The 72,089-nt window shown below is 37.1% G+C and overlaps 3 protein-coding genes across 4 annotated transcripts; 2 read left to right on the forward strand and 1 right to left on the reverse strand.

The window, feature by feature from the left end:
* Positions 1–3,958: 3,958 nt before the first annotated feature.
* On the reverse strand, positions 3,959–4,918 carry LOC141842861 (uncharacterized). Its single transcript, XM_074730850.1, has 3 exons — positions 4,647–4,918; positions 4,445–4,586; positions 3,959–4,378 (listed from the first exon to the last, which is right to left on the reverse strand). Exons 1-3 carry the CDS (start codon positions 4,916–4,918, stop codon positions 3,959–3,961), a joined length of 834 nt encoding a protein of 277 aa, XP_074586951.1.
* Positions 4,919–18,537: 13,619 nt separating this feature from the next.
* Positions 18,538–44,911, forward strand: LOC141843642 (bifunctional dethiobiotin synthetase/7,8-diamino-pelargonic acid aminotransferase, mitochondrial). Its single transcript, XM_074731694.1, has 11 exons — positions 18,538–19,302; positions 21,849–22,019; positions 22,718–22,979; positions 23,085–23,168; positions 27,847–27,967; positions 28,078–28,226; positions 29,943–30,037; positions 30,560–30,675; positions 30,760–30,906; positions 44,585–44,717; positions 44,786–44,911. Exons 1-11 carry the CDS (start codon positions 18,560–18,562, stop codon positions 44,802–44,804), a joined length of 2,040 nt encoding a protein of 679 aa, XP_074587795.1. The 5' UTR covers positions 18,538–18,559; the 3' UTR covers positions 44,805–44,911.
* A 15,188-nt stretch (positions 44,912–60,099) lies between these two features.
* Positions 60,100–65,906, forward strand: LOC141843528 (transcription initiation factor TFIID subunit 12-like; the record flags this gene model as incomplete). Of its 2 annotated transcripts, none has more annotated exon segments than XM_074731582.1 (7): positions 60,100–60,721; positions 60,947–61,096; positions 61,677–62,234; positions 62,479–62,553; positions 63,506–63,584; positions 63,665–63,729; positions 65,871–65,906. In XM_074731582.1, coding segments are annotated over 7 exon segments (1,542 nt in total), but the record flags the coding sequence as incomplete, so codon positions are not given.
* Positions 65,907–72,089: the final 6,183 nt, after the last annotated feature.

The following is a 72,089-nucleotide window of genomic DNA, read 5'->3' on the forward strand; positions in this document are numbered from 1 at the left end:
CCTAAATACATACAAAGATACACAGCTACATGTGGCCGAAAATAGAACTACACTTCCAATAAACACACATATACACACATAGATGCAAGATAAGGCCTACACAGCCACACAACAACAATCATATACATGAAATGCCAAATCTACAACAACATATAGAAAAATCTATGTAGTGTAACATCGTAAATCCGATAAAGCGAATAATTACAAATACAAATCCAACACAACTACAGTCCATGTCCACACCACAAGTCCCAAATTGAATACAACTATAACCATACCAACCAAAGACCCCCCCTAATGTGAGACAGCAACAGTCAATCGAAACTCCAAGCTCCAAGTAACCTATCTACTACCTGGGGAGAAAATAAAGTAACTCCAGGGTCTGGGTAGTGAGCATTAGATACTCAGTGGGTACAAAAAAGTAGTGCATGTAAGATAATCAGAATGTATAGCAAGGATATACCAGCCAGGTAAACATGTATAGACGGAATAAATAATCATCAACAGGTAAAAGATACGATCTTTTTATTACTTGGCGATATTCCGTGCACTTGCGGAAGCACATCATGCCTCCCAGGCACGGCCAACAGCAGGGACTCTTCTGATGAGAAACACGGTCGTGCCTTGTGGGCACGGCCAACAGCAGTGGTCTTCTCTGACCGTTGGAGGCACGACCGTGCCTGAGAGGCACGGCCAAGACTTGGCAATCTTCTGTTATGAAGCACGGCCGTGTCTAGTAGACACGGCCCTGTCTGCTGCTGAAGGGGGATGATGGCACGGCCGTGCCTGTGAGGCACGGCCAGGGCTTGTTGATGTTCTGCTTGTAGGCACGCCCGTGCCTTGTGAAGCATAGCCAGGAAACTGATTAGACACGGTCGTGCCTATGAGGCACGGCCCTGTCTTGCCTTGTATTCAATAGTTGTTCCGATTTGCCCGATTTTGCTCCATTTCCATCCTGAAACAAGTAAAAACGAGAGCAGATCTTCGAACTAGGAAATGTAAGATATATGCCTAAATGCAAGGATTAGGGATGCAATACACACAAGATATAACAATAAAATCAGAAAGATGTGCTAATAAAGTGTAAATACGAATATAAACCCTATGCACATCAAGATATCAGCAGGTAATATGAACCAAGGTAATAGATCATGATATATCAACTGATACAATAAAAGAAAAATCATACTGTGCAACAGGTATAGGAATCATAGCATGTAATCATGTATGAAATGTCACGCAGCGCAACAATCATAGCAACCAAGTGCAACAGCCACAATCATATGAATAAAGTAAACTATGTAATAATCCTACCAACAAATGCATGTAATATGCATCAACCAACGCAATCAAATACAAGTCATTGTCTACACTCGCCACCCTCAATCACTCCCTCAGGTAGTGAACTGAGGCGCCAAATAGGACATATTACAAGTCTCTGTCTGTACTCGCCACCATCAGTACTCGCCACCATCAGTCACCCCGTAGGGCAGTGAACTGAGGCGCCAAATAGGACATACTGCACAAACTCCAACAACTGACCACAAAAAATAAGTGGGGAGTAGCAATGTTGCAGGAGGGCAATATAGACAGTCCAAGAACAGCCAACAATGCTGTCATCAACCCTACAACTAGTATATGGATGTATGATGATAATCCCAACATGTAATAGCTAAAATTAATTAGCATGCACAATCAGAATCAACAAAGGTCAATATATGTCCATGATACCATAGTTAAGACTATTCTAACCATTGATAGATCAAATATAAATCATACAACATGTATCAAGCAACGAGTCATACGAGTATCAACAGAATGAATGATACAGATAACAAGAGTATCAAACATGGTAACAATAGATCATCACAAGGTCAACAGCAGGTATCAAACAATGATTTTCAAAAGTATCAACTAGATACTATCTCAAACAGCATGGATATCAACAAGATAAATAATATAGTAACAACAAATCATGCACTAGGAAGAGAATCCTGTATTAACCAAGTAGCAGGGTACTCACCTGATCAGATGATCGTCAACAATAAAACCCCCCAGAAAATAATCAGACTCCGTGTAATAGGATCAATCAAATCAAGGTCCTATAATAACGACAACACAACATTTATTACAACGATACTGTAGCAATTACAGTATTAAATTCTATAGTTTAATCCCACTCATCAAATTAAACCTAACCCATGATTAATGATCAACTTAATCCAAGCATTAACTCTAACCATCAAATTAAATTAACCCAACATTAACTAATCCTCAACCTCACAACCCAAATCAACTTAGATTCAACATCAATCATCTAATAGTGTCATCAATAACCCATTTCCACATCAACTCCTCCCTACCGAGATTCAACATCCAACAAGATCAACATTCCACCAAAATGGTTAATCAAATTCTAAGAACAAACTTACCTCCAATCCGTTCCAATCAAGCCCTAGAACCAGCTCTGATTTCAGATCTGAGCCCACTTCTTCTTTAACAGCTGAAATCCAAAAAACTCATTTCAATCACAGCAACACGCTATGAGGAGGAAAACCAATCAGCAATATTCGGCACCATCAATGAACCCTAAATCCAACCTAAATCAAAACCCATAACACTTACCTTAGATTGACCCTATAGAGTCCTAATCAAGCTTCGGTTCTTCTTCTCCTTGCTGCCGCCAATCCACAAATCTCACCGATCCAATTACAAGTCAACAAAAGTCCTGAAATCCAAGAGGAACTTATATCTAAGCTCCGATTCAACCTAACAACAAACAGAGCATGTTATAGATGAATGGATCGGCGGAAACTTACCGATGGAACCTCAATCCTGCACGGAGAGATGATGCTCTTCTTCCTCAACGGAGAGGTGCACCTTAGCCCCAAGCTACTGCAAGACAATCCCGATCATCGGCCACTAGTACAGAGACCTTCAAAGACATGCGACAACGCCAAGATTCCTCTCCTCCGTCACCGGCAGCTGCCCAAAGTTCAAATGCAAATTACCTGAACCCTAGCGTCCGAGGCGCCGCACAAACCCGACTGCAGACGAGAAACGCTGGCACAAACCCGACTGCAGATCCCGATGGGTTTTGGAAGGGAAGTGGTATGAATAACTCCCGATCACGATCAACGAAAAGGAGGAGAAGCAAAGGGAGGCGCGACTTTAACAAGTCGAATGGTTTTGTTCCGCAACTGTCACGAGAGTAGTAGCGATTGGGAATGTGAACAGTGCCAATCCCTTTTAATTAGTGTTAATGGGTTTGGTTTAATGAAGATCCAATAACCCAAATCCAATAACCCCTTAAAGCACTAATAACCCTTTAATACCCTTAGATTAGTTAGTGATTAATTTAAATTAAATTCCTAAATAATCTCTCGATTAAATCCCAACATTAAAGTTAATTTTTATTTATGAATAATCTTCAGAGCGAAGATAATAGCGAGAAGATTAGTCCTTTTCGTGATCCTTCAACTGACGAGAAGCGTAGGCAACCACTCGATCACGCTTCAAGATGTTACAATTAAATTCCTAAATAATTTTCAGTATTTTACAGTATCAAGTTACACAATTTAATTATAGGTATTCGTTTATCTATCAAAGTATCAGTAAATATATTATCCCCGGCCCACTATGCCTCCTCTTGTATGATGGCATACACTCGACCAACCTCCATGCTGGACGGCTATGCAGCTGGCTGAGGAATAGATTATCCCTTTTACGTAGGAATCTGACTTTGAGGTACAGAAGTCGGCTGCTGAACATAGTAAGGAGGTACACCGTAAGTATGCGCTACTGGTGGTTGCTGCTGCACCGAAGTCGCCTCATAACAGATCTCTGGCTGTAACTCTGATGGTAATACTATATATTCTCTTCCCTGAATCTGATACATCTGTCTTGTAGCAGGTAGAGATCTCTATTGTTGAGGTGATCTGTATCTCGTTGGTACCCTCTATTGTCTCGGCTTTATAGATCGTCCTCTAGAAGCAGAAGCACCCGTGCGCTCCAGCTGAGCTCTCCGAGGCCAGTCACTCATCATGTGACCAGGTTGTTTACAATAATAGCAAACAACCCGATCTGATGGACAATCTACCATCCGATGACTATCAAATCCACAGCGATAACACTTCTTCTCCGAAATCTCCTTCCTCTGATAACCACTTGAAGATCCAGCAGGTCGTTTCCCTTTCTGTAGTCTGGAAGAATCCCATGTACCAAATCCCTGAGCTGGCCTCTTCTGACTAGAACTCCGTGAATTCTGCCCCTTTGACTTTTCTGCATCCCTTTCCTGAGTCACTTGTCGTTGGGTCGTCTCAATAACCAGAGCTCGGTCTAGTGCCTCTCTGTATGTGGTGACTATGCAACTAGACATCTTCAGCCGAATGTATGCAGCCAATCCCTAAATATACTGATGCATCTGATTACGGTCCTGAGCTACCATCAGTGAACAGAACTCTGAATGTTTCGTAAACTCTGAATGGTACTCAGTAACTGAACAATCACCCTGCTTAAGCTTTAGAAATTCCTGACGCTGAGTCATACAGAATGCCTCTGAAAAGTACTCCATCTCAAAAGCCTCTCTAAAAGATGACCACAATAAACTCTGATCTCCGAGTACTGTCGTCTAAGTCTTCCACCACGTGACAGCCTGATCACGAAGGTGGAATATAGCCAATTCAACTTGCTCTGCCTCAGTGCAAATGATATACGTGAAAGTATCAGTCACGTTCTCTAACCAAGAACGTGCTAGCCATGGGTCAGATCCCCCACGGAATAAAGTCATCCGATCCTTTACTGACTTAGCCAGTGCTAGAATCTGGCTCCTATCCCCAGTCCTACTAGCTGTCACCGGTATCAGATCTGGCAAAGGTATCTCCGAACAATCCATAATCGACTCAAAAACCTCCGGCATGACTGGGGTAACGGGTCGTCTCGCTGGTCGACCACGTCCATGATTTTCAGGGGTCATAATATCACCTAGTACATATACAATTACTATAAATTCCTAGAAATAGTATAAATGTACTAGAAATTTACTTACAACTCCTTGGAGAATTCGTGCCGCTGTTTGTCCATCTCACAACTTGTATCATGCAACCAAATTTGACACCCCCGACACAACGACGAACTCGAAAATTAGACCTAAATCCTAAAACTAAATGCTTAACCTAATATGCTCTAATACCAAACAATTGGTATTATTATAAACCTACCAATGCGATGATAACTCTCAAAAACTACAAACACAACGATAAATCCGATGATAAATCCGACGGACACCGAAAAATTGACTCAAATACAATGGAAAATCTAGAGAAATGAACCTACGCTCTGATACCACTAAATTGTCACGTCCCGGAAGGCCATTCAAAAAATTTTGGCAGCATCTCCCCTGTAACAATGACCTTTCCTAAATACATACAAAGATACACAGCCACATGCGGCCGGAAAGAGGACTACACGTCCAATAAACACAGACACAAACACAGATGCAAGATAAGGCCTACATGGCCATACAACAACTATCATATGCATGAAATGCCAAATCTGCAACAACATATAGAAAAATCTACGTAGAGTAACATTGTAAATCCGATAAAGTGAATAATCACAAATACAAATCCAACACAACTACAGTCCATGTCCACACCACAAGTCCCAAAATGGAATACAACTATAACCATATTAACCAAAGACCCCCCCCCCCCCCGATGTAAGACAGCAACAGTCGACCGAAACTCCAAGCTCCAAGTAACATATCTGGTACCTGGGGAGAAAATAAAGTAACCCTAGGGTCTGGGTAGTGAGCATTAGATACTCAGTGGGTACAGAAAATAGTGCATGTAAGATAATTAGAATGTATAGCAAGGATATACCAGTCAAGTAAACATGTATAGATGGAATAAATGATCATCAATATGTAAAAGATATCAGCAAGTAATATGAACCAAGGTAATAGATCATGGTATATCAACTGATACAATAAAGGAAAAATCATACTGTGCAACAGGTATAGGAATCTTAGCATGTAATCATGTATGAAATGTCACGCAGTGCAACAATCATAGCAATCAAGTGCAACAGCCACAATCATATGAATAAAATAAACTATGTAATAATCCTACCAATAAATGCATGTAATATGCATCAACCAACGCAATTAAATACAAGTCACTACCTGCACTCGCCACCCCCAGTCACTCCCTTAGGCAGTGAACTGAGGCGCCAAACAGGACATACTACAAGTCTTTGTCTGCACTCGTCACCCTCAGTCACCCCCTAAGGCAGTGAACTGAGGTGCCAAACAGGACATACTGCACAAACTCCAACAACTGACCACTAAAAATAAGTGGGGAGTAGCAGTGTTGCAGGAGGGTAATATAGTCAGTCCAAGAACAGCCAACAATGTTGTCATCAACCCTACAACTAGTATATGGATGTATGATGATCATCCCAACATGTAATAGCTAAAATTAATTAGTATTGTCACGCCTTGGGAGATGACTATCCGAGAAATTTCGGCAACATCTTCCCTGTAACAATTCACTTTCCCTGAATACAATATAACATAAGGCCTCCATGGCCACAATAAGGCCTACACGGCCACAATCCCCACATGACAACATATGTAATAGAAACTAAACTATGTGAATAAGGTCCACAACCAGTAAATAAAGTATGCGCCACAAAACCCAACATGTCTAAGAACATTCATACGACATAAAACAAGTTCTGACACAAATACTAGAAAACCATATCAAAAACTAAAATGGTCGAGGTCAACTCGATGAGGGACTAGCAGCACGGCTCTCCAGACAGACGTCAACCTAAAAAGGATAAAATCAATGGGGTGAGTTTAAAGAACTCAGCGGATATCTAACAGATATGTATAATAAGCTATCTAGTAGTAATAATCATACATGTACAGTAAGAAATACAGAATATTGAAATACTGTAAAAGTTGTACATACCAGAATCATCTACCTCGATACAATCGCACAAACCAAATTCATAAAGCCTCCTGTATGTGCATGTCAAACATATGCAGCAACCAAATGCAGTAAGCAATAATAAATGCAATCCATGCAGTATGCACATGATGCAATGACATGGTCACCCCTGACACCAGTCAGCCACCGTCACAGACAATCGTGAGGTCGAGTGGGTAGGGCTAGGACAACTGTGCACTCTGCCGTCACTGCTCCTGCGTGACCGAGTGGACAGGATGCTGTCGGAGTACACCTATCCTCCTACCCCAAGTATATGGGGGAGCAATGCTCTCATCTCCTCGTCACAATGTGAAGGAGGGATCCCTGTAATGCTACCACGCTGCGTCACCACTACCCCTGAGCGGTCGAGCGGAGCCCTGACAGAGCAACTGCACACACCCTCCTAATGTACCACTAACTCATGAGTGGTAATGTGTGCAGATCATGTAACTGGCGACGGGCTCAGACTACAGAGGAGCCGATGATCGCCAGCATGCAATCATGCAAGGATGATGCATGACACTAATGTGTGTAATAACGACCAATCAATGCCAGTAAAGAAACAGTATATCACTATATCTGTTGAACATATTTTATGTGGCAAGTATCAAGAAGGTATATAAACCTAAACAAGTAGCAGATAAAGATGATCACAACATATGCTAAATAGTGACATAATATGGCAGATATAAAGCATATAAAATTACTACTACTAGTCATAGCAAAATCATTCACATCAATAGACATATCTAAAGAGATAAGTCGAGATACCCGCCTTCAGAAAGTAGTCCATGTCAGAAGACAACCTCCGTGTATAACAGGATCAACGTACTAAGGTCCTGCAAAATTAAATAACCATCTTCCACTTAGCTCTAGGAGAAAGTACCACAAGGCGAGTTGGCTGTTATGTTTTACTTTATCAATTATGGCTTGAAACCAAACATGGACAGGAACCCACCTCAAGCATCCAATTTGATGATGACATGTTGCTGCTAATGGCTAACAACCCAAATGCTTCATTATTCTATTCATTTTGTAATATAATTATACATCTAGTTTCTTATAGTTTCTCAGGGCAATCATAATCTTTTATAGGATTACTGTTAATTTCCTCTTCTTTATATTTTATTCCTATTAATCATTTTTGTAGTAAATAAATTTTAAGCAGCAACGAACAATGATGATTAACAATAAGATAAACTAAGGATAAATAATGTGAAGGCATATACCGAGCAACAAGCATAAATATAAACCTGTAGATAATTTTCTAACCACAACAAATCCTCCTGTTCGTTAGACATCAAGCAGTCCCCAATGTATTTTAAGGGTGGTCTTTATGTGCCATTAAATCTTGTTTAATTCATATAGTGGACCTCTTTTGTCTACAGAAAAGTGAATGGAGAGAAAGAAATTTGCTTTATGTTTCTTCTATTATAAATGTTGCCAACCTTATTGAGAAGCATCTGGTTATAAAGTGTCCAACTTATATGTACTTAAGTGCAGTATGAATGTCATGTGAACTTACCCCTTGAGAGAATGGTTAGAGATATCCAAATTCCTTTATACTTGTTAGCCTAGACCTCGGTGTTAATTGATCAAGATAAAATTCGTGAACCACAAGCAACAACCAACTTGCTAACTTCACGAAATAGAAGCATGCCATTACCTGTGGTGTGTATGCCCAATGTGAGATGGCTTTCAAGAGAAGCGGCACGTGTGTTGGATCCACACGACAGGCAACGAGCGACGGCAGACGACGACGTCAGAAGGCGTCTCCACGCGGCGTGCGACAGCGTCGGCAAAGGAGACGCGGCAGCAGTGAGGAGGAAAGGTTGCAGCTGGCTGGAGAAGAAGGAAGGAGGTGGAGAGTTGTGAGATCTGGCTAGGGAAAATAGGGGAGGTTGCTGTTGCTAAGGGAAGGAAATCGCGATCGGTTGGAGAAAAAGGAAACCGCGGCAGATGAGGAAGGAGATCGCGGAGAGAAGGGGTGGCTTCGGCAGAGAGGGAAATCACAAGGGAAGAAAAGCTATTGGACTCCTAATGGATTTAAGGTTTTAAACCTGAAACCCATTAACCTTTTTTTTTAAACCCGTATTTTACAAGCATGCACAATCGGAATTAACAGAGGTCAATATATGTCTATGATACCATAGTTAAGACTATTCTAACCAAGGATAGATCAAATATAAATCATACAACATGTATCAAGCAACGAGTCATACGAGTATCAATAGAATGAATGATACAAATAACAAGAGTATCAAACATGGTAACAATAGATCATCAAAAGGTCAACAGTAGATATCAAGTAATGATTTTCAAAAGTATCAACTAAATACTATCTCAAACAGCATGGATATCAACATGATAAACAATATAACAACAACAAATCATGCACTAGGAAGAGAATCCTGTATTGACCAAGTACAGGGTACCCACCTGATCAGATGATCGTCAACAATCAAACCCCCCAGAAAATAACCAGACTCCATGTAATAGGACCAATCAAATCAAGGTCCTATAATAACGACAACACAACATTTATTACAACGATACTGTAGCAATTACAGTATTAAATTCTATAGTTTAATCCCACTCATCCAATTAAACCTAACCCATGATTAATGATCAACTTAATCCAAGCATTAACTCTAACCATCAAATTAAATTAACCCAACATTAACTAATCCTCAACCTCACAACCCAAATCAACTTAGATTCAACATCAATCATCTAATAGTGTCATAAATAACCCATTTCCACATCAACTCCTCCCTACCGAGATTCAACATCCAACAAGATCAACATTACACCAAAATGGTTAATCAAATTCTAAGAACAAACTTACCTCCAATCCGTTCCAATCAAGCCCTAGAACCAACTCTGATTTCAGATCTGAGCCCACTTCTTCTTTAACAGCCGAAATCTAAAAAACTCATTTCAATCACAGCAACACGCTGTGAGGAGGAAAACCAATCAGCAATATTCGACACCATCAGTGAACCCTAAATCCAACCTAAATCAAAACCCAGAACACTTACCTTAGATTGAACCCTATAGAGTCCTAATCAAGCTTCGGTTCTTCTTCTCCTTGCTGCCGCCAATCCACAAATCTCACCGATCCAATTACAAGTCAACAAAAGCCCTGAAATCCAAGAGGAACTTAGATCTAAGCTCCGATTCAACCCAACAACAAACAGAGCATGTTATAGATGAATGGATCGGCGGAAACTTACCGATGGAATCTCAATCCTGTACGGAGAGATGATGCTCTTCTTCCTCAACGGAGAGGTGCACCTTAGCCCCAAGCTACTGCAGGACAATCCCGATCATCGGCCACCAGTACAGAGACCTTCAAAGACATGCGACAACGCCAAGATTCCTCTCCTCCGTCACCGGCAGCTGCCTAAAGTTCAAATGCAAATTACTGAACCCTAGCTGGCGCCGCCGTCCGAGAAACGCTGGCACAAACCCGACTGCAAACAAGGAAGGGAAGTGGTAGCCAATCGCGATCAACGAAGAAGGAGGAGAAGCAAAGGGAGGCGCGATCGGGATCTCAGAGACGGGAGCAGTAGCGATTGGGAATGAACAGTGCCAATCCCTTTTAATTAGTGTTAACGGGTTTGGGTTAATGAAGATCCAATAACCAAAATCCAATAACCTCTTAAACCAATAACCCTAATAACCCTTTAATACCCTTAGATTAGTTAGGGTTTAATTTAAATTAAATTTCTAAATAATCTCCCTTAAACCCCAATATTAAAGTTAATTTTTATTTACGAATAACTCCTAATTTTCGATATTTTACACCTCAGCTTCCAGGTGCCCGGATTCGGATAAGCGCTGCGGTGGTCAAAGTTCATCCGAAACCTCTACATCAACATTCAAGCACCCAAAAAAGGATACAAGCACCTAGAAGTGTCGATTCAGCAGCACTGATGGTGGATCGGCAGGCAGTGTGGTGGGCCTAGAAAGGATTCCAAGCGCCCAGAAAGTCTTATAAAAGAGCTTTGAGGGAGACCCTCAGAACAATGACTCAAAGCAAACCGATGACTGTTTGCACATGAAGAAACATCTAGGAGCGTCGTTGTAACACCGAAGTGCTACACAAGAAAGATTATGGTTCTACAACTTCGGTAATGCATTTTTGATTCTGTACTTAATTTCAAAGAATGGTAATATTTTTACCATTCTAGTTTTTGTAATTGACAAACTCTTGTTCGTAAGAGAGGAGTTTCATAGTGGATTACCCAACGTAAATGATCAAACAATCGTGGGCCTTGGAGTAGTAGCCTGTGGTTGTGAACCAAGTAAAAAAGACTTTGTCTCTTTGTGTGTTTGTGTTTTATAATTTCTGCTGCAATATTTTTTGCTACTTTACTCTGATCGATCGAATTTATGAACAAATACGAACAAACTTTATGAAAATTGAAAAACGCTACAGATAGCTATTCAACCCCCTCCCCTAGCGCTCTCTTCGATCCTATATTTTATTGGGATCGTCTTGGTGCAATGCGCGTGCTTACACATTTCGCAAATGTATGCAGCGTAAATAGAATAATAATTAATAAGAATTATCATAACACATGCATGTAAAATAGGAAATAATAGAGTATAAGGCATGGCAAAAAATTAAAATTTTTACAGAATAGTAAATAATTCTACACGTACCTTATTGATGATGTTAAGCAAAGTTGGTATTAATTGAGCGGTCCTTGTCGAAGTCTCGCCTCTACCAATGATCCACAAGAAGATTTCATCTGGATGACTTCCGAAGCCATGAGTCGGTTCATCATTTCGGTACTAGCCGATGATCGATAACGATCGATACAAGAGAAAATCTAATTTCGAAAACATGTAACAACATTTGTCACAATCATTTTTCAGGGCTTTTTAACTATCACCAGGAATCATATTCACAGAGTAGATTTGGATGGTCAACCATTGACCGTCGATTTAGGACAAATGATCAAAACCATTCCAACATGGATGGAACGATTTCTGAAAGCTTCACAAGCCGTGTCAAACTCCAATATCCAACCTAGCAATCAACCTCTAGCAACAAAAATAAACTCCGATAGCAAACCCAAACCATAACCTGCGACTACTCGAGCATTTCAACAGCATGTCCAAGGGTCCGGCAGCTTTACAAGCCGCTTTGGTGATTTCATAATCCGTCTCCGGTGGCTTCACAGGTCGGCTACCGTGGGAGGCTTGCTCCGACAGTTAACTCCTGTGGTGGTGGCTCTTGGAAGAAACAACAGTCGTGGACAGCAAGCTCCGACCGCGGTCTATGCTGGCTGCAGATATGAAATAGGCTCCTATCTTCCTTCTCCTCCTTTCCACGCGGATGGAGCTCAGACTTCTCTGATGGACGACGAGCTTCGACCGACAGAAACAGAACACCACTGAAATAGGGGCGTGCGATGCTATGCTCAACGATGGGAGGAAGAAGCAAACGGCCGATGGTGGTTAGGGTTCTTCTCTTCTCCACGCGGTGGCAGATAACACCAATGATGGCGGGCGCTGCTCTTCTCCACGCGGTGGTAGAGGAATCCAACGGTGGCATCTAACGTCGGCTGCAGCGACGATCTCCTGAACGTGGAAGCATGGATGGCGCCGTGAGTCCTCCTCCACACAGGGCGGCGTGGCGCAGTTAGAAGAAGAAGAAGCACATGGGAAAATCATGATTAGCGCTTTTAAGAAAAGCTACAGTAACCCTAAATCCGGTGTCGCAATTAGGAGCGGCGGATCAACTTTCCTTCACGCTATTAATCACTTTTTCCACATCTCATGCGGCCAATTAACCCAAAAGAAAAAACCCTTTTAAACCAATTAGGTTTTTTTTACTGAACCGAAGATGAAAATTAACCCAGGCTGAATCAGGTTCAATCCATGTTCACTGTAGCGAACTGGGTTCATTCTTGATTTGCTTGATTCAATAACCAAACGACCTTCGATTTGACCTAAACTAGTTTTATTCAATTCATCTTTACAAGATAAAGCTTCTCATCACATCCGTTCTGCCAAAATCTTTTCCATCATGGATCAAACCAAGTTAGTTCAATTTTAGTTCAAAACGAAATCGTTTGGTTCAAAACTAAACGACCTCCAATTTGAACGAAATCAGTTTCGTTCATTTTGTCTTTATAAAATGAATTCTATCATTTTGTCCCTTGTCTGGTCCAACCAGACTTTATTTCTCTTGTTCTAAGAATCAAATTCTCAAACTCATTTTAAATCATTCGGATAACTTGTAATGCGTGTGACCTAATAGATTCCCGGTTATATTGGTCGTCTGTAATTAACTATTAATTATGGAATAATCATGAGTGGCACCTAGTAGCACATCATGATCCCTAATTGATAAAAAAAATCAACGATTAATTATAGAACATTTCTAAACCCTTTAGCAGCTCTAATTAAACGTGTCTTGTTCCTTTTACCATCTTATACCCACTGAGTTCAGGATATGGTTTATGTATGTCAGTCCCCACTAGGCTGACTACGTTACATCTAGCTCAAACTAGCTTTCTTATCTTATGGATTCAAGTTACTTGTACATGTGTTCAAGAGTACCGTACTCTTGACATGTAATGCTTTGGCCAAAGACTTTTAGTAACAATCCTAACAAGCGGCCGCAGGGTATACGTCTCCTTTTCAAGAATCGGCGAATCCTCTATGGGTTATTCAAATACCTTCGGGCACTTCGACTTATATCCAATCATCCCGGATCCACACTTTTACAGAGATATTTGCTTAAGATGTCAAAGTATAAGTCTCCATGATCAAGGTGACTTGAATACTGCAAGTTAACGAAAACTTACACTTAAGCTACACTGAGATCTTTATTGACATATGTATGGAACCATATGAAGTCTCATGACAGGTTACTCTAATGAATTAGTTATCTTTAACTAGCATCCACATTTAATTCTCAACATCCAATGTCTCCAGCTAGCAAGATCAGTTGCTTGGCTAATCAAGGAGTTCAAAACGTGTTAGTCTCGACAGAATCAATAACGTTCATGCTCATCAATTTCTCAACTGGGGATAATTTTAATACATTCATAATTGCATATGTAGAGATACTCACTAGTTGTGATCCAATCACAAATTCTCTCATGCTATAAATTGTATTGCAGGCATTCAATAAATGAGTTTAAAATCCAATCAAACACATAAAAAATGTACACTCAAATAGTGAATTGTTATTTATTTAATAAATAGTATAATCGTAAGGTGATTGCCTTAGGGCACTTCTCAAATCTAACAACTTTAAGTTATAATTAATCTCGAAGAGGACTTAGAATTTGAATAAGATTGAGGTATTAGACCACTTAGCTAAACTTTACTTGTTGGTGTATTCAACCATGAACTAATTGACCTAGTTTGAGTTTTAATATTTGAACAAGATATTAGAGATGGGATGCAATAGTAGGAACCTAATAGAAGTCATTGGAGATCTATTGGAGTTTGTAGTGGTCACGTAATCTAGGTGCTCATAATGACGATATTGTGAAACTCAAGAAAAAAAGAGAGTTGTCTCATTAAGAGCCTTGTAAACAGAGGGGGAACTCAAAATAGTTTTTATGAGTTGTTAAAGTTGTGAGAAGAACTTAACCAAGGTTTTGTTACTCATTTCAATGGTCATTCTTTTGTGGCATGCATTACATTATCGATTTTTGTGGTTATTACTATGACTAGGTAGATTGTAGAGATTTCTTAGATATTCAAAGAAAAGAAAGCGGAAATTTAGGAATGACTCATCTAATGATCATAGGTCGCAGAGTAAGAACATTTGTTTGTGCTTGCATTTATGTTCATGCTTGTGTATGTGTTTATGTTTGTGCTTGTGTTTATGTTTGTGTCTATGTTTGTGTGCTCTATTATTTGAATATTTTATGCACCAATGTGGTTATAGTTGAATACAAATAAGAAAGACACAATTGAGTTGTTTCACCTTAGTTTCACTCAATGATTCTACATTATAGTTAAGAAATTGTAAGACTATACATAATCTTAGTGTCATATCCAATTGTGACTCTTGTCTCACGTCTAAACTCTTAACAAAGTTTTAAAATGGCTTTAGACATTGAGTTACAATTCGGTTTAGCTTTCCAACCTTAAATGGATGGCAATTGACATGTAAATGACCTCCTGCGAGCTTGTATTTAAGGTTTTGGAGATAGTTGGGAAGACCACTTATATGTAGTAGAGTTCGATTATAACAATACTAGTTATGTAACTCTTTTAGAAAGAAACATATGGTTAAGCTTGTAGATCACTTGTGTTGAGCTGAAATAAGTGAATGTCAATTACTTGGTTCATAATGCATTTAGAAAGGGATGCAAAGATGGTGACGATAATTAGATAAAGATGTCTCACATCTTAGAGTTGACGGGAAGTTAGCAATCATATATATATATATATATATATATATATAGAGAGAGAGAGAGAGAGAGAGAGAGAGAGAGAGAGAGAGAGAGAGAGAGAGACCACTTATTTCTTCGTGTCTCTCCTAAGGATGTAAAAAGATTTGGTGCTAACTAAAATTTAACACCTAGATTTAGTGGGCACTTTTAGATCCTAGAGTGAGCGAGCTGAGTGGTCTACTGACTTACTCTATCACCTTCACTATCAAAAGTTTATGATGTGTTTCATGTATCCATGGCACGAAGATATGTACACGATCCATCATAGTGCGAGAGAGCTTGACGGTAATGCTTTATCTAGTTGATATTTATGAGGAGTATCAAACCCACACCTTGAAACACAAGGAGCATCGACTTTGAAAGAAGAGAGTGTGTCTAATGATAGTTGCATAGTCACATCACTCTATCAAGAGGTTACTTGGGAGCGTGAAGAAAATATAAGAGAATGATTTGCTCATTTCTCCCTTTGGATAACTAACTAAATTTGGAGGATCAATTTCTTATAAGGGTGTAGGATGTTATATCATTGAAAAATTAAATTAAAAGGGCCTGATTATAAATTCTAAAAGTTGTTAGACTTTTTAATAGAAGTTCGATTAAAAGATAACATTCAAACTTTTCTCCTCTCTCCTGTGAACTTCTCTCTCGTGAATCGTTCTTTTTCCTCCTATTTATAAATCCAAACCTTTTGTCATCATCCTTGTTGTCGCCACCGCCGCACATTGCTGTCGTTGTTGTCACCACCGCCGCTACTATCAATGCCATCATCACCGTCACTCGCCACTGTTGCTAGTGTCATTGTCATCGTGTCATTGACGCTTCACATTGAAGACTCTTTGATTTGATTTAGGTGAAGTTTTCTTGCTTGATCTCTTTCGATTACTTTTCATGCATGATTAAACAATTTTGATCACTTTTTCTTGATCTTTCTATGGATTTGAAACTCAACCATTGGTCGGGAATTTTGCAAATTACTGTTATAAATCAACTTACTACTTTACTTACTACTTTACTTACTACTTTATGATAATAAATAAGTAATAATTTTATTTTGTTAGAAAATAATAATGATAATAATAAATTTCATGCTTCTAGATGTCTTTATTGTTGATTTTGTTATTCATATTTATTTGTCCTTTTCATATATATATATATATATATATATATATATATATATATATATTATTGCATTTTAAAAATTTAATAATAAAACTTAAAAAAGGGATAATTTGAATTATATATTATGAGAAAATAAAGAACGGATAAATACATAAATAAATTAAATTCACTTAGTTTTTATAAGTGAAACAAGCAATATAATCACATGAAAGAGCTTTAGTTAAATGCTCATAAGAAGTTATATAACTTCTCAATCAAGATAATAAAAAAGTGAATGCAATCTTTATCATGGAATTTCAATTCTATTATTTATAAAAGACATGAAATTATTTATATCAGTGTAATAATAAAATAACTCTTTATAAATATAAAACTTTTTTACTTCACAATTTAAAAAGGTCTTTTGAGTTTTTCTGTGCATGTATAAACTTCAACTAAATTGAGATGATTTTTTTTCACAGGGTGAATTATAGGTCATTCATCCTATTCTTGTATGAGGCACCTCATAGGATGGATTGTAGGTTATTTATCCTATTTTTTATGTTAGACACTTTTCGAGTGGATTATGATCTTCATTCTATGTATGTGTTTGTATATGTGTATTTATAATATATTTCATATTAATTGGATTGCAGGACGTTTACCACTTGTATATACTATATATTTCTTTTAGGTAGATTGTGGATTGTTCATTACATCTATGTATATATAGATGCATATATACGATACATTTTGTTATGAGTGGATTGCAAGTCATTTACTCTTCTATTCGATGCATTTTTTTGAATGGGTAGTAGGTCATTCACTTTGATATTTTTATTTATACATGATGTATTCATAATAAGTGAAATGTAGATCGTTCACCTTTAATTATATGATACATCTTTGATGAATATATTGTATGTCGTTCACCCACTTAATAAATTATATTGAGTTATCTGATAAAGTAAGACTATAATATGTGAAATATTGGAAAAAATGAGATTTTAAGAAGAATTGATGAAAACAATTAACAAGAGAATAAAATATGAATGATATGAAAATATAACATACAAATTGTGTTATTATTCTTTTTGATTGTATTGTCATGTATGTCTTTCTTATCTCCACTTTGCATTTTGTATTCACTTTTTTTTTCTTTTGATCTCTTAGTTAATTATTGAGAATGTTACTTTAAAGATATGTACATAGTCAATCCAGTTAATTTTTATTTATATATATATATATATATATATATATATTTGCTTTGACATTGTTATAGTTCATGTGTGGAGAGTGAAATTAACCTTGCGATCAATCTAACTCGTATGTGGCATGACAGATGCCCTCGGACATAATTGAGTTGATTACTATGAAATATATTTATTGTAATGGATAAGAGTCGAATCTCAACGAAGTCGAGATAATGCTCTCTTGATAGTGGCCAACTGTAATTTCCTAATTTAGCTCTTCACAAATGGTCATAGACCGATCATGTAGGACTATTGAAATGACAGATGATCGTAGAACCGATTGTGTGGAGTCACTGGGATGGTGTAGTCTATCTTTTGCTAGAGTATGCGGCATGACAAATGATTTAGTGAGTATTAAGATTTTTCATAATTGGAAAGAACCTTCTTTAAAAAAATAACAAAATTGGAGAGCATTGATTAATTTTTTGCCAAATTTAAGGAGTTATCGTGGGTGATTACCCAACTCATAGTCTCTACATCACATCACAGTTCTATCACGAAGATATAAGAAGTAGATTGTGTGAAATTGTTGAGGTGATATATTTTACTTTGAAAATATAAAAAGTAGATAGTGTGAAAATAGACCGTGTGAAACCGTTGGAGGTGATATATTTCATTTAAGACGAAGATAGAAGAAGTAAGAATTCAGTAGTTCAAACAAATATAATTAAATCTGAAACAGAGGGGAAGTGCCTGCAGAGGAGTTTAATCGGAAGACCAGCAGGCACTGGCAGTGCCCATCCAGTGACGCCCTCACTCTCCGCCGCCGTCTACGCCAATGGCGCTCCTTCTCCGCCCCCGTGGCCGCCTCCTCCGACGGCCCTTTCCCCTTTTCCTTCCCCGACTCTACGGATCCGTCTCTCCTGAAGTCGGGATCGACCTGATGAACCCTACTTATGCCGTCTGGGGTTCCAACACCGGCGTGGGGAAAACCCTCGTCTCCGCCGGCCTTGCGGCCTCCGTCCTTTCCCAATCATCCCATGGTCCTTCCTCATTTCTCTATCTGAAGCCCGTCCAAACCGGCTTCCCCGTCGACTCCGACTCCCGATTCGTCAGCCGGAAGGTCTCCGCCCTCTTCCGCAGACTTCACGGCAACTTCCCAACTGGCCTTCTCGTATCTGACCACGTTTTGAACGCTTCGAACGCTGCTGCTGCGGAGTTGCTCGGAGGTAGGCTTGAGAAGCGGGAGGAGACCGAGGGAGGTGATGCTGCAGGATCAGGAGATCTCTGTGCGTACGAGGAGACGCGCATTGGGAAAGAAGAAATAGAAGAGGGAGATTTTAGGTTGGTTTGCAAGACGTTGTTTGGATGGAAGGAGGCCATTTCTCCGCATCTAGCTGTACAGAGAGAGGGCATGCTGGTTGAAGACTCTTCGTTGAGAAAGCTACTGGGAAAGTGTTTGAGGCTTTCACTGCAAGGGGGAGGTGATGGCAGTAGGGAGAGAGTTTGGCGAGTGATTGAGACAGCTGGAGGTGTTGCAAGCCCTGGACCTTCTGGAACTCTTCAATGTGATTTATATAGGTACGCTATTATTCCTGCTATATCCTAGTACGGTTGGTAAAGTATCCACATGAAAAGAACAATATGTTTAGAATTGTAAATAGGAGAATATTGTATTTCATTATTATGAGATATATTTATAGATTCGTCATAAATCCTAAATTTAGAAATGCTAATGTCTACTACACCTAATACCTAATAAGTCCACTACCTTCAACACTCATTCTCAAGTTGGAACATAAATAGTATCTAAGTCCAATTTTTATATAAACTAGAGAAACTCTTGTAAGTAAAAATTAGCTAGACATGACAATAATGAAACGAAGAACATACTACTCGCATGCAAGTGAAACAAAATTTATGGTGTTAGTGGACCATGTAGATGATCTCTCTTAAAGTTTGGATTAGCATACAACCAACAATATGTTTGACTCAATTCAACAAATCAACAAAGGGAGAAACAGGTACAAAGGAAAGGATGAAGAGAAATCTTAGAAATTGATCTCCCAAGTCAGCTTTCTCCATGAAGTGGTGCATATAGTAACACATAATAAACTGAGAGATATGAAATAACTCAACAGTCTTTAGAGGATGGATAGCAAGGCTCAAACCTTTAATTGACATGGCAAAATGAGAAGAAGACATTCTCTCTATTTAGATCTTCATTGGAGATGAGTAACATAGCTTGATCCTTTGTTGGATGTAGAAAATGAGAACATGACAATTTCTTTATTTTGGTCTTCGATGCATAGCAGGGGAAAAAAAGGAAGAAAACGGAGTGAATACAATGTCTAAAGGTGTTGGAAGTAGCTTGTGGAGGTTAAGGTAGAATGGGTTTGAGTGCTAAAGCACGAGGAGGAATTTAAAGAAGATTGTCTCTGAGAACTTCCTTTTGCGATGCAACTTAAAGAAGATGAGCGAGGAGGAGTTTACATTGCTAAAAACAAAGAGACAATCAAATTCACCAACATTGAGAGTCTTTCACACATATAAATTGGGAGTTGGAAAGGGAGAACCAACAAATTAGAGAAGAGAAGAAAGACATAGGGTTATTCTTGGCTCATATAAAGCCACATGCAATTATCTCAGTGACATGCATGACCAACAATGAAGGAGCAACGATCCAAAGTGGAGGTTGCATGAGCAATAATGATTGTAGTGCTTGAAGTGGCCTAGATGAAATATGACAGAGATATGATAGTGATGGAGGAAAGTGTTTTCACCCCAGTGTCTAGTTGGTGGGTGGGCATGAGTCTCTTGGGCGAAATTGCAAGGTGCTCGCTACTTTACCAAGGGTAGGGGTATAGTTAAAGCTTGCATTAATGCTCGAGATAATCGGAGTTTTGGGGATTTCTTTGTCGGAGAAGGCATGCTCATCAAAGATACTCGAAATCTGCCACTTGTCCTTGAACCCCAAGTACGTTGCTATTTCGTGTGAGAGAATCACTAGAAAAATTAGCATCATTTAAGCTTCAACACTACATTTCACTTGCACTATTGTTGATCTTTTACTCCACTTGATAGCAATCATCGTTGAAACCATCTAGTTATTAAATAAAGCCTTGCAAATTAAGTTCTTGATAGTAGTGTCCCATGTAACCTTAATGCTCCTTGATTGAAAACTTGAGTTGGTCATCAATGGAAAACTGGTCCTTTGTTTCACTTGTGCTGCTGTTGACCTTTTACGCTGCTGATAGCAGTGGTTGAGTCGTGGAGGCATTGGTGGCCGTTGGATCACAACAGTTAGGGATGCATGTAGATTGTGGAAGAGCTATTGAGGAGAAAAGAAATTTGAAGAAGAGAGGCGAATAGGTGGATGAGGAGGAGGCAACTAGAGGGAATATTTATTGGAACTTTAAATTTAGAGAGGGGACTTTAGTACCATATAAAATTTGGGAATAGAAGAAGATTGTATTGCATTATATTGAGATAACCATTACATCATGGGTACATATCGACTTCTAATTGTAACCCTAAATCTAGACTTATTTATGTGGGACTTAATGGATTACACTTAGTTTCTAATAAATCCAATACCTTTAGCAATATGTTTAAAGAAATGTTCAATGACCAATGTTCTCGTCTACTGGAATAGATTTGTTTGTAAAGTAAAAGTGAAGAAATGGTATTATATTGAGTAGGTTCCAATTTGCATTGGTATCTAATGTTGGAATTTTCAGGGTGACTTGGTGCTATCAATGGTAGCATTTTATCTGCTAAAAGGTTGCTAAATATGTGATTTAGAAACTGTGCTCCTACCTCAAGGAAGCAATAATTTGGCAAAATGGAAAACAGGAAGTTGTCGTCGTTTTCTATTTTGAACTTAAAAGTCCTGTTTTCTTGCAGAGAGCAATGCTGCTGATAGTTAAAACTAATTCTGTATAACCCTCCCTTGAACATTCTTTGAACCCTATATGAATTTGGTCATCAGTTGCCATATGACATAGTTTGTGCTATAATTTTGGAGTGACTGTGTTGATGTTGCTTCTTGCAAATAATTTATTATAGTTCTAACACTTTCATGATGATTAAGCTCATTTTTTTCTTATACCTGGAATGTGGACCAGGCCTTTCAGATTTCCTTCCATTTTGGTTGGAGATGGTCGTTTGGGTGGAATTTCTGGAACTATAGCTGCATATGAGTGTCTGACCCTTAGAGGATATGATGTTGCAGCTATTATTTTGGAGGATCATGGCTTTTCTAATGAAGTGCGCCTGCAGTCATACCTACGAAACAGGTAATAATATGCTATACATAATTGTTGTAGTGAACTTTTAGACTTTGTTTCATTATGGAACGTTCCAGTCTCTTCTGTTTTCATTTTTGTTTTTTTTTAATTTCCCAACATTTTTCATATTTTTTTCTCATATATTGGAAATATCAATCATTTTTTGTGTAAAATTGTCAAAATGAAAGTTGATGACAAATGTGTGTTTTAAACTTTTCTTTCAATTTTCAAAATTTTCTTTCTGGAAACAGAATATTGAAAACAAAAAAAATTTAGAAAAGGAAAATTCAATTCATCAAGCTTCGGAGTAACAATAATCCTAACCATCAGTCTGTATCACAAATCTAAAAGGGTTGGATAAATCTATGTTAAAATTTTTGTTTTGACTGGCAATGTCAATTCATAACTCAGTAATTCTTCTGCATGAATCCTGGATTATTCTACCTCTAGGGATGCAAGAAGTCAACTCTTTAAATGCTATTTTTATTAACAGGATATACTCTATTATAGGAAATTAACATGGACATTCGCTCATGAATTAGAAATTAACATATAAGGATGAACTAGTATCAAACTTCTCTAATATCAAATGCTTTCTGCATATGATTACCACATATGTAGAATCTTTTTTGTTGTTCTTTGTTCACTTATATTCCTGCACCTATATTTTATAGATCAATGTAACATGCCCTTCTATCTTGATGAAGGCTACCTGTTCTTATACTGCCACCAATTCCTCAAGATCCAATAAACGACTTGCTGGATTGGTTTTATGAATCTGGAAAGGTTTTCAGTTCCCTTCAGGAAGTCTTGGTGTCTGCTCATTCAAGAAGAATTCAAAGATTGCATGATATGCCAAGAAAGGCAGGCAACCTTTTCTGGTGGCCATTCACACAACACAAACTGGTTCCTGAAGAGACTATTACTGTCATTGACTCACGCTGTGGAGAGAATTTTGCTATACACAAGGTCTGTCTACTTCTCTGTCATGATAGACTAATACTTCTTGTTTCAAACATCTAAATGATGCATGATTTATGATCGATGTTTCACTTTTCTCTGTTGCTTGTTTAGGTTTGGAATGATCAAGAAATGATCATTCCACAGTTTGATGCATGTGCAAGCTGGTGGACTCAAGGGCCTGATTCTAATTTGCAAGTCAGTAATACAACAACACTTTCTTGCTCCTAATGCAACACCATCAAAGTTGACCAACTAATATTTTTCTGGCCTATTATACTCTTTTCATGATTTAGTTACATGCAGAAAGGCAATGAAGTAATCATGTTCCTTGAACTTGAAACTGCTTCTTAATTATGATTTTATCGATTATTTAAGACTCCTTTTGAGTTAAACATCTGAAATAATTCCAAATTTTGTTCATTTGTTTTGGAAAAGCTTCAAATTTTATTATGTTTTTATTTCTATTTATATCTCTGAGGTCAGTTAGTGCATGAAGCTGATTCTGTAATTCAGATATTCTTAGCTTAGAACAAGCAGAATATAGATAAAATTTTAATTTTTTTCATAAGAGAAAAATAATACTTTTAGAATCCTAGAATCCTATAAAACGTGATCCATTTTTAAAATTTTAAATATACTTTGATGGTTCAAGTGGATCGGATAAGTGCATGTACAGAAGAAGATATATTTTTGAAAAAAATACATGATTTAATAAATATGAAATTATAATGTGTGATTTAAATATTAATAAAAATCAAGTACATAATTTAATAAATTATCGACTTTTTAGATGGCTTTAGAAGATGTTTAAGTAATGTTCACTGATAAATATATAATATCTTTAGATTATTCGTGGTTTTAATATAGATAATTATTTCACCGAATGTCAAAACTAAATTGCTGAAAACTTTTAGTGGCTATACAATATGTCTCCTATGTATTTGTTTAGAACTAAATCTACTATGGATGAAAGAATAATGGGCAAAAATCAAAAGGGTGCCCATTATTTTCATTAAAATCAAAACTGCGCCCCAGTTTGAAAACAACATCCCTATCCCATTATATTTTCATTCTGAAAATACTCTTATTCTAGCGTTATTTTGGTGGCTTTGTTCAAAACTACTATAACGTGTAGTAGATTGTTACAACATAAAGCAATTTGACCAAAATTGCAGCTTTAGCCAAAAGTGCTATAATATTATTGAAGTGAATTTGACCAAGTTGGAGTGATTTTGACTAAATTGGAGCAATTTTGATCAAGTTGAAAAAGGATATTTTGATATAATAGCGCTTTACATTATAACAGGTTTGGCCAAGGCTACTATAACAATGCTAGAATAAAGGGTATTTTTTGGGGCGCTCTTTTCGAAAAGGATATTTTGATGTAACTTTGTTTTTTTGATTTTTTTTTTTTCAAAGGGCACTCTTTTGACAATAACAAAAATAAGGGGTGCCCTTTTGATTTTTGCCCAAGAATAACACTGCAACTTATAAAATTAAACTATAAATTCTACGATACTATTCATGATGTTCTGTCTGGTGGTTTGAGCTTTTGCCTTTTAGTTTGTGTTACATGGAGATGATTAATATCAGAGTTATTGGGGTTGGAGTAAAAAATTCTTGTCCTGCAAAACAAAATGGTGCTTGGAATTGCCAACGCAGGTAGCTTCAATGCCCTCAGATATAAAATTTTAAAACTTAGGGATCAAGAATGTGCTTTCTAAGTGCTCTCATCTCGATAGGTTTTACTTGTGGAATTGTCTTACCTCAGAAGGTCTTTTGCTTACCAAGGATATTCTTCCTCTTCTTCTTAGCTCAGGGACTAAGGCATTTAATTTTCTTGTTACCTTGAAAGTAAGGTCTTCATCTTTTCTCTTGGTTTGAAGCTCTATTGTTCTTCCTCTTATCTTGGATAAGGTCTTTCTGCTATCCTGGAAAAGGTTTTCCCCTTCCTTCTTAGCTTGGAAAGCTGACATTTCTTTTCCTCTTACCTCAGAGATCGTTCTCTTCCTTCTTTATTTATGTTGGAGTTCTTTCTGTCATTGTCCCTTGAGCATTTACCCTCGCTGACGATACGTGCATGAACCTGAACAATGTTCAGGAAAATATAACAAAGACATGTATCAAGATTCCATCATGAAACTGAGATTTGGGTTATGTACAATTATTTGGAATCTGATAACAAATTATAGGTAAAGGTGTTACACCTAAGTAGTTAAAATATAGATAGTAAACATTAAGGAGGCTAAACATGGATAAGTATATAAAATATAGATAAATTACTTCACTCCCCATGGGAGTTGATCAATCACTTATTTGAAAGAAAAAAGTTGTCAAATCCCTCATATGGTCATCTACCTATGGGTGGACATCACTTGTAGATACTTGTTTTAGAGTAGAATATGGACTCCAAACTGACTCTTACTTCCAAATTAACTCTATTATTAGAGTTATTGATTTATTGGAGTTGTTAGTTATATGTGTTTTAAGTTTACTTCGACATTGGATGTTTTAGTCTACATTACTCGGACACAAGCAAGTATGAGTATCGAACATGTGTACGTGATAGAAAGAGGTTCAAATTTGGGATGCAGGTATGGGAACAAGAATCAATGAAGCAAAAGTGTTTGAGAAAATTAATGAGTATGAGGATTTCTTATACATCAAAAACTCTAGATTTAAAAAAAACTTTTCACCCCCTTGCATATTCCTAATATATAAAAAAAAATCCAAAAATCCCCTTGCATCTTCATGTCTCTAGACTAGTATCATGTTTTTTTATGTCAGTGTGTCTTAGTCATTTTTTGTCTTTTTAGAGTTTTTTCCTAATCTACATAACAGGCTGGATAAGGTAATATTAATACTCTAGCTCGAGAAAGAATGTTAGCATTTGGTTTTGGTTGTTAGAGCTATCAGCTAATTGAAATTGTAGTTATGTATTGTGGGATTAATGCTCTTCTCTTTGGGATAAAACACTCAATTTTGGTTAAAATTATGTCAACTATGAATAATGAAGGGAAGGAGGAAAAATCTAACACCTCATGGGCTCTTTGGTGCACCTCAAGTATATAAGTTGCTGTGAGTTTTCTCTGTTCACTAAAATAGTCAAAAAAGAAAGATTAATATGCTTGTTTTGGAGAATTATTGATCACCACAATAACAACTTTTCTTACTGAAGCTCTATCCCATCAGGTTATGTATGACCAATATGGCAAGGTTTATGATGGAATCCATTCATCTTCGGGAAAGTTTAATTAACACCTCCCTGAAATGAAACCTTTGATTGACACCAGTCATGTCTAACATAAGCCTTATTAAAGAAGCATTTTATTACTACTCAGTGATCTATTCTAATTTTTGGAGATTCTACAACACTGGTCTTCTATGTCTACTGGATCAATTGAATTAAGTTCATGCACTGCTAAAGGAGTTCTGCCATGTAGAAATAAGGTTAGGAAGGATTATCATTCCTGATTTAGCATTCACATGCATTCATTTAGATAATGGTGGGATTCAACCCAAACACAATTAATAGTGAGGAAATTCAAAAGCACACACCATGGACATGAATTAACCAGTTGTAAAATAATGTTTAAAAATTTTAACTTTTTATAACATATAAGTTAATTCTTCATAGAATTTAATTAATCTTAGACCATAAAAATTGTTTCTTAAAAATATTTAATTAGTAAAATAATTTATATTAAAATTTTTTAATTAGTTTTATGCAATTTCATATAGTTTATACTGGTATCAATGAAATAATCTGCTTATAACACGATTAAAATGAGATAACGAAAATTTCCACTGCAGCTTGAAGTCACAAGCAAGAAAATTAAAAATTAGGACTCAAATAAACATTCTTTTCCCTCTTTCTTCCTCTATCTGTCCTAGTTATGTAAGCAAAGAAAGTTATCATGTTCCTTTTCCCATGTGAAATGTGTTTTTAGTTGTTGGTTCTACTCACAGCTGGAGAAATTAAAAAATAATCCATTCAAATATGACCTTGCAAAATTGTTGTGCATGTATTTTTTTACCCTGATATCGCACCCAACATTTTCAATCTCATTTCATGTCGATCCACACAGACAAAACTTATTGTTTCATCTGCAGATTAACATGCAGAACAACTTGATTCACCCAATGCAGGCTTGGGCAGATGAGGGTGAGGGAGAAGGTGAGGATTCTTCTAGAGCTTTGTGAGCTGCGATACAGAAGAGAGGAGGCTAGGGTAGAAAGCTTCTGTTGCAGATGGAGACTTGGGCAGAAAGCTTCTGAGGCATGGCAGATAGCTAGGAAGAAAGATTACTGATGGATTTGAATATCTAAGCCTCTTGCCATGGTCACCCTCCCTCTTCTTCACCTTTTCAGATCCCTACTCTTCTCTCTTTCCTGCTTCTCCTTCTTTGCCTTCTGCCCTACTCCTTCCTAGTTGAACCTTCCTCATTTGTGGCAATTGGTGACACTGGTAAAATGACACGGTTAGTGATTTGTTCTAATTGAAAACTGAAACCCTGGCTTGGCACTGGTAAAATGGCACTGTTATTGATACATTCCAACCAAAGATTCAAACCCTGGCTCGGGATGAAACTTTCAATCTCGATACCACTGATAGCTTGTTGCTATTTTGTACCCCCAAAATTTAGATTGTCAAAATCTTAGCCACCTGAGAAAATTGTGAAGCTCCAACATAAAAAACATGAATATTTGGATAATATACAGAATTATTATCTAATTGCTTTAATTCTAATAGTCCATTTTACTGATGGACACCCACTGATCAGTTCATTGAATTTCAAATCTCCTAGTCATAAAAGTACTGTAACGCGTGTTTCCTTTGGATAAGCATTTTTTGTTGCCTAGGTGGTTTCAGATTGAGCTTGCCAAAGACATTGGATATTCTGCTGCAAGGTATGGGCATGTAATGTTTCCTGAGAATGTGTATGAACCTGCATTGCAATGTGCTGAGCTTTTACTTGATGGGGTTGGAAAAGGTTTGATATTACTTCTTAGTTTCCTAAGTTGCCAAACAAATTGATTATTGAAAGCATGGATGTTCAAGAACGATATAATTCACACTTTTCATTTGTCTTTTATTTTACAGGATGGGCATCTCGAACTTACTTTTCTGACAATGGATCTACAGCAGTTGAAATTGCTCTGAAGATGGCTTTTCGCAAATACATGTTTGACCATTGCATCAATGCAGATTTTCACAAGATTAGTTCACAAGAAGGATGTGTAGACCTCAAGGTAGATTTCCCAGTTTTGTGTCCATTCTCCTTGTTCATTTCATTCTTGGTAATCTTATTAATGATGAATGCTTTTTCTTAGGAAGGGAATAGTGATGGATAATATGTAGTTGATATTATTCAAAAAAAAAATTTGATGTGAAATTTTATGGTATGTACTGTTGTTTTGTCACAATGCATTATTGTTCTTAGAGTTTCATAATTTTGTTAGCTGTAAGAAATTATTACTTTGGTAGTTAGCTGCACTCCTTGTATCAAAGATAAACAAGTGAATTGAAGTTTTTGTATTGTATACCTTAATCATATGCATGTGACCTTGAGGTCATGGGTTCGAGTTGCAGAAACAACCTCTTACAATTGCAAGGTAAGACTGCGTACAATAAATTCAATGTGGTCCGATCCTTCTCAAGATTCCGCACTAGCGGCAACTTTATGCATTGAGCTACTCTTTATACCTTAATCATATCTTCTTATTTGAAGTGCCCATTAAGGAATTATTCTTTCTGAAAAATAATCCATTAGAATTCTCATCTTATTTTATTTGAACCAGTTGTTCTCATGAAGAGAAATTTTCTTATACAGGAAATGTTCATTAAGGGATTATTCTGTTTGAAAAATAATCTGTTAGAATTCTGATATAATTTTGTTTGAACCAGTACTGCTTAAAGTTAATTCAGGACAGAATTGCAGTTTCTATTAGAAACTACGCTGTAGTCTCTCTCTCTCTGTCACACACACACACACACACTCTCTCTCTCTCTTAGCATTCTAGTTGGAGAAGATTATGTTCATGTAATGATAATTAAGCATTTTATGTAGATACTATGTTGATTAGCATAATTCAGTTGACATCCTTTGAGCTGGTATGCCTATGAAAACAGTTCTTTAATTTTCCTGCTCTATTATTATTAATATTAACATGCCTCTGCAATATAAAGGGATAACTAGGCCTGAAGTACAACTTATATTGATGCCTATATGTATATATTTATGAGGAAAAATGTATAAAAGTGGTTATTGATTTTTCAATGACATCAGTGGAAGCCAGATCTACTCTACCATCTTAGCCAGACAAATGAATATGGTGATACTTTGATTTAGGGGTGAGCAAAAATTCGGTTAAACCGAATAAACCGACCGAATTTAAAAATTCGGTTCGGTTATTTCGAAAATTTGGTTATTTTTTCTAAAAAAATCGGTTAATTCGGTTCGATTTTGGTTTTAAAATTTTTTATTCGGTTAAACCGAATAAACCGAATTAATCAAAATAAAAAAAATAATTTATAAATTTCTAAATAAGTAAACTTATAAATCCCTAATTAATTGATAATTTTTTTATAATATTTGAAAATTTTGATTATTCGGTTAATTCAGTTAAAAATCGAATTAACCGATGTTTTATTGGTTCGGTTTGTTCGGTTTTTATTTGAAAATTCGGTTGGTTCAGTTTGTTCAAAAAATTCGGTTTGGTTCGGTTTTAACCGAATACTCAGTCCTACTCTGAATGATTCGGCTTTTGCTATCATGCTTATTGCTGTTAGTATCAGCTGCATGCTGGTTAGTAGATTAACAATATTATAATATCATCCTGGCATTGTGAATCTCTCAAACTCACCAATGCACGACAAAAAAAAACTTGTCTTATCTCTGATAGTCTTCAGAAGTTTTCTATTATTAAAAGCAGCTAAATTTTGTCCATAATAACGTCTTCATCCAGGTCCTAGCTCTGACTGGATCTTATCATGGGGACACCTTGGGTGCCATGGAAGCTCAAGCTCCATCATCATATACAAGTTTTATTCAGCAGCCATGGTATCATTTTATAGCCATGTTTACTCTGTTGCTATGATGGAATTACTTGTTTGACAGGAGATTGAAGGACTCTTCTAGCATGTCTAAATATTTATTAAGAGATACCATAGTGGTAATAGGAGTATTCTTGGTCTGGTTTATGTTAGCTGTACAAATTTTGTCAAGGTAACATCATTATATAGGCAGAACAATAGTCACTTCTTGCACAAATTGTTTTAGTTATGTAACAAAACAACTGTAATGGTGTCTAAAAAAAAGCAAATCTTTCCATGTTTAGATAGCACCATTCTATATTAAATCCTCTAGTGTTTTTTTTGTTGAGTGATATTTGGCTCAAAGATTTAGAATATATGAAAACCTTCAGAAATTAATCTTATAATAAACCAGCAATATGTATTTGGAACTCTCAAATTCAGAGTTTAAACAATGTTTTTCTGCAACAGATATTGAATTGAAAAGGATTTGGTATGTTAATCTTCATACTCTTGACTGTTACACTGCTTCCCCTCTCTTTTCTTTCAGGTATTCAGGAAGAGGTCTTTTTTTGGATCCTCCTGAGTGCTTTATTACCAAAGGAAACTGGCATCTTTCTCTACCTGATTGCCTAAAATCAGTCCATGTGAAGCTGGAAGCCACGAGTAAGAGAATTTGGTTCCTGGACACATTGCTACTTTTTAGAATCATTTGATCTTTATTACATAGTTATCATTCACCTCTTACAGGATTTTACTCGTGTACTGAATTGCTTTGCCCGAGCCGGGATTCTTCATCTATTGCTCATATTTACTCCAATTATATATCAGAACAAGTGTCTTCTTTTGCTGCATCTAACCACTCCTCACAGATTGGATCACTAATCATTGAGCCAGGCAAGTGTACTTTTTATTCGAACCTTCTATGCTTTTTGTAGCCTTGCATAGAGCTTAATACAGGGGTAAGATTTATTAAGCCACCCAAAATAGTCGGCACAACACTGGTTGATGCTTACAAACAAATTATATCTGCTGGTCAGACAATCAAATTAGATCTGGTATTCAGATTGTACTAGTTAAAGCTGTTACAAGGCTAAGTTGGATATCATTTATCATTTTTATAGCCTTCGGAAAATTTTGATATAGTCTCAGTTTCTTCTTAAATTTGGTTAATGCATCTTCAAACATCTGATATGTTCTCATTTCCACTGTTTATTCTCTTAATTATTTTTAAAGCACTTACATTTACCACATAAGTGCTAGTCATGTAGTGCTATCTGAAGTTTGGAATTATGTGCACCCTAATTAATAAAAGGCATTGCCTCAGGTATCAAAATTTTATTTCTTGATGAGACAACCAATTCTTATGGATTGGCTATATATTAATTCATGGTAAACGTATTCTGTTTTTTAGCAGAACTCGGTTGTGGAAGATGATTTTTAATCATCTTTTGTAGCATATCCTTCAGTCTTAGATATTTGCTGATCCCAAATTTTAAACAAATAATTCTTGGTGTAAAGTGAGAAAAGCAATTGCCAAGAATAATGAGGGTGTTCGGTACTTTAACACGGTACCAATATTGATGTGTTTGTTTAGGACTTGAGCTTTTGTGCCTATGTGAAACATATTCTCTGATCAAAGATAAAAAAAGAGAATATTCTGCTTGGAACACACTAAGATATGTCATATTGTCTCATCAGGTGATTTTTCATTCTTTGCAAGCATAACACTAATTATAAACTAGTTGTGCATGGTAGCTATTTGATTTTTTAATAGAACATTTGTGTTTTTTTTCTTAAATTTTTGAGCTCCTAATTTAAGTTGTCTCCATATAGAAGCTACTCATAGACCTTGATAATATGTGCAAATTAGAAAGTATCTGTTACTAGGGTGTAGCATGTTTGACTAGATTCCACTTCAAACTTTCACTAATGCACTCATGGAAAGTAGGTCCGTGTACACTTTATTATTCCTTTTGATTCCTCAAATAATGGAAATTATGTTTATAGGTATTTTTTGAAAATCATGTCAAATTTTGAAAACAAGAATGTTATACTTGGCTAATTAAGATCCAAGGTATTAAAAGGCAGTTCCAGGTGGTAGGGAGTTAGCACACTACTTAGCGCTTAGGCGGTCAACATTAAAATAATATTAAAATAGAAAAAAGAAGTAACTTAAATTAAGAATACTAAAGTAATATGAGGATGGAAAAGAGAAGAAAATTAAATTAAAGATGATTAATATTGATAGTTGATATTTATCATATTTTAAAATCTTGATCGGTATCAGAGTTTCAATTTATGACCTGAATAATACGATTTCGATATCGTATCGTGCCATGCCGATATGACTTATATTAATTAAAAATAAAAATTTAATTAAAATATTAAAAAAATAAAATAAAAATAAAATATTTTTTTAAAATAAAAAAGAAAAATGAGATTGATAAATAAATAAAAATTTTATTATACATTTTTAGAATTAAAATAAATAAAATATATTAAGTTAATGGATAATTTTATTAGGATTTAATTAAGTTTGTTTATAGCTGAGAGTTGATTGAAATTATTAACATAAGTTTTATTATTAATTTTCCTAAGTTAAATTTTTGTGCTTGCATCTTGTGCGTGTTCTTGCTGCGATCCGTGGAGGTCGTGACGGCCTGGGGTCATGGAGGTCTCGCCGCGACTCGCAGACATTGCGGGGTCTCGCCGCGATCCGCGGACATCGCGGGGTCTCGCTGCGATCTGCGGACATCGCGGGGTCTCGCCGTAACCCGCGGACTTCGCCGTAGCCTTACCGGGATGCGACCTGCGGAGGTCATCGCCGCCTTCGTATCTCCGCTGGGATGTGACCAGTGAAGGTCGCTGTGCGTCCTTGTGATCCGCAAAGGCCCCCTTCTTAGCACCGGTGTTGTCGGTGCTGGGTGACATGTGGAATGGTAAATTTCTCCTATTTTGCTCGACATGGAACAAAATTTTAAACCATTATACTTACATAACAATTATATTCTTAATTAATCAAAACAAAGTTTATAATGATAAATAAATAAATGCTAACTACATAAAATAATGAAATATTTCATATTGCACATTGTAACCAAGGAAATAAAAATGACAACAAAACATAAAATTCAACCATTCATAGTGATAAATCTAAATTACAAGAAAGCACAACTAATTGTTTATAATTAGTGTTATGCTAATAATCAAATATTAATAACTAACATTAAATAGGCCAACGACTTATTAAAACATTGTTTTTTTTTCTTTAGATTGGCATGAACCACCTAACCATTTGGCTACTTTGGCAGTGTGCCAAACCATTTTTTGTGACAGGACTACCTAGCTACTTGGCGAAGCAACTCCTTAGCGAAATTGCATAGGCGAGGCCTAGGTTGCCTTTTAGAATTATGTTTTTAGAGGAATCAATGTTTGACCGCAATTTGCTTTCTAATTGGATTTGAACTAGGCTTAATTAAACTTTGCATAAATGTCTAGCTTAGCAGAACCAGAGTAGATTAATTTAACTGGTACTGAGGTTATCATTAAAGTTACACAGTTCTTCTCCCCATATGCATGAGTTGCTTCTTTCCTTCACATGTCGACGCCCCCTTTGTTTCCTCTTTATGTAAGCACAATGCCAACGATTTCTCAATGCCATTTTAGTTTCTGACGATTGTTGCCCCCATCTTTTGCTTTGCAATGGAAGCATTCAAGAGGTGTTGTGACTTCATGGAAGCCTATAGGGACAATGAGAATTGTTCTTCTCCTTGTGCAAGCAACCGTCTTGATCTCCCTACATCATCAAACGCTTTTCCCTTATTGGTGTTTATCCTGATGGCTGATGGATGGGTTGAGTTAAGTTAGGTATCATGGTAGGGTTGTGGAGAAGTTGGATTGTGATATTGTTCTACATTTTGATAGTAAAATATTCCTGTTCTTCTCTAAACTGATGCGCCAATGCAGTAGGATCCATCTCCCTTGGTGTGTATCTGGTCTGTGGGGTTCAAATTGAGGCTTATGGTTTATCAAAAATGGAGGATTGAATGACACCGGTCTGAGAAGGGGGGTGGGGGTGGGTCATGAGTAGATGGTGCTGTATTTTTCTTGTAAATATAAAACTCAATAAAAATGTTAGAAGTATGTGCATATGTGAACAATATCAAAGTGATACTAACACAGTGAGTTTAATATGTTTGGAAACTCCAAGTTTGTACGTCCACAACCATGTTGCTTTCTGTGCAGCAATCCAAGAACCACTAAACCACTTTTTTAAACCGAGGCAATGGAGTAAACCTTAGCAGGCTGAGGATGGGACCTCATAATGATAAAACCTCAACGAATCAACTATCTGGAGCAATGCCTAGGTTTGCTCAGCACAACCAAAAACTTCTAGGCAATCTGTAGAAGTCAACTCAATATATGAAATAAGTAAATGAGTACTGACTACTGAATGATAATAAGATCAAATACGTCCTGGAGAACAAAATAGAAATCTGTACAAGGATATGATTAGAGTTACCTAATGGGAGACATCTGAAGCTTTTAATCTTGGAAATGATTAGGATTGTTCCATGTTGTTGGATCACGAATGGTATGTATGAGGTATAAATGGGTGTCTTTCTGTAGATAGAAAATTCAAAATTTTAATGGGAAAAGTCACCTAAAATGGTTTCAAGTCTGATTTCAACAGAGACTTACTATCGCATTTTGGTTGCCTAACCATAAATATTTGGTTGACCAAAGCTGATTAGGACTCCTGTTGTAAACTGATTAGGAAAACTTATGTTCAGATGTTAGTCGCCCAAAGAAATGTTTGGTTGCCTGAAGTGATGACTTGGGTGAGCAACATTATAAAATTTTGGTTCTCCAACCTCCAAAACTGAAGTCAACATATTTTTTCAGTTGCCCAACATTTTGATTGGAGGTAAACCTTGATTTCCAAAAACAATGAGTTACCCAAAATTTCAGTATTGAGGTTTTTATTGAGTCCAGTTTGGTCATTCGGTTTCTAGGAGTCTAATTTATGTTTGTTTGACTAATATTTCAATAGAAGGTAAGCCTTGGTTTTCAACTACATATTTTTAGTCATCTAAACCTAGCATGTACTTGAAAAACATGGGTTAGGTTTCAGATATTGTCAACTAACAAAAAACTATTGGTTGACCAAAACACATGAACACCCAAAGTGACATTTCTAAGCCTCCTAAATCAATCTATGACATGCTAAGACTTAGCATTGTGTTAGTCTACGTCTTGAACGATGATCCAAAATATTAGTTCTTAATATTGAGAGTAAACAAATTAGAAACTTGATTTAAATACATTGCGAAGCCAAATGAATCTACGAATAAACTTTCTAGATATTATATTATTCCTTCTTCCTTCATGCCGCTATTGCACATGTCGCCATCGCATGCCGCGATCGCATGCTGTTGTCGCCGCACGCTATTACCACCATCGTCGTATGCTGCTGTTGTCACTGCATGCTGTCATCGCCTTCGTTGCACACTGTCATTATCGCACATCGCATGTTGTTGCTGTACACATGTTTTGTTGTCGCCGCTATCGGCACTGCATGTTGTCGCAAGTCATCGTTGCACACCGCCATCGTCACTGCACGTTGCCACCATTGTCTCATGTCACTGCCACTATCGTTGCAAGCCACGATTGTCATCACCGTCACTGCATGCTACTACCGTCGTCACTGCACGTTGTCGCTGCCACTGTTGCACATCATCCTGTTGCATGCTGTCGTTGGTCTAGGTGCTGTGGCAATAGCCTTATGACTCCACTGCCTCTGCTTTATGCCTAAATATTTTTTAGCAAAGTGAACCTCAACCGAAGGACTCTTATCTGTTGTCATCACCCCTAGTTGCCAACGCTTTCCTCTCTGATAATCGTAGGTTTTGGAGTGACTTAGATCCTTTGACCGATCAGGTGGATGTTCCTGTTTGTTTCTAAAAGTTTACCTTGTGCATGATTTGATAAAAAATTATTCCATGAAAATAATTATGTCTTTACGAGAATGAAATTAGTTGCAAACTCATATTTAGATTGCTTGATAATGTCTCTATATTTGCTTGCCTTTTTTATGTTTTAGTCATTTATCTATTTGTTGATACTCTACAGAAATTTATTGATTAAATTACCAAGATAGAACTTGACATTTAACAGAAACGTAAGGAAATCTTGGCTAGTCCCTCTAAAGAAACTTGGACTATCATGAGAACCATAAGTGATCAAATAACATAATTAATTATGCTAAACCAATCACATATAGATGAATAATATGAGCGTGCTTCGACTTTGCACTCATAAGTAGAATATTTAGGATAAATAATCCGTTAGAATAATTCTTCTAGTAATTCTCCTAGAATAAGTTGTTATATTCATGTATAAATAAGGGGGTTATCCCTTGTAATAAAATAAGTTTTCTATATTCTTTTTAACATGGTATCAGAGCGAGGGTTGGCTTAGGTTTAGGTTTATCCGTCAAACCAAGCCACGATCCCCTTCCCTCTTTTTTCTCTCTCCGCGCCGCCGCGTGCAAAGGAGTTTTCCTCTCCTTCCTCAGAATCGCGGCGTCTTCTCTTCTGTCTCGCCGCCGAACCAATCAATCGGCGGCCCTCCCTATCGCGTTCCCTACATGCGGTTTTGTCTCGCCGCCTTCTTTCTGTTCGCCGCCGCCACGTGTGGAACGCGCGTGCGCTCGCTTCGCTGCTCCACACCGAAGAGTTCTCCTCTCTTCTCGCTACTTGCTTGCGTCCTCCGAACCTCCAGTCGCATCTCGTCGCCGCCGGCAGCCGTAAGAGTGCTCAACAACAACAGTAGTACCTTTCCGAAAGCATGTGCTGATGGAAAGAAGATTGATTATGTCACCTCGTAAGGGTGGCAAAGAACCACCATATCTGACCCCACCGCCTTCCTATGACGACTTTCTGAAATGGTATGAGGATCGAAAAACTTCTGATTCCCCTGTTGCCGTTGCACTCACTGGTAATTCCTTTGCTGGCTTATCTCGCTCTTCGAGTTCTTGGGTTCTTGATTCCGGGGCCACCGATCATATCACTGGTAATAGATTACTTTTTTCTTCTCTCTCTACTTCTGGTTATTTACCCTTTGTCACCATGGCAAATGGTTCTCAAATTCAGTCTCAGGGTGTCGGTACTGTTCATCCTTCTCCATCTCTTTCTATTCATAATGTTCTTTATGTTCCCGGTGCTCCCTTTAATTTATTATCAATTAGTCAGCTTACTCAGTCTCTTGATTGTGTCATCTCGTTTACAAAATCTTCTGTTTCCTTACAGGACCGGAGTACGGGGAAGATGATTGGCTTCGGATATGAGTCTCATGGCCTATATCGGCTTCAACAATCCTCTCTTGTTGGTTCGGCGGCAGCATCTCCCCTTCTGATTCATGCTCAGTTGGGACATCCTGGTCTTGATAAGTTGAAACTATTACATCCTAGTCTTTCCCACTTAAAATCTCTATCCTGTGAGTCATGTCAATTAGGAAAGCATGTCCGTAGTTCTTTTTCTCCTCGCACTGTGAGTCGGGCTACGTCACCTTTTGCTTTGGTTCATTCCGATGTTTGGGGTCCGAGTCGTGTCTCTTCTACATTGGGGTCACGATATTTTGTTACCTTTATAGACGATTTTTCCCGTTGCACCTGGTTATATCTAATGAAAGATCGTTCGGAGTTGTTTTCTCTTTTTCAATCTTTTTTCTATGAAATTAAAAATCAATTTGGTATTTCTCTTCGAACCTTGCAGAGTGATAATGCACGTGAGTATCTATCTACTCCGTTTCAGACCTTCATGGCGTCTCATGGTGTGTTGCATCGGACGTCCTGTCCTCATACCCCTCAACAGAATGGAGTTGCCGAACGCAAGAATCGCCATCTTCTTGAAACCACCCGAACTCTTCTTCTCCATTCTCATGTTCCTCTTCAATTTTGGGGTGATGCTGTCCTTACCGCATGCTATCTCATCAATCGCATGCCTTCCTCCACTTTACAAGGTCAAATACCTCATCATGTTCTTTATCCTCATCAGTCTCTTCATCCTTTACCACCTAAGGTCTTTGGTTCTATATGTTTTGCTCATGCTCTCGATCCTGGCATGGATAAACTCTCTCCCCGGTCTCATAAATGTGTCTTCCTTGGGTATCCACGGTCTAAAAAAGGGTACAAATGTTATTCCCCTACTCTCCATCGGTACTTCATCTCTGCTGATGTCACGTTCTTTGATTCGGTCCCATTTTTTGGGCCCAATGGATCTCCATCTGAGGTTTCTCCTTCTATGCCTGCACCATTGGCTATCTTTTATCCTCCGGAGGAGTCTTTGTCACCTCCAGAGACATCTCCTCCATTGCAGATTTATCAGCGTCGTCCTCGTCCTGCCTTGCCGCCGCCCACCACTGACGCTGCCATGAACTCATCTTTGGAGCCAAGTCTTTCGCCTTGTCCTCCGGTCCCATCTCCTGAGTCTGATGTTCCCATTGCACTTCGAAAAGGTATGCGTTCCACTCGTAATCCTTCTCCTCATTATATTTCTTTGAGTTATCATCGTATTTCTCCTTCCTATTTTTCTTGTCTTTCCTCCTTGTCGTCTGTTTCTCTTCCGAAGACTGCAGATGATGCCTTTGCCCATCCAGGATGGAAACAGGCTATGCTCGATGAAATATGTGCCTTACAAAGCAGTGGGACTTGGGACCTCGTTCCTCTACCACCAGGGAAGTCAGTTGTCGGTTGTCGATGGGTATATACGGTGAAGGTTGGTCCAGACGGAAAGGTTGACCGGCTTAAAGCTCGCCTCGTTGCTAAAGGATATACTCAGATCTTCGGATTGGATTATGGGGACACTTTTTCTCCTGTTGCCAAGCTGTCCTCTGTACGTCTATTCCTGTCCATTGCTGCTATCCGACATTGGCCTCTTTATCAGTTGGATATCAAAAATGCTTTCTTACATGGTGACCTGCTCGAAGAAGTCTACATGGAGCAACCTCCGTGTTTTGTTGCTCAGGGGGAGTCTTCTGGTCTTGTATGTCGCCTGCGGAAATCTTTATATGGCCTCAAGCAGTCTCCCAGAGCATGGTTCGGTAGATTTAGTACTGTAATTCAACAGTTTGGCATGACTCGGAGTGAGGCTGACCATTCTGTCTTTTATCGCCACTCATCTGCTGGTTGCATCTACTTGGTAGTTTATGTTGATGATATTGTTATCACAGGTAGTGATCATCTCGGGATTTCACAGGTAAAGCAGCATCTTTTCAAACATTTTCAGACAAAAGATCTCGGCAAACTCAAATATTTTTTGGGGATAGAAGTAGCACAGTCCAAAGATGGGATTATCATATCCCAAAGGAAGTATGCATTGGATATTCTAGAAGAAACAGGCATGTTAAACTCAAAGGCAGTTGACACTCCAATGGATCCTAATATCAAGCTCATGCCAAATCAGGGGGAGCCTCTTCCAGATCCTGAACGATACAGGCGATTAGTTGGGAGACTAAGCTATCTTACTGTTACTCGTCCGGATATCTCATTTGCAGTAAGTGTAGTAAGTCAGTTTCTCAACTCTCCATGCAAGGAACATTGGGATGCTGTGACTCGCATTATTCGATATATCAAAAGCACTCCAGGAAAGGGTCTTCTGTACGAAGACAAAGGACATACTCGAGTCGTAGGGTATTCTGATGCAGATTGGGCAGGATCTCCCATTGATAGGAAATCTACTTCTGGTTATTGTATATTTGTCGGAGATAACCTTGTTTCTTGGAAAAGCAAAAAGCAGAATGTTGTGGCAAGATCCAGTGCAGAGGCAGAATATCGAGCTATGGCCATAGCCAGTCAAGAGCTTATATGGCTCAAACAGTTACTTCAAGAGCTAAGATTTGGAGAGGTTACACAAATGTCACTTATATGTGACAACCAAGCCGCCATGCATATTGCTTCGAATCCAGTTTTTCATGAGAGGACAAAACATATTGAAGTCGACTGTCACTTTGTCAGAGAGAAAGTCATATCTGGTGAAATATCTACTAGTTTTGTTAACTCACAGGATCAACTAGCAGATATATTCACCAAGTCACTGAGAGGTCCTCGAATTGACTACATATGTAACAAGCTGGGTACATATGATTTATATTCTCCAGCTTGAGGGGGAGTGTTAGAATATTTAGGATAAATAATCCGTTTATTCTTTTAGAATAATTCTCCTAGAATAAGTCGTTATATTCATGTATAAATAAGGGGGTTATCCCTTGTAATAAAACAAGTTTTCCATATTCTTTTTAACAGAAATATTTAAATTAAATTTTTTATTTTTATTAATAAATTTTATATTAAAAAATACCAAAACCATAACAGCATGGTACTATATGATACTGAAACCGTATCGTTTCGATCATAGTCCGAAACTTCGATACGACTCAAAATTTTTAACCATGGATGAAACTAATTAAAAAGGGATGAAAGAAGAAAAATGAAGAAAAATAACGAGGAAGGAGTAATGATACAATGATGCTAAGAAACATGAAAAAAAAAACTATAAATTTTAGTTCATACACTTCTTTTCTTACTCTACTTTGCACTTATGTGCTCACTCTATCTATTCCTCTGCCTTCCAGATTCACAGATTCAAGGCGATCTTTGAGGTTTGTATAATATTATAGGATAATCTTGCTCAAAGATACTTAAAGATAGTATTAGAGATGGTTGCTATTAGAGTCCATTCAGCAATTTTATTTTTATTACAGGGGTTGTATGCATTTTGGTATTTAAGTACTTTGGTATATTCTTTCCATTTGTAGCATGAGTCCAGTTTTGTCAATTATCATGAGTCTAGGAGAGTCATTTTGAGTTGGATATTGTGTTATATTTTTCTATATTATTAAATAAATTATTAAGTATTCATGTTGTTATAGATTGGTGCATCCTTAGAGGTATTACTTGTGCTTATGATGTAGTGATGCATATTGTCATGCAGGGAGGCTATCTCGTATATAGGGTTGGAACTGGAAGTCTTTAGGTTGTGATATTAGATAATGCTAACTCAACCTAGATGCTTATCACTATGCTTATAATAATCTACCTATAAACCCCAAATACAATTTACATTGGTGTTTGGGCCGACTTCAAGTTTGATACTTTCACGTAGATAGAAGCTTCAAATTGCTTTAATTTCATCCTTTTAAGTGTATACAATGAGCTTAGCATTGCCTAAATAAAGATCAAATTGTAACTCCAAGATAGGATCATCAATTTGAATTGACTTAAATTTGTAATCAAACATCAAACCACGTCATAGTGTAATTGGTCGAGAGTGCAATAATTGAGATGAAAAACATGTGCCTTGTTCCGGCTCCTGGCCGATGATAGCCACGCCACCAGACAGGGTAATGCCGCGTCAACCGGTAGTTCCACGTCGAAGATGAGGGCTTGCAGAGATGAGCACTGAACGCACAGAGTTAGCGAGGTGCCGGGGGATCCCGGCGTGGCCACTCCAACGCTCAAGTCAGGAAGAGAGAAAAGTGAAGTAGGAGAGTCTGTAGAGAGAATTCAAGCTGGTTTATTGTTATACCTACGAGGTTTATATAGAGGTGGCGGGAGCGGCATCCTCGGATCTCTTTGCTTGCTATTGGTTGTGAAAGCGAGATCGTCGGATCGATTTTGTGACAAGTTCCGAACATCTGATGGTTTAGCAACGTAGGTTATCTACTCTGGGCGGCTGAGATCGCGAGGGACCAAGTGGAAGGACTTGATCTATATCCTAACCCATGAAGATAAGTTGCTAAACTTGACGAAAAGGTCTGCGTGACGATCTGTTGCCATCTGTCCAATGACGTGAGGTTGATGAAAGCTGATATGTATGTGGCCGGGATGTGCAAGTATACAATAAGTTTAGGCGACTCGATGAGCTGAGCTAGGTGTGCCCCGAGCTCTTTATGTACGCCATAGCTGAGGGAAATGGAGCCTGGACCAGGTCATGAACTCGGCTTACGATGTCGGGGCCAGGTTATGAGGTCGGCCTGTGATGCCGGGACCAGGTCCTGAGGTCGGCTTGTGATGTCGGGATCAAGTCGTGAGGTCGGTATGTGATACTGGGACCAAGTCATGAGGTCGGTATGTGATACCGGGACCAAGTCATGAGGTCGGTATGTGATACCGATGCTTCTAAGCTCGTTGTGAGAGGACGAGGTTTATTCACCATTGTTCTAAGTGTTGTGGCCTGTGGTAACCTTCTGAGGAGGTTTATATGAAGTCAGCGTGGGGCTACGGAGATCGTGAGGAATTGGGTTGTGTGCACCGAGGTCCAGAAGAGCTCGGTTTACATTTTTAACCTTGTACCGACCTCTTAGTGAGGTCGTCCAGGGATTAATTCAAAAGATCGAGCTTCGTAGAGGGAGATGAGGAAGGGATCGGACCTGATAATGAGGTCGGTCAATAAAGTGTGTACTCTATTATTGTGAGGGATTGTAATCTATAAATATATGCTACGAAGAGCTCATCTCGGATACCAAGGTACATGCCGACCTCTTGATGAGGTCAGCGTTTTGTCAGGTTGTCAGTTTGCTTGGGGCGAGGGCCTTGAAACCGATGTCAGGGCATTTCGGAGGAAGGTTAGAGAGTTCTTAGGTATGGTACTGAGGAATGGGCTCTCCTCTTAGGGGGGTTGGTCTTTCTTACCTTTCCCCCGACCTCAAGAGATCGGGATCTCTTTATCCTTGTTCCACGTTATTGCCACGTGTTTTACCCAGGTTTTTTCCTTCCCCCCGTCGCTACATGTCACTCTCGCCGGATCATGCCTAAAATGGACGATCATTTTTGGTGACTCTTAATGGCCATAAGGACAAGGATCCAATCAAGGTTTACCTCAAAAGTGTGTTTATGGTTGTAAGGTACATACCATGAATTGAAAATTTGAACCATGCAATTAGGCATAACTGGAAATTTACTATTATGTCTGATAACCAAAACACAACATTTGGCAACACAAGAAAGCTACTGTGTCGCAATGATGTTGACAGTACTGTGGGGGGGGGGGGGGGGGGGGGGGGGGGGGGGTTTGTAAATATACCTTATAGTTGTTTGCTCTCTTTGCCCCAGAGGATGGATAGAGGAGGGATAGATGATCTTTAGGAAAAAAGAGGGGAATTCCTAGGGTTCAAAATTTCATTGTGGAAAAGAAAGGAAAAGAGGGGAATTTATAGGAAAGGAGAAGAGGAGGAGAACTTCTATAACCTTGCAAACTCATAGCTAGTCCGCAGCCATGAGGTTGTGCTAGCTAGCCCAGAACCTTGCAGCTTGTTCATGGCCATGAGCTTGTGAACAACTAGTGGCCACTAGCTCGCGGCAACGAGCTTGTGACAAGTTGGCTATTGGGCTTGCAATATATTGCAAAGAAAAGTTGGTTTGGAAGGGGAGGAAAGAAAATGTGTTCCATCCAGGTTCAAGTGGATGAAAAAAAGGCAAAATTGATCCATGTACGGATTTAGAATCCGTCCTTTCCTTTACTTTATGTCAAATAAACGGAGGAAAGTGTCTTGACTCTAGTGTAATTCATCTAGTGTAATTCATGCTTTGTAAGCCACACATTAGAGTTGTTTCGATTGGAAAAGGTTTGTCTTGTTAGCTTACTTAGGAATCAATTAAATGAGATCAAAGGACTCAAGTGAGTATCTATGTGGTTTTAGTTGCAATTTGTCGCTGACCCAGAGGCCACCATTGCCAATTTGGGCATTAGCCTCCACATCGTCAGTGTTGAGACTTAGGATGTGCCATGCTTCAATTTTATAATTCTAATTTATTTGGTATTAAATTAAATTCAGTATAAATTATAACTAAACATTAGTCTTATAAGTAAATTATGATTATAAATTATAAGTGATGAAATTATTATGTTGTGTGCTGCATGCTTATACTGCATGCTTATTGAGATTGTGTAGATTTGAAAGATCATAGTGTTTGGATGATTGTATATTTGATACATTTATTATTTATCAACTTTTATACTTTGGTTTCATGTTAGAGGTTCTCCTACCAACATTTCTGCCGATGCCTTGATACTTACATTGGTCTCTTGATCATCCTGTGACAGAGACGTTGAGTTGAATCATTAGGTGGTCTCTAGGTGTTTCTCTGGCACATACTGCAAGGGTTGGAGATCTGCATCTGAATTTCTGTTTTCCTGTACATTTTACTACTTGCATTTTGGTCTTTACGAGATGTATCTTATTAAACTTTTTTCACAGTTTATTTTTGAATCATATTTCTGAGGCACATGCATATTGTGACACTTTCTATTGTGCTTGTATGATGGCCATCTCTGTTCACTAAGACATGCTGCTGGGGAGAGCTCACTTAGCATGTGACAAAGAAATTCGTAGTGATCATTTGCTGTATTGCAACTATCATGAACCAGCTTTGTGTTTTCTTTCAGTTAGATACTCATGATCCCATTGTGGAAGTGCAAATTATGTTTTTTTTTTTTCAATTCGTTGTGAATACCTTTCTTGTCATCACTAATTGAAAGCTATGGCGTGACTATAAACATTGCATTTTTTGCAGTTATACAAGGTGCTGGTGGGATGCACATGGTCGATCCACTTTTCAGCGGATCCTTGTTAAAGAATGCCAGTCACGTAAAATTCCTGTTATATTTGATGAAGTATTCACAGGGTTTTGGCGACTTGGAAGAGAGGTAAAGCAAAGTGGAATACCAACGTATAGATTTTAAAATTGTTTTGACACTCTCTGTTTATCTTGTAGTCTGCTGCTGAATTACTAGGCTGTTGGCCTGATGTCGCATGTTTCGCTAAATTGATGACTGGAGGAGTTGTTCCATTAGCTGCAACTTTAACTACTGAATCTATTTTTGAAGCATTTAAAGGTGACTCAAAGGTACATGATAATAACTTCTTTATATTGATTTTGTGTTGTCTGAGAGAAGATTCTACTTAGCCAAGCATTTCAATTCTTTTGTTTGTAGCTTATGGCACTTTTGCATGGTCATTCTTATTCTGCTCATGCTGTGGGTTGTGCATCAGCTGCAAAAGCTATCCAGTGGTTTAAAGATCCGTCCACCAATCCCAATATTGATAGTGAACGAAAAATACTAAAACAGGTATGGTTAATTTTCTGTTAATTCTATTTGAACGTTGTTCACACAATAGACATACTCCCTTTTAAAGAACAAGCCACATAGAATTGATGAAATGATGAGCAAGCTCATCAAATGTTTCTCCAAATTAAGGCAACCCTGTGACATTGACTAGAAATTTGATGATTACTATCTACTATACATCATTGCTTAACATTTGGGGCAATTGTTGCAGTGTTGATGGTACAATGGGTAAGTTGTTTAGCAAATTGATTGGTATCCATTCCATGCTTAACTTTTCAAGCATAAGTTGGACACTTCTTAATTGGGCCATTATCCTGGAATGAACTCATTTTTTAACATGGATCTCTGCCACTAGTTGTCAAATCAACATATTCTGTGTGGAGTACTATTACTTAAGAGTTTAGATGACAACCCAACCCAACCCACCCACCCTATAATCCTGTAATTTTCTACATGATCCTTGTTGATTTCTCTCTCTTCATACATTATTGTATTTGGGTTGGACTTCAGGCTTTATTTACCCTGGAGGAGGGCTACCATTTCAGCAGAGGGGGAAGACATGGTATGGATCTCCTTCACTTTTATTCATCTCAGGAGAAAATCTAGGGAGAAAACTATGCAGAAGCAATGTTTAAGTTGAAAGAGTAATGAAAAGTCCAGATATCACAGTTCCATGGGCAATGCAATGCTGTGCATCACTGGTCACATTGTGCCAGTGGTCATTAAGTGGCATCTCCTAGCTCAGAATTGAATTGAGCAGCTCCTAGAACCCACGAATGAATGATTTTACTTGTGTCCACATCCTTTGTGGTTCTGGTTGTTAATGTTCTCCCTTGGAGGTAATTCCTATTTAGAATGTGTTCATTGAGGGATATCTTGATCATTGTTTAAAATTTAGAGAGCCGTACCGAAGTTTCGGTCATAGAACAATATTTTTGGTATCGTATCGTGCCTTGCCGATACAATTTCGATAGTTTTTTAATTTTTAAATATAAATGTTAGGCTAAAACAAATAAACATATATATTTTTAAAGAAAATTGATATATCAATAACTCGAATTAAAATTGATACATCATAATATGTTACTTTTCTAATATCAAAAGGAGTGGCGTGAATCAGATAGAAGCATTCATTCCTGCAACATTTTGATTAGGGGTGTAATCGAACCGAACCGAGCCGAACAGTAAGAGGCTCGAGCTCTCGAAAAATGTTCATTAAACGAGAACGTTTTTCCTCGAAAATAGCTCTCTTAGTTCAAGTTTGGCTCGTTAATATATAATAATATATAATATTTATAATTCAAACTTTAATTCTTACCGTTGGCGCGCACCTCGCTTGAGCGGAAAGTGGCTGGAATCCGACGAATTCGTAATGAAATTAAATAGTTCGCGAACGGCTCGAGCTCGGTTCGAAAAAGGTTCGTTTTAAAGTTAAACGAATTTAGTTTGAGCTCGGTGCGCACGGGTCGAAAATAGCTCGTATATATATATATATATATATATATATATATATATATATATAAAGTTAAATGAGCTTAGTTCAAGTTTGGCTTCACCGGCGGTTAATATATAATATTTATAATTCATGTAATATATATATATATATATATTTGCGAGTCTCTTAACAAACACGTTCGTGAGCCTTTAAACGAACATGTTCGCGAGCTCACGAACCAAATACTGTTAAGCTTGAGCTCGGCTCGATAATATTTTCGAGCTCGAAATCAGGCTCGAGCTCGGCTCGTTAACTTAATCGAACGAACTCAAACGAACTTTTTTTCGAGCCGAGACTCGAATAGCTCGTGAGCAGCTTGGCTCGTTTATACCTCTAATTTTGATTAGATCAACTATATAGTTTTCCAACACCTAAATTTAAGTCAATATCAAATAAGAAATTTAGACATTTATATAGAGAATAATTAATGGATAAAATTATTAATAGATAAAATTTGCAAGACTCCTTTAATAGTTTCATAACAATCTCATAGAATTTTTCCTTATTTTTTACTCTAATTTATTTTTATTTAATATAAAAAATAATAAAAAATATTAATTTATATATAATAATTATATAAATTAACTATTAGTTCATTTAATTAATTATTGATTTATATAATATATATAATTACAGTTTATATAATAATTAATTAGAAATTATATATATTTTAAATAATACATTACATATATATATATATATATATAATTTGAATTTGATTTTGAATAAATTACAAATATGAATTCAAAATTTTCAAATAAAATATTTTTATTTTTTCTTTAATATTTTTTGTATTTTTTAATTTAAAAATAAATTTATATATTTTAATTGTATTAGTTAATTAACAGTTTTTTAATTAATTATTAATTTATATAATATATATATATATAGTTACCGTTATCTAATAATTAATTAGAAACTATATATATTAAATAATACATCACATATTTATATATATATACATATATTTTAAATAATATGTTTTATAAAAATTTGATATAACACTGATATAATAAATATAACAGTTATTATAACATATAAATATATATTTTATTTAAATATAACAATTTTAATTAAAATCGTTACATTGAATTTCCCTATTCCGCCTCTTCTCTCTCGATTCCGCCTCCGCCTTCTTCCGATTCTGTCGTCTCCTGACTTCGTCGCTTTCCTCCTTTACTCACGATTCCGACTGCTAGCATCTCTTTTCTATTTAAATTGTAAATTTACAATCATACCCGACTATCTGAAGAAAAATGATAGCCACCTCGCCACCACTACTGATCTCTCGTTGGTTGCCCCTGCCAATTGCCCTCGCTGATCTAATCTCTGGCTAATCGCCCTCGTTGATGCTCCAGGTAAATTTTCGTCGTTTATATAACTTTTTTTTCCTGATTAACCTAATCTCGTGATCGACAGATGCATGCGAAATTCTCTCGTGCATGTCGTGCCGGTCGGGTGTCGGTGCCAGTCCCACGTTGGAATAGTAAAACTGTGAGCATTGAGTGGTATGACTCGGTATTTTAAACATCTTTATCTAGAAAGGAGACGAGTGAGTTCTGGCAGTTGGTCCCAAGTCATTGATAAGCTACAGAGTCAGAGGGATGTTTCATCATTTCCCTATTTCTCCACCTTTCCCCTCCCTATCAACTAAGTAAACAACCCTTTTTGTCTCCCGCCTGCTTCCCTTCGTTCCTCATCCTCCAGTTTCCCTCCTCTGGAATAAAGATACCCTTAGAAAACATAAGATATTTTGTCTATTGGCTCGTACGTGCAAAGATTGTATGACATTGTTTGTGTGAGACGTTGGTCATGACATGTATGAATGAATGGATAGTCTAAAAGTTCATTGAGCATCTTCATTTGCTACATTAAACTTTCTCCAGATCTCTGTACCAAACTCTAAAAATTGGTCACTGAGACTCATGGTAACTCAATGCTATTGTAAATTTAAAGTTGATGTTAACATGTTGGATTGGGTTGCAACAGGCAATCAATATCTATGGAGAATCACTTTGCCCTTGTGGACTCAGAATAACCAACATTTACACATGTCAAATTAACTGAACATCATGTTAACACATTATAACCTCCTTGCATTAATCAATCTTCAACTAAAAACTTAAAAACTCTCAAAGTAACAAATAGATGTGTGAACATCGAGATTAATATTATTCTATCAAATTCGGTATCATCTTTTGTTGTGATATAGAAAATCCATGAAGTGCAGCAATTTTTGGGAGTTAGTGACACATTTTTGTTTTGTTACTCTGAATCAAATTTTATGGTAGGGTACCTTGTGTGAATGCTGGACTTGTAAACATTATGAAATAGCTATAGACGTCATCACAACCATGACGTATAAAAGAAATACTTGACCACAAAGTTTGGAAAAGAAAACACAAATTTGATGGTTCAATTTAGGCAATTTTCTTTTTCTATATTCTTAGAGATGTTCTTGATCATGATTATTATGTACCTATAGGTGCACCAAGATCTGTGATAATCTCTTCCACCCTCCAAATAGTAGTAAATACCTCCTCTCAAGGATATGTAACTGGGACTGTTACTGTTTTTTATTTAGGTTTCTTTATATAAAATGTATGAAGATACATGTAAAAAATGGATCCAAATTTCAATATAAATAAAAATACTTGGAGTAACAGTAAGGTTAAAAGTAATGTCCTAATAATCCATGAATTTAATCATGAATTAGACATTAAAAAGTTGATATCTTAGGAGGTGAAAGATAGATATTGGTGAGATGGTTGAAATATATTGACAAAAAAATGAAGCGTTTCGTGTCAGTGAGCTCTACTCTCATGGTTGAGAATGACATTTCCAATGATGGGATAATTCTATAAGCATGACATATCAGTCAATAGATTGAGCTATGGAAACACAATGTTTGAGGCATATCTATATTAAAGCATAATAGGATAACAAGAGCAATCATAAGTAAATCACCAATATTTCAAATATGATTTACTCCAGTAGGAAATAAAGAATATGATAGTTTAATAGTACAATATTTATCATAGCTCTAAAAAATGAATATAGCATTTTCGAACATGAAAAATATATGTTATCAAAGTAATAATAATGACAAAAGAACTCAAAGACATGACAAGTAGACACTGTAGTGTCTTGAGAAGCAAAGGTAGTAGTGCACCTAATAACGTAGGTCAATACCCTATTAACCTTGGGCTAATATAGAAGAACATATAATAGGGTTGTCAGGGAAACTAAGAGAAGAGCCTCCTAAAAGAAATTCAGAAAAAGGTAGAGAAACATATAAATAAGAAGTTTAAACATAGATACATCTCATGTCTACCTCTAAAATGAACCAACGGTAGTTGCTAATAGCAGATTCATTTGTTGAAAGTACATGTTCTGCTTCCCTTGTTGCTGCTGCAACAATCCTTTCTGTGTTTATTAGTTCAGGATAATCATCATCAAAATTGTTTACCTCATAGTGACTTTGTTCTTCATCATCAGGCTCTGATTCTGCCTCATAGTCACTAATTTGGAGATTGGTCATAAACTCAGAAATAATGTCTTCTAAGTCTGAATCTGAATCTGATCCTGAATCTCCCACCATGTTTTCTAGACAATGAAATATTGTCTACAGCTGCAAGAGCCGGATAATCATCAGTCTTGATCATCAGTAGATGGTGATAATATTGACCTCCTGATACGGTAAGTTGGCATCTTGATCTTCATCATCATCCCACATGGGTCGTGTGGCTGGGATGAAAGGTACATCATAGACTGGTGCATCATATCGAACCATGTAGTCATAACGTCCACTGGGTTCACCCAATGTGTCCCAGATGTAAGCTGGTTCTGGTTCTGGTTCATCCAGAATAATTAAGTTGACCATATGTACTTCCTCATCATCTTCGTCATCATCCTTGTTATAGATTGGAGCCTTGCTGGATGATGCTGCTGTATAATCACCAAAGCGCAAAGAAACGCTTCCATCATAATTAGCAGTAGTTAGCATAGATGAGGGTGTTACCGGTACCGTTACTGAAGACGGTTTTAGATTCCATAATTGAGACTGAAATTTCTTTGTGGAATATTGGGTTGCATCAATGGCTTTGACCCCCTTAGACCGGAGGTATTCAGCAACCTTTCTCGATTTTGAAGGCGAAACCCACATTCGGTGTATTTGACAGCCGAGCAGTGATACTCCTTGTGATTAATAGGTTCGCCTCAGCTCCTTCCCAGGAATCATATCCTCGGGTTCTAATAGACAGTTGAATATGTCTAAAGAAATCTTTGATGGTTAGCATGATATCAGGCATAATGTATACCAGTTGGTTGCCCTTAGATAAATCTACTTCCAGGGCTGCAATAATGCCTCTTTCATCGGTACCCCAGCGGGTATCCCTGAAAACACACAGCGCCAAATTACCAGTAAAGCGCCTATGTAGAATTTGGAATCGTACCTGGAGAACTCCCAGGTGTATGAATTCTAGCCCAGCTTGGCTAAGTCTGTCATAGGAGTCTTCTGTAATAAAGCTCCTGTCTTGTTGGTTTGAGCCTGTTACCAACATACGTTCCTCAGATCGGAACATATATACGCGGTGATGTATTGTGTCACGCCGCGTCATGTAGAGTACTTCAGCAGGTACAGTTCTGGCCCGTTGTTGCATAGACCTCTGTAACTCTGTTTCAGGGTTCATCAGGAGAGCCAGTGTATGCTCCCGGGGTTGTGCTCCCAATATCATACGTCCAATGTTGCCTATTGATCTTCCCAGGCGTTGAGCTTCATACCGTGCATGCGCCATGCGCCGGTAGTCACGTATCTGGTCTTCTACTAAGGGTGTACCAGGTTCGTGTGTAACAATAGTACCTTCGCCTTGGTTGATGGAGGGAAGATTTTCCTTCTTGAAGCCATTTAACCTGTAATCTTTTTCAAAATATCAAAAGGGTTTTGATAAACTTTAATGGTACCCTTTTTCTGTTGGAAGTCTTCTCCTTTCTTTGTAAGATGCAGGTTGTCAAGCCGATTAACTATTGAATTTAAGTCTTGCTGTGTTGGCTTCTTTACTTCAGCTAGTTCTTTCTTCAAGGCTGCTAGCTCAGCTCTTAACTGAATCACAGAATATAAAATAGAATTAAGTTGCCTGGTTATAGTAGGTAGTGTTACCAGTGGCTCAGGTTTCTTGGTAAACAGAACACCAGATGTAGGCCAATCAAATTTTGTTGCTTCTGTTGTCTCTTCTTCTATGTTCATCCGAAGAGAGACTCCTTTTAAGTGATGGATTAGCTCTTCAAGCTTTTCCACCTTCTTGTGAGCTCTTCAGTTAGGGCTTCCGTCTGTTTTTTTATGAACTTTGGTTGCTCACTTATTTTGACAACAAGTTCTTCAACGTCCGCCTTAGAAAGCGGCCTTCCTTTTCAGATATTCAGCCTTTAGTAGCTGAATTTCACCTTTAAGATTCGCCTGGTTTTGCAGTACCAGGTCAAGTGTCTGTTTTTGCTCTTTAACAATTTTTGAGACCTTTTGCAGCTTTTGGATCTGCTCTTCTTGCTCCTGAAGTTTGTCCCTAAGATTCAAAGTATGCAAGCAATTTTGTTTTACTAAGGCAAACAGTGCCTTATTTCCTAAGTCCACCCTATAGGATGTGACCAGGAGGTTATGTGAAATATCTTTCTTAGAAGTAGACTCAAGATTAAGGTAGTCTAAATCTTTTCTATCATTCCACGAATTTCGCCAAGAATTAAACTGTTTTTCAAATTCCGCAAGATCCTTGTTCATAAACTAAAGCAAGGTTTTAGGAAATCTTAGATTAAAAGACAGATCAAGGCTTACCTTTGGTTTGGGTTATTCTATTTCCTTAAGTTCATGTCCTAAGCCAATTACGTCTTACTAGCCACCCTTTACTTCTTATGGTATACTTCCTGCTTAAACTACTATTAAGCACATCCTTTGGGTACTTCACGCAGTGCCAAGTTTCTAGGAGGATATTAGAAGATCTCCTGGACTGACATGGCCTTCAACGCCCCACCTGGGCTTCTCAACGGCCTTTAGCAACGTCCACTCTGCCTTCCCAGCTCCGTTTGAACAAATGGCTCATTTTCCCCCAAAAGGAATGAACTTAAAAATAGTTCTTGCATTATTTCTACCAGTTTAAAGTATATGAAAGGCTATTCGACTTATTTTAGCTTTCGGAAAGCAGAAACTGTAAGGAAAAATAGAACAGAGCCCTTACCTCAGGGGCCAAGATCTAGGGTTAGAATTAAGTTGCCTTATGAGCTTTGGTTGCTCACTGATTTTGACAACAAGTTCTTCCACGTCCGCCTTAGAAAGCGGCCTTCTTTTCAGATATTCAGCCTTTAGTAGCTGAATTTCACCTTTAAGATTTGCCTGGTTTTGCAGTACCAGGTCAAGTGTTTGTTTTTGCTCTTTAACAATTTCTGAGACCTTTTGTAGCCTTTGGATCTGCTCTTCTTGCTCCTGAAGCTTGTTCCTAAGGTTCAAAGTATGCAAGCAATTTTGTTTTGCTAAGGCAAACAGTGCCTTATTTCCTAAGTCCACCCTATAGGATGTGACCAGGAGGTTGTGTGAAATATCTTTCTTAGAAGTAGACTCAAGATTAAGGTAGTCTAAATCTTTTCTATCATTCCACGAATTGCGCCAAGAATTAAATTGTTTTTCAAATTCCGCAAGATCCTTGTTCATAAACTAAAGCAAGGTTTTAGGAAATCTTAGATTAAAGACAGATCAAGGCTTACCTTTGGTTTGGGTTAGGATCTTGTCAACTACTCGTGATCTCGGACTGAGACACTTTCGAAGACAGTATGGAAACTCTTACAAGGACTCAAGGAAAAGCTTAAGACTATGTGTAATGGCTAGTGCTTGGTGGAACTGACTTGCCGTTACACAGACATTAACACACTTATATAGGCCAAGGATGACTTCCTGGCTAAGTAAAGCTATGGACAGCTAAGGATTACTTCCTTCCTAAGCAAAGGATAGTATCCGACATACAGAATAAAGATAAGTGCACTAACGTGCTCAGGTGCGCTGGATACATCAGTAGTGCGCCTTTAAGGATGCTAAGGACGATTCTTCTTTTGTAGTGGAGTGTCAGAGAATCTGAAAAAGGTGATTTGATTCCTTTGATGGGTCCACCACGTTCCTTTGTTTCTTTAGTCGTCATGTCCCGGGAATAAAGTAGACGTAAAGTCCGGGTCATCTATGTCAAGATTCGCAAAGCTGGCAGCCATTATCTCCATCTCTGTCAATGCGCTGGAGTCCTCATCTGAGTGCTCGGTGATGGTGACAAAATGATTCCCATTGCTGAGTGCTCCATTATTGCCTGTTGCTGGTGGGGCTTCTTCAATCATAGCTTGTATTGAAGCATAATCTTGCAATTGTTGAATATAATCGTCTATGAGATCCTTCCAGTACCAACAATGACAGGTGTTGGTTGCGCATTTGTAGAAGTGCCGATTAGGGTTTCTACTGGTATGAGACATCAGTAGAGCAGCTTCTCGGTAGCAGGCACACTGCAACATAGGTCTAGGAATTTCATTAGTGAAATTAACATTATATGAAATTTTACCCATGCATTTTGTCAGTCTGGTGACTGCCTCGTCCGTGGTATTCTTAAGAACCTCAGAGGTAGCCTTTAATAATGCCTTGGTGGTAGGCTTTTCTTCTTGAAAAATTATCATATGAACAAGTCTTGAAAGTTCATCTGCTAACAGATTGTCCTTCCCATCAATATGTTCAAAGGTTACTGAGATTCCAGTACCCGTAATATAATCAGTGAGAGTTAGCCATCTCACTCTTGAAGGTTTATGACTTGAGCTTTTCTCATAGAATTGGACTATTGCCTTGCTATCAGTCCGGATTACCAATTCTTTCTTGTCCAAATAATAAATTTTAAATTTTTCTAATGAAAGAATAACAGCTTGTACCTCCGCATCAATTGTTGATTTTATTGGGTTAAACCTCCCACTTGCGTAGGCACAAATCTTTTCAGCAGATCTGGGAACTCCTTTGTTTTCCTTCCATTTGCATATGCCACCCCAACCATCCATGCATCCATCTGTTTCAAGAATTATTACTGCATGTGCTGGAGGAATTTCAAGTTCTGGAAGTTTCTGAACCATATCTTTAATAGTTTTAACTATTTGCCAATCCTGGCGGTTCATTCTTCTTTCTCCCTTCCCAGATGTCTTAGAATAAAGAGGCCCTAGGATTTTCCCAAGGTTAGGGATATACATCCTGGCATAATTCAAGATACCCAGCCATCTCCTTAGAGATCGGGTTTCCGTCAAAGTCTTCTCATCTGTAGAAATGACCTTCTGTATTATATGAGGTTGTAGTTTTACCTTGGAGTCTCCAATGGTAACTCCTAGGAAATCAATGCTTTTCACCCCAATCTTCATTTTAGTAGGGCTTAAAACAAGGCCATTCTTTTCACAAACAGAGATAAACTTCCTCAGGTGCTCTCGGTGTTCTTCTGCAGTGTTAGAGAAAACCAAAATATCATCTATATAAACTGCCACAAAGTCTTCCATACCTTTAAAACATGCATCCATCTTCCTTTGGAAAACAGCGGGTGCATTTTTAAGTCCAAATGGCATAACTAGCCATTCATAAAGACCATCAATTGCCCAGAATGCGGTCCAGGGTATGGATTCTTCATCCATGGCTACCTGATGGAATCCACTCTTCAGATCAAATTTTGAGTAGATTTTTGAAAAACTTATCTTTGCCACTATGGTGTTGATGCCGGGGAGTGAATACTGATCCTTTTCAGTATTGTCGTTGAGTCTTTTGTAGTTAAAGACCAGTCTTTCTTTTCCTCGCCTTTCTTCCCCAGTGACAGGATCAATTTCTGTACCAGATTCTACCATAATAGCTGTGGTTCTGTGCTTTGAGGTTGATGGGCGTATAACCTTCAGATCCAGAAGCTTCTTTACATGTCGGGCCATTGTCTTCTTTCATCTTGGGCGTAACATGCTTTAAGGGCCTGTCTTCAATAATCAAGTCAGGATTTTTTATTAGAATTTTGCATTTTACCTTGTTTAAGGCCCAGTGCCTTAATGGTTCTTCTCCGATAAAGCCCAACCTCTTCAGGCGTTCCATTTCCTTGGGATTTATGAATTCTTCATTTACTATCCCTTGCCTTGGCACAGCAGCACATAAATCATAATATTCTGAGAGTTCCATGTCTAATTCTTCAAGATATGCAATGTTATGAACCTCAGGGGTAGTAATAACAGAAGTAATAAGCTTGTAAAATGTTACCTCTCCCTTTTCTATACGAATACCCCCTTCCATGGCTCGTATAAAGTTCATGCCTATTATAAAGTGAAGACCTTTATTTAGTGTTGGCATGACATATGTCCTTGGCAGTCTGAAGTACTGCTCTCCAATCCAGATTTTCCCATCCTTGAGAATTTCTTCAACTCTAGTAGCGCCATTGACGCCCTGTATCATTGTATCAGTTAAAGAAGGTTGTCCGTAATTCTCTAGGGATTACCTCCATATTGCAGACACAAACTGCAGCTCCTGTGTCTAGTATGGCATTCAGAGGAATTCTTCTGCTGTTAACTTCTATTTCTACCTTCAAATTTAACAAATTGTTTCTAGGCTGTAATGTTGAAACTGTTAGCTCATCATAATTCATTACTGGTAAAGGAATTTGAGCCTTTAGTGAAGCTATTTCAGCTTTATCTATTGCAGCCAAATTCTTAGAAAGTTCAACTTCTTGAAGAAGGTTTTGAATTTTTACCTCTTGTTCTTTGCTGAGCATACCTAGGAGTTCATTCTCCATCCTTAGTCGCTCTATTTCCTTCTCATCTTCTGAAGGTGTTTCTTGTACTACTATCACCTGGTTTTCTTCTAACTTTCGGATTCTTTCCTTCAATTTCTTATTCTCTTCTTCCAGGTCAGCTTCTCTCTTGCAAAGCCTCTGTAATAGCTCTGACTGTCTGTAGGCTATACTTCTCCATTCATCTCGATGAATAGGCTTGCTTGGACTCTTTTCTATAGGAATTTTTATCTGAAAGCAGTGTTCTGAGCAAAGTCCACAGAGAGTGAAGTTGCACTTCTCGCAATCCATCCTGTTTCCTGGATTAACATTTGATTTGCAGTCTTTACATATTGCAGTATTTTTAAGGTCATACCTCCAGCTGTGTTCACAAAAATATTCTTTTCTTGAAACCCTGAGCTGTGGTCTCCATTCTGAAATCCCAATCAAGTATTCTTCTGGTTCTTCTACTGTCATCATCAGGACATCATACTGCTTTCTTTTTCTAATTTCTGGTAGTGTGAAAACTGCATCTCTGTATGCTGCTTTATCAAAGGTACTGTATTGATGGTAAGCTCCACCAAATTGTGGTGATGTTGGAGCTGAGTCATCATCTTCATCAGACACTTGTTTTCTCAGTCTGGATGCTTCAGCATATGCTCCTTGCTGTACCTTTGCTTCTTCCATGCTTCTAATCTTTTCTAGCTGTGGAAATAGGTCAGCTAAAGGTTTTTCATAAAAAGGTTCTTTACCTTTGATTTGTCTTCTGAAGTCTCTTGATGATCTCAACAGTCTAGGCTGTTCATCATCTTCTATTTGTATCTTCTGCTTTTCTCGCAGTCTGAGTTCACCTAGCTGGGGTCTAAATCCTTCAAGGATTGTTGGTACCTTTTGGTGAAAAATAGTCTGTTGTTGTCTAGATACTTGTCAATAAATTCATGAAGAGGCAACTCTGAAGGTTCCTCTACTTCCATATCTTGATTTTCTCCAACAGATTCCTTCATAACAGAAGTTGAGCCAAAGCCTTGCTCTCCTCTTTCTGTTTCATCAAGTTCCCCAACTTCATATACTTCTGGAGTAGCAATTCTTTCAATGATTAACTGGGCTACCCTGTCATGACAATTAATAAAAAGGAGTCATTAGAAATATTAGCAATTATTATTTTTATTTCCCCTCGGAAATCTCTCATCAATAACTCCACCATTTATGAGAATACCCTGCATAGCAATACTTGATCTAGGAGCCAATCTGCCATATGTTCCTTCTGGTAATTGTATGCAGATGCCAGTTCTGATAATAGCCTGAGTACCAGAAAGTATTTCCTGATCTTCAATAGCATACAGATCATACCCTGCTGCTCCTCTTGTCTTTCTGCTAGGAAGTTTTGCAAGATCATGAACCCTTTTCACATATAATCTGTAATGTTCATCCTGCAGCATCATAATTTCCAAATCCTCCGTTGCTATAGGGCAAACATCTTCACCTTCTGAAATAGAATATATATCTGAAAGGTCAGATTCATTAATACCAACAGAAATAATATCATAGCCTTTCTCAAGGTTTAATGATTCTAGCACAGAAACCCTATGCATCAGTTTCTTCGGATTTTTACATTCCGATGCATAGTGACCCTCCTCACCGCAGGCATAGCATCTGCAGTTCTTCTTTCGCAGATTTAGGTGCTTCTGCTTAGCTATCCTTACATGGGAGGAATGAGGTTTTCCCTTGTAAGAAGTAGTTTTTCTTGCCCCAAACTTCTTACCATTGCTTCTGTATACCCCATGAACAGGTGTCTTCCCACACATGTTCATTCTTTTCATCTGGCTCTGGAAATGCGCCTCCTGACACATTTCTTTAATAAAGTTTCTAGTGAAAACTATTCGGCCAGGAACACCAATGGTGTTTGTGGGATACTTAGCCTTGAAGGCTTTCTCAATTCTGTCACCTAGGGGCCTAGGTAACTTTGTAAAGAATTCAGTGGACAACTCATCAGAGGCCCACATTCTTCCACTTTTGGAAGCAAGATGAAAATAATCAACAGTATATCTATGTACTGCAGTATCAGTCATTTCAGTACATACCAGTGATTTCAAAGTTTTGTAGGCTGCTTCCTGTTCATTTGTTGTACCCATCTGCGGGTTTTCAAGAAAGAACATAATTCTGATCTGGTTGAGCACATTCTGAGTGCCATTGGAGCCTAGAGCTTGAGACTTCATCTGCTCATACTCATCAGAATACTTCATTCGCCATGTGACGAATATTTTCTTTTCTGACTCACCCAAGAGATTTTCAATATATAACATTTTATCTTCTGGGTTTTCAAATGTTTTGTCCGCCAGATGTAGCAGCACGGAACTTTCCCATCTGTCAAAAACTTTAGAGTCGAAATCTTCAGGCATAATAAATATTGAACCTCTACCTGAATTTGCTGATGGTAGCTGATAGAATTCTGAACTGTTGTTCCATCGTTTTGGTCTTGCTGTTGGGAGTGGGATAAGTACCATCTCCTGCCCATCCCGTTGCTGTTCCAGCAGGTGCATAGGCCGGAATATCCATCTCAGTGTCAACTGGTTACACATACTTCCTCAGAGATGTTTGTTTGAGATGTCAAAGTATACGCCTCCATAACCAAGATGATATAAATACCGCAAGTCAAAGTAAACTCATACTCAAGCTTCATATGGTTCTATACATATATCAAAGGAAGCTATAATATTGGTTCACTATCGACAATGCCATGAGAAGAAGACATCGTCAACAATATTAAAATGATGTGATAGATTTATGCTGCATTAATGTTAAAATAATTTTGATAAAGTTTGAATAATTTTGACTAAATTGATAAAGATTTTTTAATATAAAGTGCTCTCTATGTAATTTTTTTTTATCAAATTGAATTAAATCTTTTTATATATCATACCAACTATTTCCTAGTTGATATAAATTGTAGTTGCTACATCGTAATTGCTATTATATTATCGGAATAAAGATATGTTCATTGTAAACAATTTTTTTTTTTGACAATTTAGATTTAATTTTTGTGATGGTGTTTTGGGTATTTGGAATTTGTCTCCAAAAATGTAAATAAACATATTTCAATCATCAAAGTAAAAAAATTCATATAAATAAAAAAGGACAATGATGCGCTATAGATGGTAAGGTTATTGCCATGTGACCTAGAGGTCACGGGTTCAAATCCTGGAAACAGCCTCTTGCCAAAGGCAAGGTAAGGCTGCGTACAATGAATCCTTTCCCCGGACCTTGCATGGCTCGCTGCGTACAATGGATCCTTTCCCCGGACCTTGCATGGCGGAAGTTTCGTGCACCGGACTGCCTTTTTAAAAATAATCGACCCTATTTAGTGGGATAAAACTTGATTGTTGTTGTTGATGCGCTATAGAGAATAATATCTTTCTCGCTAAAGATGCGCGAGGTGTAAACCTTGTCCCCTCACCTTCCTACGATCCTGGTCCTAAAGTTGAGCACCTCCGCCCTAGAAAAACAATTGAAAAAAAATAAATACAAATATACAGTTAATCATGTAAATAAGAAAAATCAAGTAACAAGTTTGTAAATAAAAGACATTCGATAAATACAGGGCGAATTGAAAAGAAACGTCGGAACGGAAGTAATTGAGGGGTTAAAAGGAATTTCGCCCTCGCAGAGAGATAGAGATGACCTTTCCGCGTCCGAAACCTCGAGGTTGCTTGCACTAATCGGCCGTGATGGAGGATCCACCGCCGTCGGCCGCCTCGTCGGAGCCGGCACCAGTTGCAGCAGCAGCATCTGCTCCTAGTGAAGCTTCGCACTCCAACCTGTCGTCTTCTCCAAATCCTGCACAGCCACCACCCTCTACGGCCCCTCCTCCATCGATCGCCGCCTCTTCCACCCCCCAAAACCCTCCCCAGCCTCAATCTCAGTCGATTCCTCCGTCCCAACCACACCCGATTCCTCCTTCCCAACCACACCAGCCGATTCAGCAGCATCCGAGGCCGCCTGTCCTCCGGAATCGCCCCCAAACCTCTTTCCCTCACTTCGACCACCAGCTCCCTTCTTCTGCTACTCCGTCCACTTCCTCCTCCACCTCCTCCTCCGCTCCATCTGTTTCTGCTTCGCCATCAGTGCCAACAGCTTCATCACAAAGGGCCGGACTCGCCATTGGGGTCCCAGCTCATAGCCCTCAGATAAGGGCCCAGGAGTCTTCCGCAGCATCCTATCCCACGTTCGGTGCCTCTTCGTCCTTCACTCAGCCGTTCAGTGCGTTGCCACGCATGCCCGAGCAGTCCCCAAATGCCAATGCCCAGGTATACTTTCCATTTTGTCTTCCACTTTATTCTAGGAGTATGCCTTCCATTTTATCATGCAATGACATTCAGCTATCAGTTTCGACAAGTTGTGTGCCTTTGGACGTATTGATGGTTACTGAGAAGATTTTGTCCTTCTGATCTAAATTAGCTTCTTTTATGTACAAGAAAATAGTGTATCTATTTTTGTCTGGATACTGATTTTCACCCCAATTACCTTTTCAGGTTAGGCAACCAATTCAAGGGATTCAGAATATTGGAATGATTGGCTCTCTTAGTACTAGTTCTCAGATTCGACCAATTGGAGCTACTGGCCCTCCACAGCAGAGATTTGTTCAACCAACATCTAGAGGGCCAGCCTTTTCAGTTAATCAAGTAGGTGGAGAATTTACTTAGTCGAACAAATGAATCCATTGGGCATCCCTTTCTCAATAACCTTTTTGTACCATTTGTTCTTAATCAAGGGATTCCTTTGTTTGAGTTGGAATGTTTTGTTGGGTTGTTTTTGTCGTCATCACATTGTCAGCATTTCTTTTGTGATTTGTCAGTGAGTGAGACAATTGATTACAAACCTCATGCGCCAAGTGCCTAGCACCTATGCGGGTTCCTATGTTGGGTCTGTTCGCCAAGGACAACCCTTTGCTTCTTAGGTACTTAACTTCTCCTAGGCAGATTTTGTGGCTTAAGCAATGGTTTAGATTGAACTCCATCTGCGCAGGGGAGTGAAAAATGTTTGTCCAAATCACCATATTGCTTGTGATAATTTACAACGAAGAAATATGTGATATCAGATGTTGGATAATTATCATATGCCGTGATCTGGATAAGTTTTCATATGTTTGACTATCATTTGATTCCATCTTATGTAAAATTTTCTCGTTAGTTGTAAGTATTTTACTTTACTATGTGCTCTTGTCAACCTGCTCTCTTTTCCTAAGATTTTACTCTGGTACAGAAATTCCAAAGTTCTACTTTGATGAGGGGTCCTTCTGTCATTTCCTCAAGTTCCATGCCCTCGCTAACTCAACAGCCATTATCCTCACAAGGAAAGCAAATGCCTGCTACCTTGGCACCTTCATCATCTTTCAGACCCCAGATGAAACAACAAACAATTCAGCAGAGACCAAACCTGCCTAACTCTATAACGTCTCAGCAAATGGTAGCACCGCAGCAGCAGCAACAACAACAGCTTCAACAACACAAACAGCATCAACAAATGCCACAGCAAATGCAACAGTCACATCAGCAGCCACAACAATTCCACCAACATCATGCTTCATCACGCCAACCACAAGAGCACTATAGTCAGCAAAACCTACAGTTGAGGAATCAACAGCAACTGCAACCAGCTGCAAGGCCGCTTAGACCAGTCTCTAGTAAGGCAAATCTGCCAACATTGGTGCAAACTAATCCTGTGCAGTCAGCAGCTATCAATGCAGCTATCGATACAGATGCTGCAGAATCTGGAAATCAAATTCTCAGCAAGAGAAGCATCCGTGAGTTGGTCAACCAGGTATTCTGGCAACATTTAGGTCAATGGTTTTTACTATTGGGGATTTCCCTCCTTTTCCTTCATCCCTCATAATGAGTACCTTCTTTTGCATCAGTTGTATTCTGGATTGTAGTATTTATTGACAGGGGCCTCCTTAGTAGAATCATGGGGAACTCTTATCTGCTGCAAAAGCCTTTAGTTTGCGATAGCTATGACTTATTAAGCATGATTCACATCTACTTACTTTGTAATAACCTTTCTGCAGATTGATCCTTCAGAAAAGTTGGATTCTGAAGTTGAAGACATTCTTGTTGACATTGGTGAAGATTTCATAGAGTCTGTGAGTTACTAGTTTGATCTTGAGACTAATTTTTTTAGTTATGTAAATATGGCTATAAAAATAAAAAAATATCATTCTACTTTTCTTTCTTAGCAATATACTCTATACTTCAACTTGTATACCCAAATGCTATATTTTGATCTGGTTACCTATGAGAATACAGAATCAACCTTTGTGGATTGTTTATTAAGGTTCATACACAATACTTCTCTTGCCATCTCATTTTTTGTTGGAACATACAAAAGATGAGGTATGACATGTGAATATTTGAAAATATGCCAGGTTGATTTCTTTTGATGTTTGTTTGTATTATTTACATGAGATCAATCTGAACTGAATGTTGAAATTCTATTCCTTGATTCTAGTATGATAGGACCATTTTTTGTCCCTTCAATGGCTCATCAAATGCTAGCTGTTCTGCAAAATCATTATCAAAGTGTATACACCACCTTGATGAAATAAGATGCTCTATAAGTACCTGAGAACATTTGGTTTAAGGAAAAAAATGCAAATTTTGTGGGTCATGATTGATGACTCAAAAAGGCATCCACACTAAGCAGTAAGCACAACATTAAATCTTGCCAGTTTAGACCTACATCAGAATTTGGGCCACCAAAAAAATACCTCTTTACTTGCATCTGCACAGAAAGAATGATGGAACCTCGTGTACTAGCCAACTGGTAAGCATGATCACACAAACTTGATGTGTTTATTCTATCCTTTTTTATGCGAACACATCCATCAGAATGGGTGTATGTTGTTTAGCAAGCTGGCTTACTCCTTCAGAGATTAGTCAATACCCAAATACCCAATGCTTATCACTGATCATTGCAGATTTGTGCATGAATTAAATTGTGAATAAATCATATAAACATCAATCTTTCTGAACTGTCTTCCTTTCTTCATTATATATATATATATATTTTGGTTTGTGATTTGGTTTCTTAAGCAGATAACCACCTTTGCTTGCTCTTTGGCTAAACATCGAAAATCTTCTACATTGGAAGCAAAAGACATACTCCTCCATGTAGGTGAGCAACCTAGGGAATTTATGTAGCTTGTTTCTTTGAATTCCACTAGCCTCCTCTCAAATTCACATTTTCTTGTGTAGAAAGAAATTGGAACATTACACTGCCGGGTTTTGGTGGAGATGAGGTCAAGTGTTATAAAAAACAGGTATGCCAATAACATATTTATGAGATTAAGGGTGATGTTCCAATATTTGTGTCATCTTGTTGTTTAAATTAAACGCAATGTATAGCCATGAAAAGAAATATCATCTTGGATATGACTATTTGCTGGTTCACATATCTCAAATATGTTAAATTTGCAAAATCTTGCTTAGTGAGATTGAAAAACTAATCAGACATTTTGTCTTTGAAATTGCAATATGAATCTCTGAATGAATACCGAGTTTGATATGCTCATTCCATCATGCTCAACTATTCAAATGTCATGATGTTATATTCCCGAAATGGTTAGGAGATTGAAATAACTAACATTTTGTCATATTATTTTCAAGTAAGGAATATGGTTGCCTGAATGTACTTATACTTTCTTGGGTGTGTCCTCTTAGTTTGTTTTCACAAATGTTATGTTATATTCAAAGACTTGCTTAGGGATGTGAGATAAATCCATTAACATCTATCCCACACTCCAATCTGTTAGTCTTTCTTTTACTTCTTTGCAACAATCCATTTCTAGATACTTGACTGCCCTTTATGAGAGAAATAGATGTGAGAGAAGACAATGACTATTTCGACATACTTGATTGCCTACTGAGAAATTAATGCGAGAGAAGGCATTGACTATTTGATACAACAATACATTGAACCCTCAAATCACATAAAAATTTGGACAATGTAGCACGAAAACGCTCAAATACCAAATTGATAAAGAAAGTAGTCACTCTAATACACCACATGGTGTAGCACAAGTAGCTATGATACCAAATTGATGCAACACGAGAATGCTCTAATTCCAAATTAAACTCTTAATTCTCACAAAAAATTAGGACGAAATTAATCAACCAAAGGATAACTATCTCAACACAGAGAAAAGAACCTTTCTTACAAAGAGATTAATCGATGTGAACTTTTATTAACTAAAAACTGAATAATACACGTACAATACTTTTGTAGATTTAATATCAACTAAATTAAGAAAGAAATATCATTAGTTGGGAGCACAATAATCTTAATAAACTCTTACCACAACAAATGATACACATTACATTACTACCAAATGTAAACATATTCCTACCAAATTAAAAAATACTGAATCTTCAACACCTAAAATAAGACGATACCTAAACCAATTCCAAATTCAAATAGATCCATTTTCTTGTTTGCATTACTATGGTGTTGGAAAAAGGCATGGAGTATTGTGATAATAAAAAGAACTTTGTTTAATCAATCTAACAAGTCATTCATTGGTTGACAAAACAGTGTCTACTTCAAGAGTTCCTTTCACCAGGGTCTCAGGTTGATATGTGAATTTCTACGATGATTAGATCATTGAGGTAGTGTATATGTGGAGGAAAAAGAGCCAAACTGGAGATGGAGGGATGAGGATTAGTTATCTACTTGGATGAAAATAAAGAAATAAAGGAACTAAGGTGGGTCCCTTAGCCTATCTTTTACTCCAAAAATGATCTGTCTGATGGATTACATGGAGAGACAGAGGGACACAGTAAATGGACAGTATCTCTTTTGTTTATCAGTAGTTGTTGATCACCATTACCGCCCAACATCAGACCACTGCAAGATCATCACCAGTTGCTACCAATCATTGACAGACCATTGCTAACCAGTGGAGGATTTGATATTGCTGTTGGCCATCATTAAAACAAGGCCAGTCCATGATGGTTGCAGGATCTGGTTGGCAAACAACTGTCCACCATTGTTGGACTGTTGTTTGCCATCCCCAAACCATGGATGGATCACCACTGGACCAACACCACCCTATGGCCAAACCATGGCAGGTAGTTGGACTTTTGTCAGATCATGGTCAGATGTCAACCACCACTATCTCCTTTCCAAAGGGAGTGGGGACGAGGTTGAATAAAAAGGTTGGAGATGAAAATTTTAATTTCCTCTCCTCCCTTTCACGTAGACAACTATTGGTCACAGCTCTCCCTTCTTCTCTCCTCCCCCCACCCACTAGGACATATAGACTGATGGCCCTTATCTATGGTTAGGATAGCACATTAAAGTCTTCCTGGAACATTAGCCTTTGTATTCCTTTTTTATGTTACACTTTATTGTTTATCTTTTACACTTAAGAAGCTTATCCCAAATATTTGATTTTGATTTCAGATGACTAATGATATTCACAAGGAGAGACTTTCTGTGGTATGCATTCTTTCTATGCATATTTTTTTGTTAAACCTTATATTCACCTAAATATTATTACATTGTTACACTCAATGATTCTTAAAGTTCCTAGATAATTTGAGGTCTTTTTTCCCCATATCTAGATATTATTTATTCTCCACATAGTACAATATAGAACAGAAAGGTACAAATTTCTTACAAGAAACACCAATTACATGTGATGCCTTTAATACCAATTCATCAATACCACATCAAATAGTGCGTCATCATGTTACTTATGAAGTATGTTCCATTTCTTACAAATTTTTGTTTTGCTATCGAAGTAAATTGCTCATCTTTCTTGATAGTCTTCATGATTTTGAGTGAGTAAAAAATTATAGGTTGCAAGCAAGCCACACTTGGCTACACGATTCAATTAATATCAGCTAATCTTTCCATGTGGCTAATTGGATTATTTGGTCAACAATGGTTTTAATTAAAGAGGATAAAATGACCAGAAAATAGAATGAAAATGGAAAATTTTTCATATTCTTCTCCTGTCATTATTCCTTTACGATCCTCCATCTCTATTCTAATTTTGAATTTTACACACCTACAATCGCACATCCTTAGATGGTTGTTTCCTTATTGAAATAATTTCAAATCTTAGCTTGCTTAAGTTGTCTTTTCATCACACAATGCAAATGAAAAAGGGGATAAATCCATTTTCTTTGTTGATGATCCTAATGGGATTGCATGTCTTTGCTAGTGTTCTTAAAAAGAACATCCAAAAGATTAATATTGTAAAGTATTATTGATGGTTGGATGAATATAATGTGGGCAAAGATCTCTTTCGTTAGCCATACATGAACGGATCTCTAGAATTCATAAAATAAAAACAACAATAATTTTTAAAAATTTGTTAAAAAATTCTAAATTTTGAACATTGGATTTTGTTTACATAAGTATATTCTTCTCCTGCAAGAAGAATTCAACTCTTGACGAATTATTGCCATCTTTTTCTGATAGCCCTTTCCAACAAATGAGCAAAAGTTGCATTACTTGCATTTCTTTTGTCCTTCATGAATCGAGCATTAGCTTAATAATCTTCTTCTTTATGCCTTCCTTTCCAATGAATAAGAAAATGCTATGAGTTATTACAAGATGGAAACTTAATTTCCATATCAATTATATTCAATGTCTAGAAATGATTATGTTCATGATAAGATTGCTAGCAAGATAAAATAATTTACAAAAATATCTACATTGCAACCACATAACCATATAAAGCATATGTGATATAGATATACAATTAAATGATAAAAAATCTTATTTGGTTCATTTGAACCAATTCAAAATGAAGCAAATTGATATCCTATTTGATACCTTATAATTTTATAAAACAAAAGTGCTAAGTCAAACACTTGTTTTATAAATAATATGCACTCTCTCTATATGAGCTATTTTAAGCATTGATTAATTTGGATGGATATATTTTAGGTGTTTTAATTGAAGAATTGACATTATTTTAATATGAAAGGTTGAACTTGAAGGTTGATAAATTTATGTTATTATGTGCATACTAGTCGTGTATATATATATATAAAATATTATTTCACTATTTAATTGGATATGCCTCTGCATACCACATATGTACTATGGAGAATACTAACTCCATATTATTTGTGGATGCCTTTTGAAACCGTCACAATAAACAAAGATTTCAAGGTTGTAAATTGTCACATCTTGGGATATAATTTCCACTTAACAGGAGATACCCCACTTGGTGAGAATGTGATTATAAGAAATTAAGAGTCATACAAACAATTACAAACTCATAACTCAAGACAACCAAAAAGTTTAAAAAACTATATATATATATTTATATATACATATTCAAGGATTGAAATTTCAAGCCGTATCGCGTGATACGGGTGAAATTTTTCGTTCTGCCGACGGAGCGGCACTGGCACTGCGTTTCTGGTCGGGAGACACCGCCGGAGGCATCACCCGGGCTCGGCGACGCCTCCGGAGGCGTCACGCGACCTCGACGACGCCACCGGAGGCGCCGCCCGGGCCTGGCGACGCCATCAGAGGCGCCACGCGGACCCGACGATGCCTCCGCACACGGGTTGTGCGCGAGGCCGTCGCAGTTTTTTTTTTGTTTTTTTAAACTTAGGGTTTAATTGGGATTTTAATAATCAATTACTAGCTATATTTGAGGATAATTTAAATAGGCTTTATTAAAATTTATAAAATTATCTTATTATTTTTTAAAAATATTTTATTTTTTATTTTTAAATATTTAGATTAAATTTTTTATTTTAGTTAATATATTTTATATTTTAAAAATATCGAAACTATATCAGCACGGTACGACACGGTATTGAAACTGTATCGTTCTGATCCGGGACCGAAATCTCGACATGGCTCGATATTTTAAACCTTGTACATATTTATCATTTTTTTACAGAAAATCCAATAGTACCAGAAGACATATAAACAAAACAAAATAATACGCTATAATAACACCAAACATGGAGTTATCAAATCGAGGATCTTTGAGCAAGTCTAAGTACTAGTTGAAACCAACTATAACTTCAAAAGATCATCTTTGCTAGCAAAATTGAAGGATAAGGAAAAAAAATAGAAAGTGAATAAAAATTTACTAAGTGGGTAAAGAGAAAAAATGTACATGAATTTAATCTTGATTAAGAAATCAAGTAAATCACAATTTATATTACTACTACTTTATGTTCTCATATGAGTTATTTAATATGTATATATATTTATATATGTACATAATCAATTATTATTTTCTTTCCAATTATTTGTTAACATTTAGAGTCACAATTATTATCGTTATCTTTTATCAATAATTAAGATAAATTTTAATTATCTATTTCTTTTAAGTCTCTAATAATAAATATGTCAATAATAATATATCTCTAATAAATTAATCATCGATAAATCTATTAGAAAAAGAATAATTTGAGATAATGTCCTACATTTACATTTTATAAGTTAATTTAAACAACTAACCTAAATCAATTTTTTAATATGAGTTACACTAAGTTACTATATGTTAGTCTACATGTATGAGATATACAATATAAAGATACAAATAACATCTAAATCAACAAATAGCATGAAGAATAAAGCAATTCTAATGATAGGTATCAATTGAAGAGTAAATTAGAGCATCCATTTTAATCCCGTATCCTTGTATGAAATTCACAAGTGAATATGAAAAATCAATTTATTTAACCCTCAATAACTTTGATGCACTGTTGTAGTCCAAGCCTAGTGAAAATTTAGGCAACACGAGCCCAATGGAGTCTAATTTTAGGACAATGGTTCATGAAGTACTCAAAGTCCAAAACTTAATTTTTGACCAATCTACTATTACATTAATGTTTCAATTATCCATGAAGTCAATTAGAAGCTTTATTTAGTAGTCAAACTAAAGTCTTAATTATGGTGTGTGTTGGTAATTATGTTTTGCCTAAAGTATACATTGACGGTTGTGCTATGTTAAATGGGTATAAGGGTTGTATTGTCTTGGAACTTTATTTTGCTTTTTGATTTTCTATTCTTTGGAGGGATGTTTTAAGTATTAGACCTACAACGACAACAACAACAACGATCAAACCTTTATTCAATTAAGGGGGGTTGACTATATGGATTTTTTATGTCATTGAGTTCAATCCCCCATTATATCCTCATCTATATTTAAATGAATTTTATCTTATTTTATCATTGCTAATTAAGTCTGCTTTGGTCTTCTTTCTAGATTAATGTGTATTGCATGGCTTCACATTGCTTAATTGAGACATTTATTGCCTTTACCATCTTAAATGTGTACTTTGGAATTTTCCCTTAGTAGGTGCAACCTTTCCTAATGTTCTTATTTTTACTGTTAGTTCTAGTATGATTACACATTCATCTTAACATCTTCATTTTTGCAACTCTCATCATCTGCTCGCGTGCTCACTTCATAATCCAATATTCAACTCCATATAACATAGTGAGTTTAACCATCATTTTATAAAAATTCCCTTTAAATTTTAGAGATACTTTAGAATCACAAAGAACAACTGACTCCCTTCTCCATTTCAACTATTTTATTTGTGTCCTATACCCATTGCAAAAATGATCTTACATACTTAAAACTTTCAGTTACAAGGAACTCGTTATCTACTCTCTTAACAATTGTCTTCCTATGCCTTCTATATTAAATTTAAATTTCATATATTTTATCTTTATTCTACTAAGTCTAAAACCTAACTTTCAATATCTCCCACTAAGATTAAGCTTAACACTTAGTGTAAAATGAGATGGACTTAGTATTGTTCCTCAATGTAACTCTATTTTTATAGGAAACACGTCAGTTAATCCGCTTGGGGTCTTCATTTTATATATATTTCAATATATGTTATGTTAACACCTTTCTTTTTTAGAATTCTCTGCATAATTATTATCGGGACTCTGTTATAAACTTTTTCTAAGTTAATAAATACTATATGTAAATCTTGCTTTTCTCTATACTTTTTAATTGCTGAGAAGATGCATAATTTCTATAGTCAACTTAAACTTTTTAGGCATGAATCTAAATTAGATTTCGGCCACCTTGATCTCCTTAATTTTTTTAATCACTCTTTTCTAAAGTTTCATGGTATGACTCATTACTTTAATACCCCTATAATTCATAAAATTGTATATATCTTCTTTATTTTTATACAAGGGGACTAAAATACTTAGTCTCTATTGATTAGATATTTTCTTCATTTTCAATATTAGATTGAATAATTTCGTAATATATTCAATACTTTGTTCCCCTAGGCATTTCCATTCCTATTGGAAAATCATTCAGTATACTCGCTTTTTCATTTTTCATCTCATTTAACTCTTATTCTGCTTTTGAAATTTAATTCACCGATAAAAATTTAAATTTCTATATATTGATCTACTTAAATTTTCTTAGCTAAGTTAGTCACTTAAAACTTCATTAAAAAATTTATGAAAATATTTCTTTCATCACTTGTTTATTTTCTCATCCTTTACTAGTACCTATTAAATTCATCTTTAATGCACTTTATTTGGGTAAATTTTTTTATTTTTCTATCTTTCGCTTTAACTGTTGTATGGATATCTCTTTCCCCTTCTTTTGTATCAAGTTGTCGATACAAGCCTCTAAAAGTTTCATTTTTTTTACTTCTGTTTTCTTAGCTACTTTTTAAAGCTTTCTTTGTTCTTACAAGTGTAATTTATAGGTTATTCTTTTTTCCTTCAATTTTTTATTCTTCTTTATTCCACTACAAAGATTCTTTATAAGATGATGTCGTCCTTTGACTCACTGATATTCTTGGTCATTGTTTTCAAATTTGACGTCATCCTATTTCATATCATATTTGAATCATCATGTATTTCTTTTAATACTCGTGTTCCTACCCTTTCCAAAAAGATATTTTGCTTCCCATTCTATAACTTTTTTTTTTTTTTTTTTTTTGTTCCCATTCTATAACTTGATCCTAGTGGCATGCACATTTTCATTCTACTGATACTATACTTGGGGTACTTATCTAACATTATTAATCTATGTTGGGTGGATAAGTTTTCTCTAAGGATCATCTTAGAATCTTTACAAATATTTTTATTACTCTTTCTAGCAATAAGAAAGTCAAGTTGTAACCTATCATTCCACTTTTTTAAATGAACCAAGGTGTTCTCTTTTTTTGTAAAACATATTAGCTATTATTAGTTTATATGCTATCGTGAAATTCAATATGACATTACCATTTTCATTTTTTGTTACTAAATCATAGTCTCTATGTGCTCTATTATATTCTTTATCTTTTACTCTACGTGCCCAATTAGATATCCTTGTATTAAAAATCATCTCGTTTGTTAGAATTCTTCATACTTTCTTATTTAGGTCTTTCCAAAATCTATGGTTAGTGTCTTCATCTAATCCTATTTGAGGTGCATGTATGTTAATTATATTAATAATTTTTTTCTACTACTATCCTGAGAGTTATAATCTTATCTGTCTTTTTAACTACTCTTACTACGTCCTTTAACAAACTATCTATATTTATACCTACTTTAAATCTCATTTTACTCTTTTTTTTGTATCATAACTAAAAACATTCTCTATCATTTTTTACTCTTTCAAGTATTAGACCTACGGGGTAAGTTTTGGAAGGGTTATCTATTCATCTT

Source organism: Curcuma longa, chromosome 12 (genome assembly GCF_044706935.1).
Source record: "Curcuma longa cultivar G26 ecotype Majalengka, Jawa Barat chromosome 12, ITB_CL_G26_1.1, whole genome shotgun sequence".
Lineage (NCBI taxonomy): Eukaryota > Viridiplantae > Streptophyta > Magnoliopsida > Zingiberales > Zingiberaceae > Curcuma > Curcuma longa.

Coding starts and splice junctions, on each gene's coding strand:
- LOC141842861 (XM_074730850.1), bottom strand. CDS start 4,918: ATGCCGGAGGTTTTTGAGTCGATTATGGATTGTTCGGAGATACCTTTG. Junction 4,587..4,646: donor CTTCGTGATCAGGCTGTCAC/GTGGTGGAAGAC, acceptor GTCATCTTTTAG/AGAGGCTTTTGAGATGGAGT. Junction 4,379..4,444: donor CAGAGTTCTGTTCACTGATG/GTAGCTCAGGAC, acceptor ATTCGGCTGAAG/ATGTCTAGTTGCATAGTCAC.
- LOC141843642 (XM_074731694.1), top strand. CDS start 18,560: ATGGCGCTCCTTCTCCGCCCCCGTGGCCGCCTCCTCCGACGGCCCTTT. Junction 22,020..22,717: donor CAGTCATACCTACGAAACAG/GTAATAATATGC, acceptor ATCTTGATGAAG/GCTACCTGTTCTTATACTGC. Junction 30,038..30,559: donor AGTTTTATTCAGCAGCCATG/GTATCATTTTAT, acceptor CTTTTCTTTCAG/GTATTCAGGAAGAGGTCTTT.